We start from the raw sequence: 69,264 nt of genomic DNA on the forward strand, positions 1-69,264 counted from the left end.
CGAGCTGGGGAGCGGATTTACTCCAGAACCTCAGGAAAACACCTGTTCACACTGGCGGTGTTCCTGCCAGCATCCAGCAGGGGGCGGGCGACTCAGGGGACCGCGAGGGAGGGACCGAGGGGAGGAAAGAGGAAATGGATTTATAGGGCCCCACCCTCGCCAGAAAGCATTCCTTCACGTCCTCCTTCATGTCCTCATTCTTTTTGCGTTCTTCCGCGCCCGGCGCCGGGGTCGGGAAGGGCGCGGAGTCTCGTCCTCCAGGGAGTCTAGCTTCCGCCCGGGCCCCGCCCTCCGCTCCGCCCCCACCCCCGCTCCGCCCCCACCCCCGCCGAGCCCCCGCCCTCCGCCCCGCCCCCGCCTCCGCCCCGCCCCACCCCTGCCAGGGCCACACCCTCCGCCCCGCCCCGCCTCGCCTCCGCCCGCGTCCGTCCGGCGTCTGCGCAGTGCGGCCACGTGATGCCCTCCGCCCCGCCTCGCGCGCGCCCCGCCCCGCCCCCACGAGTGCGGCCTCAGCGTGCGGCGGCGCCAGGTGAGCGGCAAGTGCGGGCCGACGGGGATCTCGGCGCGGGGCCGGGGCCGGGCTCGGGGCGGGCGCGCGGGTCGCGGGCGCGGAAGGACGCGGGCGGAGGCGCGGGCCGGGCGCGTACGGGGCCGGGGTGGGGGCGGCGGCCTGAGGCGAGCCCGCGGCCTGACGTGGCGGGGGCGGCGGGCGGGACCCCCGGGCGCGGCGGGGTCGGAGCTGAGGGGCCGCGGGGACGCCGGCGTCCGGGACTCGGGCGAGCCTGTCGCCCCCGCGGGTCCGCGCGCGTCCTTCGGGGCAACAGGCGGCCGGTCGGGCGCCGTTCCCCTGGTGCGACCTTGGACCCCGGCATGCCAGCCTCGGCCCCTCAGCCGGCCCAGGCTCGGCCCCCCGCTTGCTGCACGGACAGACCTGGACGGACCCCGACGGCCCCGGCGGCCGCGCTGTCAGTGCGACGCCTCGGCCCGGAGCGCCGGCCGCTGGTCTGCCCACTCCCACCCCGGCCCCGAGCCCAGCGCCTTCCGCCCGGGCACGTCCCTACCCCGCTCCGGCCTCCGCGCCGCGATGGTCCAGAACGCCTCCCATCCTCACCTGATGCGGGCCGTCCCCTGGGAAGTGGAACCCCCTTTCCCTTTGTTGCAGACCTTGCTTCGTGCTGCCAGGGACTGGGCTTCGTGGAGGGCAGACACTGTTTGGGGCCCTGCAGAGGACTGAGGGTGCCTACTCAGTAAATTGTGTTGAGTTGAACATTGTTCAGAGATGCTTCCGACTCTGTCATCCATGAATTCATGAAAATTCATTTTACGTCCTTCAGTTTGTATGTACTTGGGACATAAAGCCTCCTTCCTGCTCCCTCCAAAGCTCTGAGCTGAACAGCACTGAACGCAGGGCCTTGCTTGCCATGACTAAAATTGGGGACATTATGGGGCCGAGGGTAGTTAATATAGGGAAGGGCTTCATCATAGAGGAACCTGGGTAAAATGAATAGGAGGTCGAGGGTGCCAGAGAGTGAGCCCCCAAGAACATTTTTTATTTCAGAAAAACAGGCATGGGAAGGGAATCGCAAAAGATGTGCAGCATTCCACTTAATATTTTATTTTTTGAAATTTTATGAATTACCAAAACGAAGTTACACTGTGAAATGGTGTTTTTCATCTAAGTCAGCAAAGATTTAAAAAAAAAAAAAAAAACGCTATTGGTGTGCTAGACAGTGGTTGCAATCCGGTTCTCATACTTTGCCTGTGGAGAATAAATTGGTACAACCTCTACGGAAGGCAATTTGGCAATATCTATTGAAATGTCAACTACACATTCAAATTAAGATGATCCAGCAGTTCTATATCTAGTAAATGTTCCTCATTTAACTGCTACATATATGGCAGATCTCAGTGACTTTCAGTGCAAAACTGTTGTCAACAGCAAACAATTGAAGGAAACCCAAATGTCTCTCTGAAAAGGATTGGTTAAATAAAATATGGTTATACATACAATGGACTGTGGGTGGGATATGAGGTTATCATGTGTAAAAGCTAATAAAAAGGGGGAAATTTTGTACTACAGCGCTGCCTGCAAATGCATAGGTGCTACCTGGAAGGGTGACGGGAAAGTAGAATAGCTTCCTCTGGGAGAGGATCTGGTTAGGGGGCATAAGTGGGAGGGAAATTTAAGTTTCATAATACAGTATACCTTTCTGTTTTATAGTAGAATCTGTTTTTCATTTTTTCTTTCAAGGGTCCAGTAGGGGATTGAAAAAGAAGCACATTTCGGGAGGGGATAGTGGAGAAACGTGAGGTGGGGAAGGAAGATGTGGCAAGTGGTTCGCTGGCTGGCAGTGCTGTGGCCTGGAGAGTGCACAGCTCGACCCCACAGCTCGGTGTAGGACTGGCTGCCCCCTGACCCGGAGCAGCCAGCTGTCCACAGTCACTTGTGGTTGGCTTGGAGTGCTTGGCCAAAATGTGTTTGCAGTAGCTGGTTTTACTCATGGGGTTTCTGAGGCTCCTGTTCAAATCAGTTTGCATTTTTTTGAACATATTGACTTAATTATTAGAAGTTAAGCTTGAATTTAAAAGACGATGCAGACAATCTTGAATGTACCAAATTTACTTGAAGTTACAGTGCTTGACTCTCAAAATCTCGGTAAAAGAAGGTAGGGCCTGGAACCCTCCCCTGTACCACCACCTAGGCCTGTTGTCTTTTTTATGCATCCATTCCTGTTGCGGGGGACGACCCAGTGTTCTTTCCCAATAGAAGAGAGGAAGAGCCCTTGAGAACCTGGTCTGTGCTGGTGCTTTGTGTTCGTCCTTTAGGAAATTTGAGAATGCCCCGAGGGGCTGGGTGCTTGTAGTCCCCTTTCCTCATCTGAGGGGCTTGATACTCAGGTTCACCACACTGAGTCCACCGTGGGGCTGGGTTTTCTGCCTGGGTCCGTCTGTCTTTAGAACCCTTTTGTTTCATGGCGATGCTGAAGCAGATAAAATGGAAAGGAGAATCTTGGCAATGAAGGGACACAGGTCAGGAGGAAGAAGGCCCCAAGTTTGGACAGCAGTGGGAGGGGAGAGGGAATTAGAGGTTTGAGACCACGGGGAAAGCACAGGTGAGCAGGAGGGTGGTACCCGAGCAGCTGGCCAGCCCTGCACAGCCGGCACTGCCTCCCAGGCTCATTCCTCGCCCCTGTGTCTTGGCAGCTGACAGCCGCGGTGCTGAGGTTGGGAGCGGTGGTCAGGATGGCGGAGGAGCAGGAGTTCGCCCAGCTCTGCAAGTTGCCGGCACAGCCCTCCCACCCGCACTGTGTCAGCAACACCTACCGGAGTGCACAGCACTCTCAGGCGCTGCTCCGGGGGCTGCTGGCTCTGCGGAACAGCGGCATCCTCTTCGACGTGGTCCTGGTGGTGGAGGGGAGGCACATCGAGGCCCATCGCATCCTGCTGGCTGCGTCCTGCGATTACTTCAGGTGAGTCTGTGTAGTAAGGTAGCAGGGATGCTGGCTCCACCAGGTGGACGCCTTGGCACCCCGGGCTTCTCCTGCTTCTGGCTGTGCAGGCAGAGGGGGCTTGGGGTCTGTTTTTCTATCAGCTGCCCCATCTCTGGGGCATGTGCTCCCTTTTTTTTTTTCTTTTAAAGGCGGTATGCTTGGCTTTACTTATAATATTGTATTTACTAGAATGAGTTTTCTACTGTAAGTACAGTATCTTGGTGTGAAACAGATTTTCTTTCTAATTTACCCTGGCTTCCCATCATCTCATTTAAAAAAATTTCAAACCTATGGAAACGTTGAAAAGAATAGTATCACAAACACCTGGACACCAGTTGTTACCATTTTGCCACATTTGCTTTCACTGCCTTTGTAACACACGCCTTTTTTAAAAGACGTTACGATGCTTTATGCCTTAGACTTTTCAGCCCCACCCAGTGTTCTTGTAAAACCGTCAGGAAGCCCATACGGACCCGGGGACCTCTGTGGGGGCCGAGGCGGGTGGTCAGTACCGTATGCATGTCGTCCACACAGCTATATGATGTGGAGTCACTCCGTTCGCACCCTCACCTGGCCATCCACCTCCCACTCTCACCTCCTCGTCGCTTAGGCCTCGGCCTCCCACCCTCCCTGTGGGTTCTGTGGCCCCTGAGTTTCTCCTGACCCCCTACGTGATGCCAGCCCAGCCCTGAGCACATTGGGCAGAGCTGGTGCCACCATCCCACTTGAAACCTGAGACCCTCTATTCTGTCTCCCATTCTGTTTGGTTCTTTTTTTTTTTTTTTTTTTTTTTAAATTTTTACTATTTATTTGGTTGCGCCGGGTCTTAGTTGCGGCAGGTGGGCTCCGTAGTTGCAGCTCACCAGCTCCTTAGTTGCAGCATGTGGGCTCCTTAGTTGCAGCATGCATGTGGGATCTAGTTCCCTGAACAGGGATCGAACCCGGGCCCCCTGCATTGGGAGTGCGGAGTCTTATCCACTGCGCCACCAGGGAACTCCCCTGTTTGGTTCTTTTGTCTTCAAGGCTCATCTTTTAACTTTAGGAACTAATGAGCAAAATATTTCTTTATGGTTAAGTGCTTCCTGTTCTCCAGAAGGAGTTTATGGAGAGGGTGACCCAGTGGTTAGTGGTGCCTTGGAGCAAACATGTCCAGGGACAACAGTGTCCCTTCAGTTCATGGGGATTCAGCTTTTACAAGCTTTGAGAAGACAGGGCAGTGGGCAGGGCAGAGTTTTGTGGGAGGCCTCAGGGCCCAGAAGGTCAAGCACTGGAGTCCTCCTGGCTTAGGGCCTCCTGGACACACCGTCGAAGCCCTTCAGGCGGAGCTCTTCTCCCTATGCAGGCCATCCTGTCACTGTCACAGTCACTGTCCTCTTCCTAAAGGACAGTTACTGGTGCCACCTCTCCCTTCTTGGTGGAAACCTCCTTTGTCTCCCCACATCCTCCAGGAGCGATTCCTGGCCCTTTGGCAGCCGCTTCCAGTGGGCCTGTCCTGGGAGGTGTTCCCCTCTCAGGCCCGGTCACTGTGCAGGATGACACCCCCTCCCACTGGGACCAGGGAGAACCCAGACTCATCTCTGGTATGTGCATTTGAAATGATGATTTCCAAGCTTTAGCGGGTTTATTTCCTTATTATTCATTTCAGTTATTGACTCAGGTTGAAATGATGAAGGGTTTTTCCCAGTGAGGCTGGTGAAGATATCTGATGTGGGCAGGGGTGGAAGGAAGGGCTTTGGAGGGCAGTGGGCCCTGTAGGGGACGCCCTGTGGGGTGTCTGCCAGGTGCTGAGTGGTGTCCAGCCAACACACGGAAAGCTGTAGTTCCTTATGGATCAGAGTGTGTGAAATGCTCAGTGAGACCTGGGCACATGGAGCAGTAGACCCCCGCCTGCTGGGCCTTGTTCGTGGAAGGACAGTTGGTTCCGTGTTAGGAAACCTCTCTTCCAGTGCGAGGCCCTAATCAGCCTGAGGGGACCTGGCGTGTGGCCATCTACAGACAGGTCAGCAGGCATGTGGTCATATCCAGCATCCACTGCCACAGCTGAAACGCTGCTGGAATAGGAAATCGTGGAAAGCACCACTTTATCCCTGCCCTCCCACCTCACCCCCGTGGTAACCATTTATAAACGTTCCTTATCATCCACACTGTTTTCCCTTGCAAATCCTAGTTCATAATACTCAAACCTCAAAGCTCTGATACTCAGAGTTGTTTTGTTTTGTTCTAATGTGTTGCTAAAACTTGTCAAGTGTCCTCTGGAAGTCTCCCGGAGCTGGTTTTTCTGATTGATTGATTGATTGATTGATTGATTGATGCATGCATGCATGCTGTACCGGATCTTAGTTGTGGCATGCGGGATCGTAGTTGCGGCACGTGGGATCTAGTTCCCTAACCAGGGCTCGAACCCGGGCTCCCTGCATTGGGAGCATGGAGTCTCACCCACTGGACCACCAGGGAAGTCCCTCCCGGAGCTCTTTTGTTTGTGGATAGCTGTCCAATCTGTCCAGTCGTTGATCTTTGAGGGGGGAGGCAGAAGTTGGATTCTCCTACATTGCCAGCTTTTTGAAAATCTAAGTTTGGCAGAAATTCATTAAACCACGAAACCCGCCCTGAACTGATATGAGGGTACTTTTATATGTGTCCTACTTAGCATGGGTCTTTGTATATTTTGATTTGGAAATATTGAGGTGTTTGGATTTGATTCAGACCCTATGGGGGGCAGCATGACATCATATGTGGCACAGATAAGGGTTTCTCCAGGTGAAACGTTCTGAATTCTGAAACACGCCTGACCTCGAAGGTTTGGAAGAGGGGTTGGGGCCTGGTACAAGCTGGCACAGGAAATGTTCTCCCCACTTCATATCCTAGGCAGCTCATTGGCACCTTGTGACATCTGGTTATGACATCCTGGCAGTAGAGGTGGCCCGGGTTCTCTTTGTGGTCTGTGCTATCTGTGCCTGCCTGCTGGGGACTTGGTGAACATCCTTTTTCAAAAAAAAAACCCTGTAGAATTTACCATCTTAACCATTTTTAAGTGTACAGATCAGTAGTGTTAATTTTTTTTTTAATAAATTTATTTATTTATTTATTTGTTTTTGGCTGCACTGGGTCGTTGTTGCTGCTCGTGGGCTTTCTCTAGTTGCGGTGAGTGGGGGCTTCTCTTTGTGGCGGTGCGCGGGCTTCTCATTGCAGTGGCTTCTCTTGCTGCACAGCACGGGCTCTAGACGCGCGGGCTTCAGTAGTTGTGGCACGTGGGCTTTAGAGCGCAGGCTCAATAGTTGTGGCACATGGGCTTAGTTGCTCCGTGGCATGTGGGATCTTCCCGGACCAGGGCTCAAACCTGTGTCCCCTGCATTGGCAGGCGGATTCTTAACCACTGTGCCACCAGAGAATTCCCTGGATCACATTCTGTAATTCTGTTTTTCATTTTTTGAGGAACCCCATACTGTTCCACAGCAGCTGCGCTAATTTACATGCCCACCACCGATGCACAGAGGTTCCAGTTTCTTTAAATTGACAAGACAGAGTCTAACAGAAAATGGGCAAAGCATCTGGACTGTTTGGAAAAGAATATAGAAACAGCTGTTAAACCTGTGAAGAGAGCCTCTGTCCCATTGTTTACAAGATTTCTCCCTCGCCTCCTGGCAGTTGGAGCGGCGTCTTCCTCTGGTTCTGAGGGTGTGGGGGGCAGGCTCCCCGCGCACTGGTGGCGCTACCTGACAGGCCATGGGCAGTGCCATCCAAGTGCGTGTGTATGAAACTCTTTGACCCAGCAGTTGCTCTCCTGACATTAATCCTGGCGTTCACATGAGCAACAGTTCGTGGGCGCAAAGCCATCCACTGGGTGAAATAACGGAGATTAGAAGTAACCCAGGTGGACCCCGGCAGGAACGGTTAAATCAGTTGTGATCGCCTTTACAGAGAGGGGCAGTGCTGTGTGTACGGATGATCGGGGCCGTTTCCAAGGTGTCCTGTGAAGTCGAAACCAGGTGGGAATTAAGGCGCGGGCACTGCCTCTGGGGATAGTGCCACCCTGGGAGGGGGGCTGGTGACCAGAGCACCCTTTCGTGTAATTTAGGTCTTGAGAGAGAGAGAGAGAGAGAAGGAGGGAGAGGGAGAGAGTGTGTGCGTGTGTGTGTGTGTGTGTGTGTGTGTGAAATAAAATATAACAATAGCCACTCTGTCATCTCCGTGTTGCTGTCATATTTCAGCCCAGATTCCTCCCCTGACTGCCAGCCTCCTCCCTCCAAACACCTAACTGACAACCCTGCTGGGATGCCCTGGGGCGCCCACAGTGTTGGAGCCATGATGGGACTCCCACTGCCCTCTCTCACTCCGGTCCCACCAAGTCCCTTCCTGCCCAGCCTGGGTTCCTCCTGTGCTCTCCTGGGTTCCCTCCATCGCTTGTTCTCTCCTCTTGGCCCCAGGGTGGTCTCTACTCCAGCTCCCCAGCCGTGTGGCCTCCCCAGTCCTGCAGGAGCCTCCCTGCCTCTGCTCCAGCCTCTCCACTCTGGCCAAGGAGCCCAGGATCTGAAGTTCCTCGGCTCAGGCCTGTGTACGACTCGCCGGTAGCACCTCATTTGCCTTGGTTTTGGTCCAGATCCTGCCCTGCCCCGGGGGTAGCAGGACCTGGCCCAGGCTCACCTCCTGCCTCTTCCTCCTTGCCCTGCCTGCCTGCCTGCCTGCCTGCCTGCCTGCCTGCAAGCTCTTCCTGGCCCTGGGCCCTGGGTGCCTGCCACCTCCACTTCCTCATCGTGGGCCCTTCTGCCATCGCTCTCCACCCACTCTTCTCCTGCGCTGGGCACTCCTCGGTTAGATGTCCTGTTGTGGTCCTTGACAGTGATTCCACCACTGGAAGTGCCCTGTGTCTTCGTGTCTGTCCTCTGGCATTAACTCCATGCACGTAGGGATCCTGCCGCTTCACTTCACTATTGTCGCATTGGCTCTGTGCACGGTTCCTGGCGTTTAGTGGCTGCTGGGTACGGAGCTGCTGAGCGGAGGACTTTCACTATTTGTTTCCCATTCATTTATCCTTTCACCGCGTGCCCTGGGCTGCGGCTGTGGCCCAGGAATTGCACAGGTGGACGCAGCAGAAAGCGTGCTGGACGTGGTCCTGCCTGCAGAGGCTCACGTGCGGCTCTTGGGGCACATTAGATGGAGATTTCCAGAACAGCTGCCAAGCTTGGTCAGGAGCTGTGGGCGCTTCCGGGTGCCCCTCCTCTGTGGCCTGGGCTGGCTTCCTAATGGGTGTAACCCTGCCATCTCCTTTCTTCCCTTTGCAGGGGCATGTTTGCTGGGGGGCTGAAGGAGATGGAGCAGGAAGAAGTCCTGATCCACGGCGTGTCCTACAACGCCATGTGCCAAATCCTGCATTTCATTTACACGTCCGAGCTGGAACTCAGCCTGAGCAACGTCCAGGAGACACTGGTTGCCGCCTGCCAGCTTCAGGTGAGGCTCCTGGTCTGAGGCAGGCAGAGCCAGGCCCAGACGGGTCCCGGGTGCCTGCTGGACAGTGGTGTGAGGGTGGGCGGTGAGCCCTTTGCTCTCGAGAGTGTCGGCAGGCTCCTCGTTTGGCTCAGAAGACAGCTTTTCCCTTGTGTCCTGAAACCGGAACGAAGTCTTATGCCGAGTTCCTTATCCTGACCTTTTATTAGGTCAGAGCACGTCTGGGGCAGTAGGAAAAGCTGCCTGTTTGGGGGTGTCTGGAGGCTCCCCGCATGGCGGGGCCCTAGTAGCCCCGTGCCTTTACCCTCAGTGGCGGCGGGTGGGCAGGTGGAGCTGAGCCAGGGCGGCCTTCACTCAGGAGAAGTTCCCTCTTTTACTCAGAGAGCTTCTCTGTCCCCATGTCTTGTCCCCTCATTGCTGCTCTGGGGACCACACTTACCTTCAGTAGCCAGCTGCCCCCAGAACCTCTCTCTGCCCCAGCACACCCGCACACTGCCTTGCTCCCTGCACCGTGTATCCCACGGCCACTCTGCCAGCGCCCGGCTCTCCTCTGTGTCCACCTTCGTCCTCTGGGTCCATGTCTGGACGAGTCGTCCTTGTGAATGTGACCATGTTCTCTGTTTCCCTGCCCTCACCTCTGTCCCGGCCTTCTTCTCTCCGTTTCTTCCTCCCAGCTGGGCTCTGCCTTCTGCATCCGTCGCGCACACCAACACCAAACCACCTCCCCAAACCCACCCCTCTCCCTCTGCCACTCACTGGCTCAGAGACCTGCTGCCTCCCCTCAGACCTCAAGGCAGAGCCATGGCTGGTGCTTGGGGCAGCCCGGCTTGGTTTTGTTTTATTTTTAACATACTGGGCTTCTATGCAATGTTGTTTGTTTGTTGTTTTTTATAAATTTATTTATTTTTGGCTGCATTAGGTCTTCCTTGCTGAGCGTGGGCTTTCTCTAGTTGTGGCGAGCAGAGGCTACTCTTTGTTGCGGTCTGCAGGCTTCTCACTGCGGTGGCGTCCCTTGTTGCGGAGCACAGGCTCTAGGCACGCGAGCTTCAGTAGTTGTGGCACGTGGGCTCAATAGTTGTGGTTCCCGGGCTCTAGAGCGCAGGCTCAGTAGTTGTGGCGCATGGACTTAGTTGCTCCGCGGCATCCAGGGCTTGAAGCCATGTCCCCTGCATTGGCAGTCGGATTCTTAACCATAGTGCCACCAGGGAAGCCCCACAATGTTGTTTTTAAAGCAAGTTTTACTTGGCGTAACAGTTCCAAGTCCACAGGCCCACCGGGTCATGTTTGTTCATGTAGCCAGTGGCTGTTGGTGGCCTGTCCCCCATGTGCTGTGCCCTTCATGGTATCCCCAGGGATGTGGATCTGAGTGTCGGTGAGACCGTACCCACTGGGTCACCCCGAGCAAATGAGTTCCCTTCTCTGGGCCTCTCATGGGCCTCCTGCACAGGGCAGGCCAGGCGATTCCTTGGTGAGATTCCCTGCCAGAGGTCCCTGCTCTGAGACAAGGATGAGGGACCTTGACCTTGCCAGGGAGGGCAAGACAGTCCCTGGTTCTCAGGAGCTGTTCCTCAGGCCCACTCAGGGCTGTCAGCCCTCACCTTCCACCCAGAGCCTGGTGCTCAGCTCCTGGCCTGTGAGAGGTCAGAGGTAATATTTTAGGCAGAAGAGGCCAAGCAGAAGCACCTGCTCGGGAGGAAATGGATGGTCGAGTGAAGACCCTCAGGACCTAAGGAAGCAGCACGATGGAGACGTTCCTGGTGGGGGAGACACACGCCTGGCACTTTGCAGGTTTCCATTCAGCCTTCAGCATGTCACCTGGCAAGCACCAAATGTCTAGAACCAGAAAGAATAAAAAGACTTTAAACATTTATTATAAGCTTCAAATTCCAGCAGAATTAGTCTACATGTAATGAATTTGTTGATGGTGCTGGATAAGAGAGGGATTCCCATTTTGAGAAATTCTAAAATCCAGTTTTCCTGCAGAACTTAGCAGCCCCTGAGCAGCCTTCCCGGGCCCTTGCCTTGCCTCCTGGGTTCTTTGGTTACCTAATCGCAGGGTGTCCTCACCCCGCGGCATGGTGGCTGTCCTGCTGCTTCCACTTCTCTGGAGATCCCGTGCTTTTGATTCAAAAGGCAGCTGACGTGTGTCGGGGTCCGCCCTGTGTCAGGTGGTTCCTCGCCACGTCATCCCTGTTTTACAGACGAGGAGGCTGAGGCTCAGAGACCACCTCCAAGCCCAGACTTAAGCCCCGAAGTGCTGTGAGCCTCGGGTGTGTCCAGTGTGGCGGGGAGTGGGGCCGGCAGAGCCTGTGAGCCCCACCCGCGCCTCCGCGCTGGGTCCTGCACCCAGACGCTTTGCCTGGGCTTGAATGGGTGTGTTTTGTTCACAGATCCCCGAGATCATCCACTTTTGCTGTGACTTCCTCACGCCCTGGGTGGATGAGGACAACATCCTTGACGTCTACCGGCTGGCCGAGCTCTTTGACCTGAGCCGCCTGACCGAGCAGCTGGACGCCTACATCCTCAAGAACTTCGTGGCCTTCTCGCGGACTGACAAGTACCGCCAGCTGCCCCTGGAGAAGGTCTATGCCCTCCTGAGCAGCAACCGCCTGGAGGTGTCCTGCGAGACGGAGGTGTATGAGGGCGCCCTGCTCTACCACTACCCTCCGGAGCAGGTGCAGGCTGACCGGCTCCCGCTGCATGAGCCGCCCAAGCTCCTGGAGACCGTGCGCTTCCCCCTCATGGAAGCCGAGGTCCTGCAGCGGCTGCACGACAAGCTGGACCCCAGCCCCCTGAGGGATACGGTGGCTGAAGCCCTCATGTACCACCGGAACGAGAGCCTGCAGCCCAGCCTGCAGGGCCCACAGACCGAGCTGCGCTCGGACTTCCAGTGCGTCGTGGGCTTCGGGGGCATCCACTCCACGCCGTCCACTGTCCTCAGCGACCAGGCCAAGTACCTGAACCCGCTGCTGGGGGAGTGGAAGCACTTCACCGCCTCCCTGGCGCCCCGCATGTCCAACCAGGGCATCGCTGTGCTCAACAACTTCGTGTACCTGATTGGAGGGGACAACAATGTCCAGGGCTTCCGCGCCGAGTCCCGCTGCTGGAGGTAGGGGCCCTCGGCCGGGCGGCTGCCCAGAGGGTGGCTTCTGCGAGGCACGTGCCACTGGCCAACGCAGTTAGCCTCTTGAACAGGTCTGCGCCCGTTCTGTGGGCGCAGGTTGATGGGGAGAACATGGACGGCGGTGAGATGAGGAAGGGGGCCCGTGATGCCTCCTCCCGCTCTTGTCCCCCCTCCTCAGAAACCCCCTCATCCCTCAGCACACCCCACCGTCTTGTGGGTGAGGGGCTGGGAGAGGGTGTTGCAGCAGGAAGGAGGGGACCAGGCCTGGGAGCATGGCCACCTTGCCTCTCTCTGCTCTCACACCCCTGGTCCCAGCTTCCCCTTGCCTATCCGCTTAGCTCTGCTCTTGTAACCGCACAGGCTCCTGGTGGAGGGTGGCTTCCTGTCGCCCTGCTCCCCTGAGTGCACAGTCCTCAGCCTGGGGGGCAGGGAAGGCCCACAGGCAGTGCTGAACCTCAGACCAAATCCCCCCCACCCCCCACCCCCCAGGCCCTGTCATCAGCCGTGTGCTGGGTGTGAGGCCCCAGGGGAGGCCGTGGTTTCTGTCAGTCTGCGAGGCTGGGATCCCACAAATCCATTTCATTGGTCAGAGCAAGGGAAGTGGGGCAAATCCCCACGACCTCCACTTCCAGGAGGTTTCCAGGGCCCCCTCCCCTGTCCTTTGGTTTGATCTTAGGGTGCCTATGGGAAGTTTCTGCCTCCCACAAGCTGAAAGATGGCACTGCAGAGAGAGGGGTTGCCAGCTGTTTCTGGCAGCGGTGAGCTGAAGCCAACTGCGTTCCTGTTCCTGCTCTGTCTTGGGGGTGGGGTCAGGCCTCGCTGTGCCCCTTGGATGGGAGCCTGGGGACCCCAAGCCAGGAGGAGACCCCCGTCTGTCGGCCTGCTCTGCTCTCCCCACCCCAGGAAGTGATCACTTTTGTCAAACTGGTGAGACCCAGAGCTTGGCAGCTCTTTGTGGTCAAACGGGAGGGGGCCCAGTTCAGAAGGGAGGAAACCATGCCTTCATCGTCTTCCTGACCTGACGCGTCCTTGGGGGGCGGGGGGGTGGTGGCGGTCCCAGGTTCAGGCCTCCCTCCTGCCAGGCCTCGAAGGGCTGCCACTTCCAGCTGGAGGGCCAAGGCCAGATCTTCAAAGCAGACTCTCCAGAGTCTGTCCTGTCATGAGCTGCTGACGTCTGTCTCTCAAACCCGGTCTGTTTCCCTTTTGTGAACGTGTGCTGTGAGACCCACCAGAACTCTGGAAGGTGCTGGTGTCAGCCTCCGTGATTGACAACCACAGCCTCAGACTCCAGTCGGAGGTTGGGTCACTGTGGCAGGCGGGGTCAGGGACACCTGCCGGGCAGGCTGCGGTGCGGAGCGGCTGGTGAGCTCTGGGGAGACCCCGGGCTCTCATCTCTACAGAGTGAAAGTTTCATTCATCTCCTGCTGGACTCTTCACACTGCCAGGTGGATCTTAATTTGAGTTAAGAGTCTGGTTCTCTGCCCTTTCCTCTCAGTTCACCGCCCTTAGAATCTACAGGCTGTCAGAATATAAGAAAACAAGATTTTGCAGTAAATTAGCATTTGCGTTTTGAGGAGTTAGGGACTTAACAGGTTGTAGCATGTGAAAAGGTAGTTCTGTCAGAGCACGTTGCCTCCGAGCTATGACACTTCTCTTTTCTTTCCTTGATTGCATCTGTGTCGCCCACGTGGCTAGGGCACCTTCCCACAGCTGCAGCTCTGCACCCCTACCCGGTGGTGGCCAGTCCATGTTGCCAGATGCCCTGACCCTACATAGAGTGATAACCTGTTTTTGTCCTTAGGCATTTTCATGACTATTAATATTTTAGAGTATGTTTCAAAAAAATGTTTCTAACTGTAATGGACTTCATCAATAATCATGGGAAGGCTTAAGTCATGGAAACAGCGAGAGCAATCACTAAGTTTAATAAGGCCTCAGAACATTCTCATGCCAACCCTAGGTTTCGCCTCTGAGTTTGCAGTAGGATGGTCCAGAGTCAGCATTAAAGTGACTGAAGGATTTGAATCCTTATATGCAATAGTTTAGTTTATTTCTATTAGGAAAAAAATATTACTTGAGGACTTATTCTGACAAAGTGGAAAATTAAACCAATAAAGAGGAAAATGTGGGATATAGAACACGATGGAGAGATAAGAAATCAGCAAAACTGTGGTTATGTCTGAATTATTGATGTGTGGTGTCTGTATGTATGTGTTTGTGTATGTGTGTGTGTTTCCTTAACTGACACCGCAAATCCAGATGAACCCAGCCCAGGGAGCTGTGAGGGCAGGAGGCCAGAGGAAGCATCTGGAGAGACTCGTCTCCCTGGTGAAAATGGGGCAGAAGAGACGCATGTGAAATGTGAACAAGCCTTGTGCACAGGAAGGCTGTGGGAGGTGCCTTCCTGCCCTGGGTTGCCTGTCCCAGCTGGACCTCCACCTGGCAGGGCCCGTTCACTCGTTCTCAGGCGCCCTCCCGGCCCTGCTCTCTCCTTCTGTCACTTCTCCTCCCCGGCACCTGTCCTTACGTGGAGACTTGGCTACTCTGCTCCCTTTGGCGTGTTTCCCAACCTACAGTGGAAAGGGGGGCCCTGGGTGCCAGCGCCAAGAGCCATGGCTGGTCCACGTTGGGGGCAGTGATGTTTGTTGAGTGACTAATTCCACTGCTGGTGACCTCGCCCCTCCTTCCCTTCTCTGAGCGGACAGTGCGTGATCTGCCCTGAGCCAGGTGCGCCACCAGGTCTGGGAACACAGACATGGACCACGGTCCTTTAAGGAACCCTTGTCACGTGACTTGACCCTCATGATCCCTCATGGTAGCTTTTCTAGGCAGGCAGCATAACCCCGTTGGGTGTGGAGCTGAGTGAACGTCAGGACAGTAAAACTGATGGCCAGATGTGCCCAGACCTGGGTCTGTGTGGCCCAGGTGCCTGTCCTCTCTCTCCCTTCGGCCTGTTTCCTGTATTCTCGGCTGGCAGGGAGGGGCTGCGGCAGGAAGAAGCGGCTGTCGAGTGCACTTAACTTGTTTTGAGGGTGAAAGCTGAAATGGGGGCATCTGGCACAGGCCAAAGAAAACTGTCTGCTTCGGAGCTGGTCTTACGGTGGAGAAATAAACACTTATCAGAGAGAGGCTGTAAGTGTGCAGGGGCCATCGAGTGAGGGGGCTCCAGAGGCCGGCGCTCAGCTGCCGGTGCCAGAGTTGGGGGCGGGGTTGGCGGGGAGCCAGGGGAAGGGTGGACGCGGTCGGGGAGGAGTGGGCTTGGGGCCTCGGATTCATGGGCCCTGGCCCTCGAGGCTCTGTGGTCACCTGTGTCTGCTCAAACAGCACACTGGCCTCATGCCCAGCAGGGTGCCAGGCCTGGGGCCTGGAGAGATGGGGCAGGGGTCCAGCCTGGGGCAGGGGCTGGGTCTGGGCTTTGAAGGGCCTCAACTGCTGGGCTCAGGCATGTGAGGATTCGGGTGTGAGCAGGGGCTTGGCTGGTGAGCGAGGGGTGGGATGTAGGGAGCCCGGGGGTCCACGTGGGAACGGTGAGCAGCCAGCTGGAGGTGGCAACGGGTATTAGCAGTGTGAGAAGAGAACATGGGGTGGCCGTGGGCCGTCCTGGAGTGGCCGAGAAGACCGGGCTGAAAAGTGAAGCCCTCTGGAGGCAGGAGAGGGCAGGGCTGGGGGGAGGAGCAGCTCCATGCTGGGGGCATAGAGGAAGCTGTCGCATGGGGCTTAGACTCTTACGAAGGTTGATGGGGTGAGGTGAAGGCAGGGCTGTGACGGGGACAGCTGCGTCCCCTTGAAAGGGGCGTGGTGGTGGTCCTACATCAGGAGAGCGAGCTTTGGTGATAGTGCTGGGCTCAGCAGAGGTGGGCTTCTCTCCCCTCCCCTCCTCGCGAGCCTCTGTCCTGGAATCCCACTGGGGAGGGCGGGAACTGCACACAGGAGATGCGAAGGCAGTGGGGGGTGGGGGTCAGGCGGGCTGTGATGGGAGCCAGGCGACCAGCCTGAGGGAGTGCTGGCTGGAGGCCTGGAGGCTGTTGTGCCCAGTCGTCCAGTCGAGAGGCCATAATTGGGGGCGTTCCTGATTGAGAGCGGGGCCGTGGGGATTTTGAGGTGAGACAGGTGAGATCGAGGTGGCTGTAGGAACAGCCATTGGGCAGCTTGGGGTGGACAGTAGAGGGTCTAGAAACCACCGTGAGGTCACAGGTGGAGGGCCTGGCGCTGTGGGCTGAAACCCAGAAGGCTCCGGGCCCCACCCTCCAGGCTGGGGGAGGGGCTGCTCAGTGACATGCTGTCATCTGTCCCCACAAGGTACGACCCGAGGCACAACCGATGGTTCCAGATCCAGTCGCTACAGCAGGAGCACGCCGACCTGTGCGTGTGCGTTGTGGGCAAGTACATCTACGCGGTGGCCGGTCGCGACTACCACAATGACCTGACCACTGTGGAGCGCTACGACCCTGCCACCAACTCCTGGGCCTATGTGGCCCCGCTCAAGAGGGAGGTAAGGAAACCCCTCCCAGGGGGCCCTTCTTCGGCCGCGTTGCTTCCTGGGCTGTGCGGAGGGAGTGGGAGGCACGGCCAGGGAAACCAGCCAATGATCAGAGCCCTCTTCCCTCCTTGGACTGTGCCCTAAGATTGGGGTGGGGGACTCCTGAGATTGAGCCAGCCGCCTCGGGAGAGACCCCCTTCCCCAGAATTCCACCCCCGTCTGGGTCTTGCTACCTTGGCCCCGGGCAGCTGCTTTAATCCTGCAGTCAAATGTGGACAGAAGCCTTCCCCTTCTCTTCCTCAGCACAGCTGAGATGAGCTGGAACAAGTCCAGAGATGTTGTCAAACCTGAGGGATGCGAGAGGCAGGGCCCAGCGGCCTCAGACCTCCCCCACAGCACCCCCTCCAACCAAGGACAGGGCCTTCAAGAAGCCAGAAACACTTTAGAAGTTATATTTTACATGTTTTTTTTTTTTTTAAATCATGTGTTTCCTACACAATACTTTGGTTTGTTCTAGCTTGAAGATGTGAAAAATACGTCCATTGTGCAAAAGTGATGCTTTAAGGGGTGTACCTCTCTCACCTTATGGGCTTGCAGTGCTGCGACCCTGGCCCCCAAACCAGACATGAGACCCCAGGGCAAGAGGGGGCCTTGCTGGTCCCTGGTGCACCCCGGGTCCCAGTGCCCGTGAGCACCGCTGGGCACCCTGGCTCCCCCAGCGGAGAGGATGGCTCTCCTCCGTGCTCCGCTGCACTGGCCTCGAGGCCTTGGCAGGAGCTACTGCCTCCCTGACCCTCTTTCCTCCCCTCCCCTCCCCTCCTTACCTTTCACCCTTTCCCGAGCCCCAGGTCCTTAGACTCCAATTTCGGGAGCCCAGGGGTCTCCCTGACGGGCCCAGCTCCTCTCCACAGTCTGCGAGGCTCCAAGGAAGGCCAGGGGCTCCCACCACAGTTCCTCTCAGGCAGGGGAAGCCAGCCTGCCCCCTGCTCCTTGGCTTCTTTGGGGAGGAAGCCCCTCTGGAGGGCACTCCCTGCTTGTTTTGAAGAAGAGGGCAAGTTTTTCTTGGGAAAGACCAGGGGTCCTTGAGACCTAGTGGGCGGGGGTGGACCCTGAGCTCTGTCCTGGAGGGGAGTGGGGGAGGGGCTCCATGGGCTCTTTGTCTGGACGGCGGGGAGGCTGCACTTCTCAGCGTAGCCACAGAGGGGCAGCCTCAGCCTTCAGTCAGCTTCTCCCTGGTGTCCAGGTTCCTAACTTCCTTCATCCATTCGTTCCTTCAGCAGCTATTTATTAAGCACCTTCTGGATACCAAGTCCTGGGGATCCAGTGGTGATAAAAAGTGACCAAGGTCCTCCCATGGTGTTTGCAACTTAGTGGGAGAGACCACTCTCAACCACTGTACAGATGAGTAAAGGACCTTGAGGGCCGAGCAGAGCGGTGCTTAAGGAGGGGCTCCGGCAGGATGGACCTCGTTGGACTGTTTGGGGGGGGTCCGTCTGAGGAGTTGTCAGTGAGACCAGGTCCACGGAAGACAGGCAGCCATTGGGAGAGGCAGGAAGGACCTTCCAGGCCGGGAGGAAGAGGGGAAGCATGGGGAGTGCATGTGAAGAGAGGATGTTAGGGGAGCAGGGCCAGGGCACTTGGGTGGTCTGGACAGAGGCGAGGGTGGTGTGGGCTGTGGTTGGAGGTAAACTGACCAGACTTGCTGATGGGTTAGGAATGAGAGGCCATGGAGACTCCCAGGCCACCCATGTGAGCAGCTGGGTGGTGGCTAGGCCGCTCCCCCGGAGCACAGGTGGGCTCGGGAGTGAACAGGAGAGGAGGGGCTTCATGTGGAAAGTGACAAACATGAGATGCTGGGGACATCCGGTTGGAAGCCAGGCTCAGGGAGGTCAGCCTAGAGATGGAGATGGGCAGTGCTGGCCATGGGCGGGGTGATCGGCTCAGGAGCAGGGGCGGTGCCAGGCCAGAGGAGGAGCAGAGAGGCAGGGGGCCCACGGGTCTGGAGATGTGGGTGTGCAGCCACTGCAGAGGCCTTCAGGGTGTCTGCAGGGCCTTTGGCGGGGCGGGCCCAGCCTTTGGCAGGGCAGGCCCACCCTCCCTCCCTCCCTCCCACCTGTCTCTCAGGGTCCCACCCACGTGGCATCCTTAGGAACTGGTCACTGATGTGCCCCCAGTGGACTGAGAGCTCCCTGCCCCAGCAGCGGGCAGAGTCTTCCAGTCAGAGGTTCTCTTCTGCATGGCCCAGACCTGAGCATGGCCGTCCCATGCTTTTGGAGGAGAGGAAGGAGGTCTCGGCAGAAGCCCTTCTCTGCTCACTTAAAAACCTTCCCAGAGAACTTGCACTTTCAGAAAGGTAGAGTAGATGTGTCCTTCCTGGTTCCTTCTGCTCAGTACAACACAGAACTCTGTACGTTATGTGTAAAACAAACTCAGAAGACTCAAAAAGGTTGAAAGAAGATGGCAGACCAGCTAGGGATCTGGGGACCTGAGGATACCTTGATCTGAATGAAAATGAAAAGACAACATGTCAGGATTTCCCTGGTGGTCTAGTGGTTAAAAATCCACCTTCCAATGCAGGGGACTCGGGTTTGATCCCTGGTCGGGGAACTAAGATCCCATATGCCGCGGGGCAACTAATCCCATGCACCACAACTAGAGAGAAGCCTGGGCGCCACAACGAAAGATCCCACGTGCCACAATGAAGATCTTGCATGCCACAACTGAGACCCAATGCAGGGCTTCCCTGGTGGCGCAGTGGTTAAGAATCTGCCTGCCAATGCAGGGACATGGGTTCGAGCCCTAGTCCGGGAAGATCTCACATGCCGCGGAGCAACTAAGCCCATGCGCCACAACTACTGAAGCCCATGCTCCGCAACAAGAGAAGCCACCACAGTGAGAAGCCCACACACCACAACAAAGAGTAGTCCCCGCTCACCGCAACTAGAAAAAGCCCGTGCTCAGCAACAAAGACCCTGCGCAGACAAAAAAAAACAAAGACCCAATGCAGCCAAATAAATAAATTAAAAAAAAAAAAAAAAGACAACATGTCAAATTTTGTGGCACCCCAGCTAAAGCTGTGCTGAGAGGGAAATTTGTAGCACTAAAAGCTTACATTAGGGAAGGAAAAAAAAAATCAGTAATCTAAGCTCCTCCCTCAAGAATCTAGAAAAAGAAAAATAAGAGCAGAATGAAACCCAAAGCAAGCAGAAGAAAAGAAATAATAAATACCAGAGCAGAAATCAATGAAGTTAAAAGCAGAAAAACAGAAAGTCAGTGAAACAACTGGGTCTTCCACAAGATCAATAAAATTGACAAACTTCCAGGAAGCCCGACAAAGAAGAAAGAGAAGACAATTTAAAATATCAAGAATGAAATGGGAGCATTACTGCAAATCCTGCTGACGTCATAAGGATAATAAGGGGACACTGTGAACAACTCTACATGTGTAAATTCAACAACTTAGATGAAATGGACCAGTTCCTCAAAAAACACAACCTACTACGACTCACACAAAACTAAGTAGAATTTGAATAGGACTATACTTGTTAAGGAAATGATTTGCAGGCCTAGATAGTTTAACTGGAGAATTTTACCAAACAGTTAAAGAAAAGTTAATACCAATTCTGCATGATTTTTTTCCCAGAAAATAGAAGAGGAGGAATACTTCCCAGTTCATCTTCTGAAGTTAAAATTACCCTGATACCAAAACCAGATAAAGACAGTCCCCCCGCAAAAGAACAAGTCTGTCATAGATGCACATATGTATGAATATTCTTAACTATTAGCAAATAGAAGCTCCTCTCCCCGCAAAAGAAATTCATGACCAAAGGCTGGTTCCATATTTGAAATTCAGTCAGTGTAATTCACCATATTAAAAACCACATGATCATATCAGAGCAGGAATAGGATCTTATAATATTTTGCATCCATTCATGATCAAACTCTCACAAAGTAACAATAGAAAAAAATAACAGAAGAATTACCTCGACATGATGAAGAGCATGTACAAAACTCCCACCACTATGTTATACTTACTGGTGAGGACTGAATGGAATGCTTTCTCCTAAAGTAAGGAACAGGGCAGAGTTGTCTGATCTCACCAGTCTTATCACAGTCCTGGAGGGTGTAGCCAGTGAAATAAGGCAAGAAAAGAAAATAAAGGCACGCAGGTTGAAAGGAAGAAATAAAACTGACTCTAAAGATGACAAAATTGTCAAAAAATCTAAATGTACACCCCCAAATTCTTGCATTAATAAGTGAGTTTAGCAAGATTGCAGGATATGATATAAACATATAAAAACCAACTGTATTTTTGTATACTAGTAATGACCATGTTGACACTGAAATTAAAAATACAACACCATTTACAATTGCTCAGAAATGAAATGCTTAGGTATAAATCCAACAAAACATTTTTAGGATTTATATGCTGAAAAGTATAGGTGCTGATGAAAGAAATGAAGATGTAAGTAAATGGAGAAACATATCATGTTTATGGATTCCAAGACTCAAAGATGTCGGTTCTTCTCAAATTGATACATGGTATACAGCACAGTTCCTATGAAAATCCCAGCAAGAGTTTTTGTAGATGTAGATGAGATTCTGAAATTTATATGGAAAGGCAAAGGATCTAGAATACTTCAAGTAACTTTCAAGAAGAATAAAGTGGGAAGACTCCATCTACCTGGTTTTAAGACTTACTATGTATATACTGGATACAGTAATTATGACTGTGGTGTTGGAAGAGGGATAGACCCGGAGATCAGTGGCACAGAATGAGAACTCAGAAATAGGCCCACAGAAACATGCCCAGCTGAGTTTTGACAAAGATGCTAAAGCAGGTGAATGGAGGAAGGATTACCTTTCCACAAGTGGTACTGGAGCAACATCTATAGGCAAGAAAATGGACATCGACCCAAGTCTCACACCTTACACAAAAATTGACTCAGAATGGTGCACGGACTTAACATAAAATACAAAACTCCACAGCATTTAGAGAAAGTAGAAGAAAGTATTCGGGGTCTGGGGCTAGGCAGTGAGTACTTAGACTTGACCCCCAGAGCATGACCCATAAAGAGAAAAACTGATAAATTGGGCTTCATCAAAATTGCAGACCTTTGCTCTGCAAAAGTCCCTGTTAGGAGGATGAGAGGAAGCTGCAGCGTGAGAGAAAATGTTTGCAAACCAGTACCTGGCAGAGGACTAGGATCTAACATGTGTAGGGAATCCTCAAAACTCGGGAAACACACAGGGATCCGCTGGAAAGAAGGCAGAAGACGGGAGGAGACGCTTCAATGGGGAGGATGTAGACGTGCAGTTAGGGGATGCAGACTGGACGCCACAGCGGGGAGACCGCCTGTTGAGCGGCTGAAACGGCAAATGTGACAGTACTAGGTGCAGTTAACTTCCAACTGCCGTGTGACCCAGTGGTCACCATCCTGGACATTTACCCCAGAGAAACAAAAACTTCCCTGAACACAGATACTTACAGCAGATTTATTGGTAACAGCCAGAAACGAGACCAGCCAGATGTCCTTCCACAGGCGAGAGGCTCACCAAACAGGCAGGTACACGGTGCAGAGCATTACTTGGAGTCGGAGAGGAACTCTGGGTCTGCACATCGACGTGGGCGGCCTGTCACGGAGGTGACATATCACATGATCCCATTCAAGCCACACTCTGGAAACGACAACGTGGGGAACAGGTGGTGGTTGCCAGGGACTGGGGGGTGGGGAGTGGATGTGACTGTAAAGAGGGAGACAGAAATGTCCTGTGTCTTGGTGGAGCTGACGTCAGCACCCAGGCTGTGATGTTGTGCTGAGGCCCACAGGCTCTTCCCCCGGGGAGTCAGGGTGAAGGATGCGGGGTGGTTGTATTTCTTACAATTACATGTGGATCTACACTTACCTCAAGATGAAAACTTTAGTTAAAAAAAAACACCTCCCCAGATGCCCACCATTGGTGGGAGAAGACCTAGCCCCGTGGTGTGTTTCCTGCCCACTGCTCTGTCTCCTGCCCTTTGCCCCATCCACCTCTCCAGCCCCTTGCTGTGCTACCCACAGCCTGGGTGTCAGTGACCGGCCCTGTAACACAGGCCCTGGGGCTTCCCGGCCCTGCAGGACATCTCTGCTGGCAGAGCACACGGGCACAGCAGGAGGCCCTTGTGGGCTGTGAGAGGGGGGCCTGGAGGCAGTGGGGCTGGCTGGGCAGAGAGGGTGTGCCTCCTGGGTGCAGCGGAAAGCAGGGGTGAGGTTGAGGACCAAAATCCAAAGTAGGGGGTGAGTTTTCTCCCATAATTAAAGACTGCTGTTTGTTTGATTTTGCATCTCACTTTTGTGCTCACCAGGTCACATCATTTGTTATTTGCAAACAAGCAGATTTTTTTTTAAAATTTATTTTTATTTATTTATTTTTGGCTGCTTTGGGTCTTCGTTCCTGTGTGCAGCCTTTCTCTAGTTGAGGCGAGCTGGGGCTAGTCTTCGTTGCAGTGCGTGGGCTTCTCATTGCGGTGGCTCCTCTTGTTGCGGAGTGCAGGCTCTAGGCGCGCAGGCTTCAGTTGTTGTGGCGTGTGGGCTCAGTAGTTGTGGCTCGCGGGCTCTAGAGCACAGGCTCAGTAGTTCTGGTGCACAGGCTTAGTTGCTCTGCGGCATGTGGGATCTTCCCGGACCAGGGCTCGAACCCGTGTCCCCTGCATTGGCAGGTGGATTCTTAACCACTGCGCCCCCAGGGAAGCCCCAAACAAGCAGATGTTGAAAGTGGAGGCAGGGGTGGGGGAAAGGTGGAGGCGACCAAGGGCCTCACTGAAGACAAGGCTTTGATTTCCTTTGGGTCCCCATGCAGCTGTCACCTTTAGGGGCAGGGGAAGGACAGAGATTCTGTTCTTCCTCTTGTAGAAGCCCAGCGTCACCTCTGGGCCCTGAATCATCTTCCACTGGGAAGAGATCAGGTGGGGGACAAGGACGGTGTGCCCAGTGAAGATCCAGTCAGACCATGAGGAGGAAGTCGGCAGGGCTGCACACGCGCGCACACACGTGCACGCACACGCACACCCCCGGTTCTCCCGGCCCACAGGTGTATGCCCACGCGGGTGCCACACTGGATGGGAAGATGTACATCACGTGCGGCCGCCGAGGGGAGGATTACCTGAAGGAGACCCACTGCTACGACCCGGGCAGCGACACCTGGCACACGCTGGCTGACGGGATGGTGCGGCGGGCCTGGCACGGCATGGCCACCCTCCTGGACAAGCTGTACGTGGTCGGGGGCAGCAACAACGACGCGGGCTACAGGAGGGACGTGCACCAGGTGAGCGGCGGGGTGCCCGCCTTCCACTTGTCACCGATAAAAATTGCCGTGTGGGGGGTTTTCCCTTGTAACAGACTATTTTTTAGAGCAGTTTTAGGCTCACAGCCAAGTTGAGCAGGAAGATTTCCCGTGTGCCCCCGGCCCCCACACACCAGGGCCTTCCCAGGCTCAGCATCCACCAGAGGGTGTCATTGTTATAACCGATGACCCTACACTGGCCCGGGGTCACTCCTGGTGATGCACATTCTGTGGGTTTAGACAGATGGCATGTATCCACCGTTAGAGTATCACACGGAAGAGTTTCACTTGTCTTTATTATTATTAAAAACTTGAATTACATAAAGTTAATGTAACCACATTGCAGAGCTTTGAAAAAATGGAGAAGGGTGAAGAAAAACTCCCATAACCTGGCCCTGTGCCACTAGCTTCAGCCCTCCTACCTGTGCGTGGTTTCCACTTAATTGTACTCAAAGAGCATCATCCCATTTGGCTTCTGGCTCAAGTTTGTTGTGGGTGTGTCTTCTAGTTTGATGACCACCCCACCCCCACCCCACCCAGTGGCTGTGCAGAATTCCATCAAACTGGTGACGTATGGGTTGGTCAAGTTGTGGCTATTCCAGGTAACATTTCAAGTAATATTTGCTTTATAGAGCTTTTGGGTGTTTTGGGGTATTTCCTGAGGTGAGAGCAGTGGTTCTCTAAGTGTGGTCCCCGGGCCAGCAGCACCCACATCACATGAGAACTCATAAGAAATGCAGATTCTCTGGCCCCTCCCAGACCCACCGAGTTGGAAGTTCCTGGGTGGGATCCTCCAGTGTTGAGAACCATTGGGCTCTAGCGTTTTCGTTTTCTATTGCAGCCGGGACAAATCACCACAAATTTAGCCACTTAAATCAACACAAGTGTGTTTACACGTCTGTGGCTCTCACCAGACGACGATCCAGGGGTCCTTCCTTTGTGGGGCCTGGGGAGGATCCACATCCTGCTCACCTAGGGTGTCGGTGGAGTTCAGTTCCCTGTGGTTGTAGGACTCAGGTCCCGATTCCTTGGCTGCTGTGGGCTGAAGCCCTTCTTGGCTTCTAAAAGACTCCACGTCCCCCGGGTCAGGCCCTTTCCTCTTCTAAGCCAGCAGTGGCAGCTTCCCCTCCCTTTTCAGCCCCCATCAGACCTTCCCTTCTGTTTCCAAGGGCTTGTGTGACTAGGTGGGTCCCCCCGAAACTCCAGGATAACCTCCCATCTCCATGTCCCCACCCTAATGAGTCTGTAGGGTCCTTCTTGCCATGTAAAGTAATACAAGTCCCAGAGATCTGGGCACAGGCTCCTTTGAAGGCCATTCCTCCTCCCGCGGCTGGAGAACCGGAAGGGATCATCATTGAGTCAGAGGGTAGCATCCGAGTGGCTCTTGATAATTTTGCACATTGCTGTGCTGGCTGGTCAGACAGGCGCACAGCAGGGCAGCTTCACCATGCCTCCACCAGCCCCGGGCTTGTGCCTTTTCTTCCCCAGTGGCTGCTGGTTAACAGCTGACAATTTGTCTCTGACGTTTTATTTTGCATTTCTTGGATTACTGGTAGGCTGAACATTTTCCCATGTATTTATTTACTGTTTGGAGTAATTTTGAAGAGAAGAGATTTTTTGTTTTTTGTTTTTTTTGGCTGCACTGCATGGCTTGGAGGATCTTAGTTCCCCGACCAGGGATCAAACCCAGGCCCCAGCAGTGAAAGCACCGAGTCCTAACCACTGGACTGCCAGGGATCCCCCAAGAGAATGTTGATGGTCATCATGAGTTAGCAAGCACCTATTTCCTTATTTTATCTGCACCTCCCCCATTGCTGGGGGCGCATGGGGTCTGAGTCTTCAGCTTCAGTGGTGGAGGGGAGTGAGCTGGCACCCCCAGGCCAACTGGGAGACACCCACACGCCTGGGGCCACAGGCTGGCTGAGGGGCCAGGATAGGGGACAGAGCGTCAGCCTGGCCCGAGCCCTTCCTCCGGGGGGTGCGTTTGCCCACATCCCCGCTGCATCCCTCAGCCTCGTGTGAGCCTGGGGCCTTGCCTTGCAGGTGGCCTGCTATAGCTGCAAGTCCGGGCAGTGGTCATCCGTCTGCCCGCTCCCAGCAGGGCACGGTGAGCCCGGCATCGCCGTGCTAGACAACAGGATCTACGTGCTGGGTGGCCGCTCGCACAACCGGGGCAGCCGCACTGGCTATGTGCACATCTATGACGTGGAGAAGGACTGCTGGGAGGAGGGCCCGCAGCTGGACAACTCCATCTCGGGCCTGGCGGCCTGCGTGCTCACCCTGCCGCGGTCCCTGCTCCTTGAGCCGCCCCGCGGGACGCCTGACCGCAGCCAGGCCGACCAGGACTTCGCCTCTGAGGTGATGAGTGTGTCTGACTGGGAGGAGTTCGACAACTCCAGTGAGGACTAGGGTCCCAGGCCAGGTGGGGGGTGCGGGGGAGTGGTAGCTCCCAGCTCCCCTCACAGCACTTTGCCCTGGAGCACTTGACCCCAGGCTGGCAGCGGCCTTCCCTCCCGCCGCCTCCCATCGGCAGGTATTTTTGGGGCCCTGCAGACCTGTGGCTGTGGATCACCCCACAGTGGGAAACCTTCGGGAAGGGCTCGGTCCCCTGAAGTTCACCGGGCTCTCTCCTCAGCGGGGACGGGCTGTGCCGCCACCAGCTGTCCTGGCCTCCCTGCTCCCTGGTTCTGGTCCCTACTGGGCCTAGAGGGTGCCATTCTCCCAAGGGACCTGGGGACTGGCCCCTGGTGAGGGAGCCAGGGCACATCTTGTCCCTCTCGTCGGCAGGGAGGGGGCGGGCTGAGCCCATTGTCTGCCCAGCAGCTCCCGGGGCCAGAGCGGGAGAGAGATCCATCAGGTTGCCTGAGGCTGATTCTGTAAAATGATGCCCTGTAGCTGGGCTTTTCGGACCCCATGTTGTTGATAAATGAAATAAATCATCTTACACGAGGTGTGTATTGCTTTCCTTTGGCCACGGCCTCACTTCCTTTCACAGCCTGTCCAAGGCTGCAGCCCTGGAAGCTTGGTTTCTGGGGGGCAGAGCTGTTGGGGGCAGTGGGAGGCCGAGAGCCCACCCCTAGGCTAGAAGGGTGTCACCAGGACGCCTGCCGCAGTCTGGTGACAGGTGGTTGCCCGCCCACTTGAGCATTTTCCCTGGTGAGGACCTCTTCTCTGAACTTTAGTCCAGTCCCAGGTGGCCATCTCAGCCCCAAGTAAAGCCTAGCACCTGGGGAGGGAGAGAGAGATGCCTGGACCTGCCCACCTCCTGCATCTGAGCATGTGGCGGGGAGGGGGCTCTGCATTTCCTCCAGGTGAGTCTCCAGGGCCATGCTCCTGCAGTAGGTGGGACCTGTGGGCGAGCAGGGCTTCCAGCACCAACCTCACTTCTGCACAGCCCAGCCTCCACCTGAACACCCGCCCTCCTTTGGGGTCCTCATACCACACCCCCTGCAGACCCCTAGGCCCGGGGATGGATCGGGATGAACCCCCAGTGCTCTGTTCTCTGTTCTTTCCCGGCCACCTGGGACAGCTGGGTCTTTGTCCCTGTGCCTTGCCTAGAGCCTGCTGCCCTGGCGCCCTGCCATGGAAGAGGGGGGCAGAGGGATGGTGTGCGCTCCTTGGTGGGCGGAAGGGCATGGGGGGGTGCAGGCAGCCAGCTGCTCTGGACTCCTTTGGGGGTACCCTAAAGACGGGCATGGGGGAGAGGCAGTCACTGTGTGTGTGACTGCTGTCTCGGGGCCCAGGTACCCCTGAGGAAACGTGCCCTACTCCCTAACCCCACGTGACATCATGCACTTACACTTCAGGTGGCAAGCCCAGGGTTGACCCTGATGGTCGCTTCCAGTGGGACAGGATGGCCACTCATCCAGTGTCATCCTCCTGCTCCCAAGGATGAGGTGTGGGAATGTGCGTTTGGAGTAGGAACCCAGCACTTCCTGTCTCTGCCAGCACCTTGCAGGCCAGGGCTGCAGTCCCTGCAGACCCCAGAGGTTCCTGGGAAGGAGAGCCAGAAATGTCCGCCTCCGCCCCCAAAATGTGTCCGACGTTGCTGGCGCTATCTCCCCACCCAGACACCAAGGCACAGCTTTTGCAAGAGACCTCTGGTCTGCAGTGGAGGCGGGGAAAGGTCTGTGAGGCCCCACAGGGCATGGGGTGGGGTAGACATGAAGCCTGGAAGGGATCCTGAGAGCTGGGCAGCAGCCTAGCCCTGCCACTGTCCGGCCTATCATTCACCCACCGCCAGCAGCCCACCAGCTCCTGCCCCTGGGCCCAGGCAGCTGGCTCGCCAGCTTGGCAGGCTTTCAGGCCCTGCATTCAAGCCTTTGCTTCACTCGTGGCTCATCCCTTTCTGTGTGCAAAATCCTCACCCTTCAAAGTTGGCCTCCCCCAGGAAGTCATCCCGGCCAGAACCGGTTGGCCCAGGCTCCTGGCTCCCACGGTCTGCATGCTGGTCAGTCATATGGGTGCCTATGAACCCCCAGCTTCCTCAGCCTGGTATTCACCTGGCACAGTCTGGGCAGACAGACGATCGTCCACTCCACCTGCACTCAGTCTCCCAATGGAGATGTGGTGGTTGGTACAGACGTGGGCCCTGCCCTCAACACCTGAACTCACCATCAAGTGCAAGGTGGCTGCGACAGGACACAGGTGGGGGGCTGTGGGTCTGAGACGAGCCTGGGGACGGTCCTGTCCTGCGGGCACCAGACACAGGTGGTACATGGATGGGGTAGGTAGAGATTTGTGACATTCAGGCATTCAGGTGGTGCCCCCACAGAGGTGGGGCTGTGGGGCGGGAAGCAGCTCTGGGGGGAGATGAGGGAGTTTGAGATGCCTGTCCATGAACCCAGTCTAGCTAGGGTGATGCCTCTAAAGTCAGGAGCTGGGCGGACAGTGCAGCCACACAGACCTCTGCTGGCCTCCATTGCTGGCAGCCAACGGGGGTTCCATGGGAGGGGCCCGGGCACTGCTGAATTCAGGGCCATGGCCAGGCAGAGCTGCCCAGAAGTGGTTGGCCTTTTTACTTGTCCCAGAGAAGTGTTTGCATTCATGACCACATGGGTGCAACTTCCCTGCCACCCTCCCCAACTGTGCCTCTGTCCTGCACCAGCATGGCTCAGGGAAGGGCCCTAACCTCCGAAGCTCCCTCCCATCCCAACTTCTGCCAGCCTGGTGATGCCCACAGCCTTGGGCCTTTCAGTGGCCCTTATTCCAGGCCCCCTCCTCCAGCCCCACCCTTCCGGATGGAGCCCCCGCATAACTGAGGCAGGACGCCACCTCCCCTCCTCAGCAGCTGCCCTCTCCCTGCCCAGGCCCTTCCACCAACTCTCAGGTCCTCAAAAGCCCAGCTCATCTTTTCGGGGACCTGTCTGCCCCACTTTTTGTTCCATCCCCAGCCCTGCCCGCCCTGCCCACCCCATGGGCCTGGGGTTGGGTCTGACCCCTCTGCTTCCTGGGCCCAGGGTTCCTCTTCCTCCTGGTCCCCCTAGGCCCTCCTCACCCCCTTTCTCTGCTGCCCCTGCTCTGCTCTGTGCTGTCACCCCAACCCTCCCGATGCAGGAGCTCCCACGACTCCAGCCCTGACTCCACCTTCTGGACTTTCTCCTTGGTGACTAGCGGCCTCCAGCCCATCGTCACACCTTGACAGGGGCTGCAGGCAGGGTCTCAGTCCCGGAGCTGTCCCCGCCACCACCACCATACCGCCTCCCTCAGCCTCCCCCACCTGCCTTTACCTCCATATTCTCTCGCAGAGCCATTCTGCTCCCGGCATCTCTCCAGTCTGTTTCTACAGGGCCCCCTTCACCCAGGCCTCTCTGGTCCAGACCGAGTCTACTCACAGGCCTCAAGCATCCGGCTCCGCAGTCGCTGCAGACTTTGATTGCGCCCGGCGCTCGGGAGGCGCTGACCACACAGCCGGACATAGAAGGGCCTCACGGGGGGAGCAGAGGCCGGCTTGCAGCCTTGACCTGGCGGTTCCGAGGCACCGCTGGCCAGGGGGCTTTCGTGCGTCGCGCCTGGTCCCCACCGGCTTCCCGCCCCAGGCCTGGCCTCGCCGGGAGCGCGCAGGGGCCGTTTCTCTGGTGGGTGTCTGGGGAAGGGAGGGAAAGGCAAGGCGACCGGTGATTCCTCGGGAGGGCCCCTTCCAAGTTCGCCCCCAAGTTTGCGCGCGGCCGCGTGGGGGCGGGGGCCGCGCGGAGGGGCGGTGGCGCGGCCGGAGGGTGGGGTCTGGCGCGCGGGGCGGGCGCTGCCGCCTGGCCGGCCGCGGCTGGCCCTGGATCAGGGAGCCGATGTGGAATTTCCTGCCCGGCCCGGCGCCCCTCCTGCCGCCCCCCGCCCGGCCGCGCACTCCGCTTCCGGCCGCTCTCGCTGCGGCCGCACCCGCGCCCGCGCCCGCCCCGCGCCTGCCCCGCGCCGCATGGAGGGCGCAGGGCCCCAGGGGGCCGGGCCGGCGCGGCGCCGGGGAGCCGGGGGGCTGCCGCCGCCGCTGCCGCCGCTGCTGCTGCTGCTCTGGCTACTGCCCGGCCCCGCGGCGCCCCAGGAGCTGAGCCCGCGCGGCCGCAACGTGTGCCGCGCGCCCGGGTAGGAGCCGGCCGGGCTGGGGGAGGGGGCCGGAGGGACGCCCGGGGCCGGGGGGAGGGGACGCCCAGGACCTCCCTGAGCCAAACGCGCGGGCCCCTCGGGCCGCCCTCGCCGACGCCGGCTCCGCTCCAGGCCGAGCCCGGGCGCCGGGCCACGACGGTGCGTCCGAGGATACCCCGGGCGAGAAGCGGGCGAGGGTAGAGCGGAGGGCAGCGGACGCCTGGAGGGCTGACACACGGGGTACGAAATTTCAGACCCAGGAAAAGGGACCCTTGGGCCGGATTGTGAAGGCCGCAAGAAGACGGGAAGCGCATTCCAAGCCCATGGCATGGCATGTGCAAGGGCTCAGGCACACGAGTGTGGCTCGAGCCGTGATGGAGGGAGGGTGAGCGTCTAGGAGAGATGGAGCGAGGCTCCTGAGAAGAGGGAGCCGCGGAGGTCTTGAGGCAGGCGAGTCGGAAGCACAGATTTGTGTCTTAGAAAGAGCGGGCGCGGGTGGGAAGAGGGTGGTAATGGAGGTGGGCGTCGAGGAGCCTGAGCTCAGAGTGGACCAGAAGCGGGAATAGAAAGGACAATGACGTGCGCCGGCATCGGGAGGATGGGGGACTCCCGGGTGGGGATACGGGGTGCAGAGGGGCGGCGCAGAGGTGGGCGCCACGAGGAGCCGGGCTGGGGAAGCCAGTGTGGGACAGGAGGGGACAGGCCCTGCCGGAGGGCGCCGGGCCCAGGACCTTGCGCGGAGGGCGAAGAGCGCAGGCCAGGACCCAGGAGTGGGCGCAGGAGTCGGAGGACCCGGTCGGTCTGTCAGAGGCCACTGCGAGGTCAAGGGCATCTCCGCGCGGGGGCGAGGAGCCGGCGTGAGGGGGTGCCTTGGCGCGGGCGGGGGGCGCCAGGCAGGCGGGAAGCTGGAGAAGCATCACGGGCTCCTGGCGGGTGCGGTGGGGGCGCCCTGGGCCGCAGGGCCCAGGGAGGCCGCGTCTGGGGGCAGGCGGTCGCGGCAGACAAGGGGCTGTGAGGGGCCGCGCGGGGTTTCCGAGCTCGGATCCCGAGGCGCGCAGACCCCTCCCCGCTGCGAGCCCCGCCTCTGGGGCGGGGGCCGGCCTGGCCCGCCATCTGCTTCACATCGACGCCGCCGCCGCCGCCTCCCGGGCCTCCCGGGCCTCCCCGGCCCCAGGAATGCAGCGGCTGTGGCGGGCGGGGCCGCCTGGAGAGGGGGAGGGAGCGATCGTCGCCGGCCCTGTCCCTCCGCCACGGCCCTCCTCCCCTGTGGGGGTCCGTGCCGGCGGGTGCGGGGGGAATCCGATGGCAACCCAGAGCTGTCCGGAGCCTGCTCCACTCCGCCTCTCCCCGAGATGTCCCATCACGCGGCCTATTCCAGTAGCCAAGAGCCTGGGTTGGGTTTCAGATCCTGGTGCCACCTCTCCCCATCTGAGTGGCCCCGGGCACAACGCTTAACCCTTCTGGGCCAGTCCATACTCCTGTCCAGTGGGGTTGGTGGTGGTAGAGGAGGGATAACTGTGATCCTGTGTGGAGCTGGTTAATGGGAAAGACGGCACTCCCCCATCCCCCCCAGGGTCTGGACCATCTCTTCATTACCTTCCCAAGGCTGGGCATTGCCAGGCTCCCACTAGCGTTCCCTCCCCCCGGAGTCAGGAGGACTAGGGCAGGGAGCAGCTCTCAGTAAAATCCCATACACTTACTGTGTGCAGGCCTCTTGTTGGTGCAGGGATACAGCTATCCTGTGTGGAGGAGACACAGCAAATCATCTGACATCTGGCAAGGGCTGGGGAGGAGGTGTTCAGTTGGGGGGAGACCCAGTGGGAAGTGATGAGTGAGAGAGGCCCGTGGGAGAGGAGGCAGAGCAGGGTGGCGTCTGGGGCAGGGCCCTGAGTGCAGAGGGCCTGTTGGAAGCACAGGAAGGAGCCCTGGGGGCTGGGACGGGGATGGTGGAGGAGAGGCCACAGGGCGATGGGAACCCCCGTGGGCTTTGCACAGAAGAGGGGCAGGATGTGACCTGGGTTGGCTGTCAGGTGGCAGATGAACTGGGGCAGGAGGGCAGAAGGTAGAAGAGAACCAGGGAGGGTGAGGGTGGCTCTCACAAGGCTGGGCGGGCGACAAGTGGCCTGTCCCATCCTAGATCCAGTTTGGAAGATAGAGCTGGCGTGTTTCTCAATTGATCCACTCTGGGAGAGAGCAGAGTCCCCTCCCAACCTCCCAGCCTGGAAGGACAGTCTTTACCCTGAGATGGAGAAGACTCGGGGTGGGGGGCGCTAGTCGGGAGGAGGGCCCCCCTCGAGGCCTCTGAGGCATTGTCAGTGTCTCGATGGGACCTAGGGAGCTTCCCCAGGGAGCTAGAGTGGATAGAGCAGGGGAGGGAGGCAGGGGATGGGGCAGAAACCAGGGGAGGGGTGCCCAGGGGGGAAGGAGGAGAGTGGGGCAGGCATGGAGTCCCAGGGGGTGTGGAGGCAGAGGAGCTTCCTGTCTGGACGGGAGAGAACGGGACAGACACTGGCACAGTGAGCAGGCAGTGCTCTTGGGGAGCTTTGCCGAGGTGGCTTGGGCAGGTTCAAGATGAAGTTTTAAATCACCGCAGCATCATTTGCAGTAACAGTGATCTATGGAGGGGGCAGCCTGCAGCACAGCCTGCTTGCTGAGCGGCCTGGATTGACACCCCAGGGTCCTGCCCTAGTGTAGGAGCTACCCCTGCACTGGGCCATCTTTCTTGTCATCTCACTTTCATAAGATCTGGAAAAATGGGCCTGCCAACCTAGCCTGGCCTTTTCTGCCAGCTCGTCCCAGAAGGAAAAGTCCCACAGACTCATCCTCCACGTGGGCTCTGTCCTGCCGGGGAGCAGGCTTGTTAGCTCTGTTGGGTGGGGCCTGGGCACCAGCCATGCTGGGGGGACCAGGTGAACTCAGGGACTTCCTAGAGCCTGCTCAGCATGGGCTGGAGCTCACAGCACAGCCTCGGCTGAGCTCATAGTTTGTGCTGGACACATCTTGACTCTCTTAATCCTCCTGCCAAACCTATGGGCCCCATTCTACAGATTTAGCAGCTGGAGCTCAGAGAGGTAAAGTTCTGTGCCCAAGGTCACACAGCAAGTGGCAGACCCAGGCATCCAATCCACCTTAGTGTGGCCCTAAAACCAGGCTCCCAACCCGATTACAGAGCCATGCAGCCAGGTCGTCCAGGATGGAAGGTGGTCAGTGTTCCTGGGCCATCCCAGCAGGCCATCTGGTGAGGCTGCCTGCAGGAGGGACCTCTACAGAGGCTCTCCATCCAGAGACCTGGGTTCAGACTGGCAGAAAAGGCAGGAAGGTGATGGGCCCTCAGACCTCGGTCTCCCTACAGATGGCCATCTCGGAGCCCCAGGACAGGGCTGGGTGGGTGGGGACAATGGGGGCCAGAAAATCCAGGCCTGCTTAGTGTTCCTGTCTCTGGTTTCCAGTTTTATTTGTGGAAAATAAGCTGGCCCATTCCTTGAAGTTTGGGGTTTTATGGGTCCTGTTCCCCAGGTCCCATATCTTTGGCCCAAAGGAGAATCCAGCCCTTTCTGGGAGAGGGGGCTCCCTTGGAGTCCGGGGGCCCCATCCAGGGTGTGGTGATCATTTCGAGCTGGGAACGGTTGGGGGGCATCTTCTGAGGGGTGTGATATGGGGCAGCTGCAGCCTTTCCCTTCTCAGGCCATCCCACCTCCACCCCAGGGTCCTCAGGCCCCTCCCACCTCCTCCCACCACCACATCCCGGTTCTAGATTCACATCCTTCCCAAGAGGCCCTCTCCTTTTCTCTGAAGTGTGAATGGTGGCTGTGTGCTTTTTGCATTTGGCTGAAGTTCTAGGTCTGATGGGACCCTGCAGAACTGCAGCCTGAGTGTCTGTTCCTTCTCAGCCTCCTTTGCCCCACAGTGTGGGCACACCCCACCTCAGCCCTCATGGCCCTCACCAGTGGCCATGGCTTCACTTGGGCAGGGCCTCCAAACCTTTGTGCCTACACACCTCATCAGCCCAGGGCTTGGGAGGCTGCACTACCCTGATATGGGACACAAATTTTTTACCTCCTGTACCATGTAAAGCCAAATAAAATTAAACAAGATTTTATGAAATTTCACGGAGAGGACATTCTAATGTTGCCTTCCTCCAGCCCAAGTCTCGCCCTGGTGCTCTGCAGCCCTCAGTTTTACTCTCCTTACTCAGATGGAGGACTCCCTGGGTGTACCTCGCCCCTCCCCAAGTGGACACCTTGCTGTGTCCACCTCGCTCAGAGACTACCCATCTGCTTTGGTGCTCCAGTTGGGCATCCAGATGTGCCCACCCGGCCCAGCCAGTCCTGGCACTGTCCAGGTCACGTCATATCTGGATCCCTGACACCCATCTGGCCAGAGCCCCACCCCCAGGGATGCCCTAGACCTCTATGCCTGAGCAGGTCCTGGAGGCCCAGGGACCTTTGCCCCACCCCCACCTCACTGCTGCCCCTCCTGGGACATGTGGGGTCTCTTCTCTGGCCTAGTGGATGGGGGAAGAGGGCACAGATCAGGAGGAGGGGCGAGACCCCTTGTAGAGGGAACTGGGAAGTCCTTGAAGGTGGTCTGCCATCTGCCGCCTCCCAGTGTCCGTTCTAGAGGGCTGGAATTTGTGTCTTATTCGCTTCGAGTCTCCCGAACCTACAGCAGTGCCGGCCACACAGCAGGGCCTTGATAACCACCTCCCTAGGGCAGGGTGGAGGTTGCTGGGGGACCCAGCGAGGACTAGGAGTGGGTCCCGAGCTCAGGCGCCCTCTCTCTGCCTGCAGCTCCCAGGAGCTCACTTGCTGCGCTGGCTGGAGGCAGCAGGGGGACGAGTGTGGGATCGGTGAGTAGGGCACCCTGGGACTTGGGCAGGGGGCGGGGTCACGGAGAGGAGGGTTAGTGTGGGGGCTGAACTCGCAACAACTTGGGCGCGTCTCGTTCGCAGCTGTGTGCGAAGGCAACTCCACGTGCTCGGAGAACGAGGTGTGCGTGCGGCCGGGCGAGTGCCGCTGCCGCCATGGCTACTTCGGTGCCAACTGCGACACCAGTGAGCGCGGATTGTGGCGGGCACGGGGCAGTGGGGCAGGATCCCAGAGATGGGCGGGGCCTGAACTGGAGGCGGGGCCTGTGAGTGGGCGGGGCCTGAGTCGGGGGCGGGTCCCCGGGGGCGGGGGGCTGGACGCGGGCAGGTTCGGGCTGGGTCTGGGCCCCCACGCGAGCACCTGGGCCTCCCACCCTCTCCGCTCGCTCTGCAGAGTGCCCGCGCCAGTTCTGGGGTCCCGACTGCAAGGAGCTGTGTGTCTGCCACCCACACGGGCAGTGCGAGGACGTGACGGGCCAGTGTACATGTCACGCGCGGCGCTGGGGCGCACGCTGCGAGCATGCGTGCCAATGCCAGCACGGCGCGTGCCACCCGCGGAGCGGCGCGTGTCGCTGCGAGCCTGGCTGGTGGGGCCCACAGTGCGCCAGCGCGTGCTACTGCAGCGCCACGTCGCGCTGCGACCCACAGACGGGCGCGTGCCTCTGCCACGCAGGCTGGTGGGGCCGCAGCTGCAACAACCAGTGTGCCTGCAACACGTCGCCGTGCGAGCAACAGAGCGGCCGCTGCCAGTGCCGCGAGCGCACGTTCGGCGCGCGCTGCGAGCGCTATTGCCAGTGCTTCCGCGGCCGCTGCCATCCGGTGGACGGCACGTGCGCGTGCGAGCCCGGTTACCGGGGCAAGTACTGCCGCGAGCCTTGCCCTGCCGGCTTCTACGGCCTGGGCTGCCGCCGCCGGTAAGCGCGGGCCCCGGCCGGGGAGGGAGAGGAGGGGCAGGCGCCGAGGGAGCCGGGGTGAGGCGGCCCGGACCCCGCCTAGCCTCCCGCCCCTTCCCCAGATGCGGCCAGTGCAAGGGCCAGCAGCCATGCACGGTGGCCGAGGGCCGTTGCCTGACGTGCGAGCCCGGCTGGAACGGCACCAAGTGCGACCAGCCGTGCGCCACCGGCTTCTACGGCGAGGGCTGCGGCCACCGCTGCCCGCCGTGTCGCGACGGGCACGCCTGTAACCACGTAACCGGCAAGTGCACGCGCTGCAACGCGGGCTGGATCGGTGACCGGTGAGCAACCCGTGTCCGCCCCAGACACGCAGACCCCAGCCGGCCTCCCCCGATTGCCCTCCGCGGAGGGCTCTGTGGCTTAAGGGTCATTTGCCCTGTTTCCGCTGACGCCCCCTCCCCGCGTTCCGAGGTGTGAGACCAAGTGCAGCAATGGCACCTACGGCGAGGACTGCGCGTTCGTGTGCGCCGACTGCGGCAGCGGCCACTGCGACTTCCAGTCGGGACGTTGCCTATGCAGCCCGGGCGTCCACGGGCCCCAGTGAGTGCCCGGGGACCCAAGGGGTTTGAGGGGTCTGTATCCGGCACTGGGCTCCAGCCAGACCCCAGGTGCTGCTGCGTTGGCCGACCAGGCGGGACCCAGGCTTGGCCCCTCAGCCTTGGCCCCCATACTTCAGCTAGGGAGCGACAACAGGCTCTTTGGGGCAGTTTCCTGCCCTGGGGTGGAGCCGGCGCTCGAGCGGGATCTGGCGACCAGGTCAGCCTGTGGCCAGTGGGCTCCTTGAAGGCTGCAGGGCTGAGGTGACCCGGAGATGATGTGGAATGAGCAGGGACCTCCACGTACAGCCAAGGATCTCGTCTGGCAGCCCCTTTTTCCCCCACAAAAGAGTCAGCCCCAGCAATGGGCACTGCGGCCAGTGTCCACGACCCGTGCCCCAGACTCCGTCTCGCTGGAGTGCACACATTTGTTTCCAAAACATTGATCACTCAGGGTGTGCTGGAGGTGGGGGTGGGCTGCAGTTCCCAGAGAATGGAGAACCCGGGGCCGGGGCTGGCTGGCCGCGGGGGCGAGGGCGGGAGGCGTAACCGAGGGCCGCTTGGCGCTCCCAGACCCCACGCCCCTCCCTGACCTCGCGCCCCCGCAGCTGTAACCTGACTTGCCCGCCCGGGCTCCACGGCGTGGACTGCGCCCAGGCCTGCAGCTGCCACGAGGACTCGTGCGACCCGGTCACCGGTGCCTGCCGCCTGGGTGAGTGGGTGGGGGCGACCCGGCGGGGGCGCGGGGGCTGCCGGCACCTCGCTGACCCTGTGACCCCCACAGAGACCAACCAGCGAAAGGGCGTGATGGGCGCGGGCGCGCTGCTCGCCCTGCTCCTCGGCCTGCTGCTCTCGCTGCTCGGCTGCTGCTGCGCCTGCCGCGGCAAGGACCCCGCGCGCGGGTGAGGCTTCCAGGTCCCTCCCTCCCCCGGTTCCGGCCGCGCGGGGTCTGCGGCACTGCGCGCCCTTCCCGGCCCCGCCCTGAGGGGCCCCACCCTTCGTTAGCTCAGGCCCCGCCCTCCCTGAGTTTCTGCTCCAGTGGGCCTCTCCCGGCCTTAGGCCCCGCCCCTCCTCTCAGGCCCCGCCCTCCCTGTGGGTGGGCTCCCACGGGCTCGCCCCGCCCCTCTGGCAAGGCACGGCCGCGCCCCTTCGCTCAGACCCCGCCCCCGCAGGGAGCTCTCGCTTGGGAGGAAGAAGGCGCCGCAGCGCCTATGCGGGCGCTTCAGCCGCATCAGTATGAAGCTGCCCCGGATCCCGCTCCGCAGGCAGAAGCTGCCCAAGGTTGTAGGTAAGGATGACGTAGGTAAGGAGTCTCCGAGGAACACCCCCCGACGCAGGAGGCTGCTGGGAAATGGGTGTGACGGGGTCGGTGTAGGAACTGCTGGGCCTTGAGTGTCGATGTGGGGGCGTATGGAGGTGCGACCATGGGGAGGAAAGAAAGAATGCGGATGCAGGGGAGCCCTGGAGGAAGGCAGGGGTCCTACGTGTGCGGGCAGGTGTGGGCCCTGTCTCGGTGACTGTGACTGCATGTGTGGTGTGGTGGGGCAGTGTGGACTGGACATCCGCGGCAGTCAGTCTCCCGCAGTCTGCGGGAGTGAGTACACTGTCAGTCCTGATGCGAGCCGCAGGTGGACGCGGGCACCTGTGAGTGGGAATGCCCTGCCACAGGAAGACCCGCCCCCGGCCCGGATCCCCAGCTGTGCCCTCAGGCTGATCCCTCGGCCCCCACCCTACCTCAGGACGGGGCTGGGTGCGGGGCGGTGCTGCTTCTCTCCTGTCTGCACTGACTCACACCGGGGTGGAGTCTCTCTGCGTCTTTCCCACTTGTTTCCAAACATGAGGGGGATGGGGAGATGAAGTCTCCTGGGAGGTAAAGATGCAGACAGCTGAGAAAACCCCTGGGCCCACTCAGCAGAGTGGGATCTATGGGCACAGATGTGGGGGCTGGAACCCACATCCCATTTGTGAGAGGGGAACAGGCTGGCCAGCCTCTGGGATTCCCCCGTTGTGGGGTCTATGTCTGTGGAGGCCGTGCCTAGGGGTGCAGCCTGCTGAGACGGCTGAGCCAAAGGGTGGCTTCACCACTGCACATTTGCATTCAAAAACTGCTGCAAGACAGGGTCTGAAGCGTGGCTTGGAGGCCCTGATGGCCTCTCCCAGCCAGGTGCTCTCTCTTTTCCCAACTTTCGGCCCGACCTCGCTCAGCTCCGTGGCCGTACACTAGCCTGTTGAATTGCCTGTCCCACCCACTATCTTGGGATAGGGCTGGCTTGGGTCCCTCCATCATTTGTGGCAGGAGGGCTTGCAAGGGCACTGGCTGGGGCAGGCGGGGCCCCTGGCAGCTATGCCTCCCTCCTTCCCCAGTGGCCCATCACGACCTGGATAACACGCTCAACTGCAGCTTCCTGGAGCCGCCCTCGGGGCTGGAGCAGCCCTCGCCATCATGGTCCTCCCGGGCCTCCTTCTCCTCCTTTGACACCACGGATGAAGGCCCTGTATACTGCGTACCCCACGAGGGTGAGTACCCCTCTGCTTGGCGTGAGGACCCCCCTCGCTCTGACCCAGTGAAAGGTTCCAGCTGAAATATCTATGCTCTGAGGGACAGGCAGCATGGGGAGGAAGGGCTAGTGATGCTGTTAACTGGGGGGTGGATACACAGTTGAGGTTGCAGAGTGGGCTTCTTTGCTGCCCAGCACCAGACTGGGGTAGGGTCTGGGGAGGTAGCCACAGCCCAGGTTCACTTCTGGGGAGACCAGGCAGAGAAAATTCCGGGCCTGGGGAGGAGGTGGCAGAGGAGACAGGAAATAGGGTTTTCAGGATATGGGGACACACTTTCACCTGAAGCCTTGGCTCACAAACATCAAGAAGCAGCCTGAATAGCTGGGCTTCTGGCCTCTCTCTTCCCCAGACCATCCCCGTGAGTGACCTTGGGCAGGTGACTAACCTCTGAGCCTTAGAAGGCCTTTCTCTTAAAGAAGAACTATGAATCGAGGGTCAAATGTGGTGATGGTGGCCCCCCAGGCTGGGGATGTGGTGGGGGAGGGGTGCGAGTCCAGGCCGAGTTGGGGCTGCAGCCCAGGAATGAGCCCCACTACCCCAGCCCTCCGCCCCCAGGGCTCTGAGCTAAGTTTGTGGTCAGTGCAGTGAATGTGCCAGGCATGTCTGGATGCCACGGCGACTAAGCGCCAGCTGGGGTGGGAAGAGGAGGGGAGGTGGGGCGCCAGCGAGGGTTTGCTCTCGGAGGCTGGAGGGCCAAGCTCTTTCCGGAGGAGGTGACCGCCCCGCTCTTCCCTTGTCAGAGGCGGCAACCGAGAGCCGGGACGCGGAGGCCCCCACCGCCCCAGCCCCTGCCCCTGCCCCTGCCCCTGCCCCTGCCCCTGCCGAGGCGCTGGCTTCGTCCCCTGCACCGGTGACTACGCCCGCGGAGGAGGCCACGCCCCTCCGCGCGTCCTCCGACAGCGAGCGGTCGGCGTCGAGCGGGGACGGGCCCGGCGGGGCGCTGTATGCGCGTGTGGCCCGGCGTGAGGCCCGGCCGGCCCGGGTCCGGGGCGAGGCCCGAGGCCTGTCGCTTTCGCCATCGCCCGAGCGCAGGAAGCCGCCGCCGCCCGACCCCGCCACCAAGCCCAAGGTGTCCTGGATCCACGGCAAGCACGGTGCCGCCGCCGCGCGTGCGCCGTCGCCGCCACCCGCGGGTCCCGAGGCCGCTCCCAGCCCCAGCAAGAGGAAACGGACGCCCAGCGACACGTCGGCGCGGCCGGACGAGCCCTGCAGCCCCAGGGCCCGCGACCCGACGCTGCGGCCCCCGGGGCTGGCCGAGGAGGGGCCGGCCCTCGCCGCACCCTCGCCGCCCCGGGCTCGGGCGCGTGGCCGTGGCCCGGGCCTCTCAGAGCCCACGGACGCTGGCGGTCCCCCTCGCAGCGCACCTGAGGCCGCCTCCATGCTGGCCGCCGAGCTGCGCGACAAGACTCGCAGCCTGGGCCGCGCCGAGGGGGCTGTGGGCACGCAGGGCCCCCGAGAGAAGCCGGCGCCGCCGCAGAAGGCCAAGCGCTCGGTGCCTCCCGCCTCGCCGGCCCGCGCGCCCCCCGCGCCCGAGGCCCCAGGGCCCGAGAAGGCGGCAGCGGGCACGCCCGGATCCGACACCCCCCGAAAGAAGACCCCCATCCAGAAGCCGCCTCGCAAGAAGAGCCGGGAGGTGGCTGGCGAGCCGGGCCGGGTGAGCGCGCCCACCCTGTAGTAGGGCGGCCCCGCCGTGCCTGCAGCTCCCCGGCTTAGCAGCGCTGCTTGCCACCCCGCGTCCCGTGCGCGCCCGGCGTCTCCCGCGGGGGCCCCAGCCCAGAGCAGCCTGGCGGGAGGCTGCGTCTCACTGGCTCAGGCCCAACAGCTCTCCAGGATGGGGTCCCGCTCTCGGGCAGGAAGCCCCATCCCAGTGGCTAAGGCCTGACAGACGCTTTGCTGGCCCTTCCCTTCCCATGGCCTGCCTGTGGAGGGCTCCCACCAGCCCGGGTCTCAAAGGCCAAGGGCAGGAGGGCTCTGCCTAAAGAACACCTCTCACTGGCCAAGAGTGCCTTGGCTGGGTCACCTTCTCACTGGCTGAGGCCAGAAGCACTTCCACCCTGGCAGCCTCTCTCTGGGCAGGGCCTGGCGCCTCTGGCTGGAGGTTCCCTTCTGTGACCCTAGCCAGAGGCTACTTCCACTGGCCGAGCCCCAGGGCACCTGGTTGACCGGAGCCTGGGGAGAAGGGCTGGTCTCTGCTCCTCAGGAGGCTTGGCTGTCTCCCCACCCACCCCAGCCCCACCCACGCTCTCCCAGCCCCAGCCTCCCCAGCCCTGGCCCCTCCGCTGTCGAGCTGGTTTTGATGGCCTCCCACCACCCCACATGCCTGGGAATCCGAGGGGCAACTCCAGTGGCCTGTGGAGACGTATTTATAGGCCCCCGGCAGGGCTGCTCCCACCCCATCCGGGTGCCCCAGGATGGGCTCCTCCCGGCAGGGGCTTGGCCAAAGCTTTCTTAATAAAGTGCCTTTTTTCCCCCGTGCTCTGACTGCTTCCTATCTGCTGGGCCTCTGACAAGGATGTCCCCCCAAAAGAAATTGCGCCAGGACCCCTCGACCCAAGTGGAGCCTGGGAGCCCAGGTGTGGGTCTCCCAGGACCACGCTGGAAGTGGGTCATGTCCATCTGCCCATCCTTCACCTGTTTATCAAGTTTACTGGGCACCCACCTCGGCCCGCCCCATCCTGGACTGGCAACCTGGGATGAAGGGTATGTAGGAGCAGATAGAGTGGCACCCTTGGCTACGAGGAAGGAGCTGGCGCGTGGGGCTGCTTCTGCCCTGCACCTTCCCCACTGCCCACTGCTGTTACACTTGGGGCCTTGAGCTGTTTGGTGTGGCTGGGGTGGGTCAGAGGCTGGGGCCAGGGGGCAGCAGGCCACGGGCACAGCCTCCAGCCGGGCCGCATCTGGCACAAACAAGACAGTCTGGCACCGCACAGAGCCGCGCTGTCCATCTCAATGGGCTCCCTGTCCTCAGCCGGAAACTCTCCCGGCCCGAGAGGTGGGGGGAGGGGGAGAGCCCGCCTGGCCCAGAGCCCTGGCTGGCCCTGCTGGCAGTCCCCCCCACTCCCCTGCTCCCCCGCCCAACCTCAGCCTGCTCCCACTCTGGCCTGGCCTTCTTTCTGTGGCCATTTGTCCTAATGTCTTCACTGCTTCTGGCCCTCAGGATGGCCTCGCAAGTGACCTTCCTGAGCTCCAAAGCCTCACTTTTCTACGGTGTCCGCTGTCCCTCGTCCATCTGGGCTCCTCCCATCTCCCTGCCTCTGCCTAGCAGGCCTTTTCCTCACCTTTTGCTGCCAGCTCTTTCGATCAGGAGATTCTGCCAAGATTCTCCATTCATCTCCCCACCCCCGCCCCATAGGCCCCAGCACGACCAGAGTCTGACCAGTGCTGGCAGCTCAGGGATCTCACCTGGCAAGTTTCTTGCCCTCTGGCCAGATGCCACGTGGAGGTAAACGTCAGTGACATGTACAGGGGCTGAGCCACCTGAGTGGAGATGGCCTCATGGCACAGGCGGGACATCTGGTGTGGCTCCTGTGGCCGTAGTCCCTGCATCTGGCCTGGTCAGGCAGCACGTGGAAGGCAGGCTCCCTGTCCCCGGGGCACGCACCTTCCCTCGAGCCAGCTGGGTACCCTCCCAGCCGTGGCCCTGCGCCTGGCCAGCCTCATCCCTTCCGGCACCAGGCCATGCTGGCTGCCGGGGCTGAGAACACAGGCTTAACGTCAGCCAGGAAGGGCAGCTGCCCAGCTGGGCTCAGCAAGGGTAGGGCAGTGGCTGAGGAAGGTGGTGGAGGCAGTGAGGTGGTTCGGGCCACAGTCTTGCCGTGCACCCCCCACCCACCATGTGCCACCCTGCCGCTCCCCAACCCCCGAACCCCTGCTCCAGCTCACCTGCTCCCTGGCCTGGATCAGCACCGTGGGGCGACCAGAGCTGTCGCATCGGCCAAGCCTTTCCTGGGGCCCCTCTGCCGCCTGCTCTGGGAGCCTCCAGGCATCCAAGACCCTGAGCTTCAGGAGCCCCTCTGTGTGGGTGCCTCACAGAGCAGGAGCACCTCCCGCACTTCCGGCAGCCAGCCCTGCCACCCTGGGGGCCAGATGCTGTGGCCTGGAGACCAGGCAGGACCTGGCCCAAGAAACCCCCCAGGATGATCCGGTAGCCGCCTGGAGAGGGAGCTGCTGGGACCCCCTCCCCACCCCCATAGGCCTGCAGCGGTGCCAGCTCCCAGGGCAGGCGCCACAAAAGGGAACCGCAGCTGCTGGAACCTCCGTTGCCATGGGGACGAGGACCACAGGACCCACATCTGGTAGCGATTGAGGAGGAAAAATTATGAGTCGTGGAAAACGCAAATATTTTTTGTAGCACAGAGCACAAAGGAGCGGGAGGAATGTGGGACTGGAGAAGGCCTGAGCCCTGCCGGCTTTCAGGCGGGGACAGAGAACATATCACACAGAGGCAGAGCTACACCTACACACACACACACACACACACACACACACGCATGCACACAGACGCACAGTCAGACACACACACTGAAACATACCCACACCTACAGCCAGACCCAAAGAAAAACAGAGATACTCACCACCAGTAGACTCACACCCCCGGACGGAAATGGACAGTCCCACCAACACAAACACGCAGAAACGCTGAGACAGAAGCCCTGCCACACCGCACACACGGAACAGAAGAACCAGTGAAACACCAGGAGAGACGCACACACTGAAGCAAACATGCGTGTACAGGGAAGCACACTCACCCTGAGAGACACACACAGACAGAGAAGACTCAGCAGGGACGTCCCTGGCGGTCCAGTGGTTAAGACTCCGAGCTCCCACTGCAGGGGGCACGGGTTTGATTCCAGGTTGGAGAACTAAGATCCCACAGGCTGCACCGCAAAAAAAAAAAAAACAAAAAAACAAAACTCAGCAGCACACACAATACCACCAAGCTTGGGGCACCGAGACGGACATAACCCTGCAATGCAAAACACACCCCCCAACTTACAGAAGCGTCGGGAGAGACACAGACCCTGCAACACACACACGCGGACACACACACACACAGCCAGACCCATAGCAGCACCGAGAGCACTCACTCAGTCCACCACACACGCAGGAGAACCGAGACAGGATGACGATACTGAATTTATCTGAGCCCCATGCCCGAGATTGCACCCTGCTGCAAGCCCAGAACAGGCCAGCCTTGAAAGGCTGTGTTGCCCTCTCACGTGCCAGACCCCTTCATTCTTCCTTGTGACTCCCTTGATCACCTGCCTCTAAAAAACCCCAGCCGCTGCCTCTCCTTGTGATGTTCCTTGTTAGTGAACATTCCTCCGGTTGCTGTAGACGGAATAAAATCATCCCCTGATCATCTCCCCCCACGGTTCTGCCACCCCGACCCTTGTCTTCAGGTCCTGGGCACTTGCTCCAGGTAGCACCCTCCTGAGTGCCCTGGCCCCCAGCAGCGCCAAGGTCCTGTGCTCTAGGCTCTTGTCTGTTGGGAGCATGGTAAGAATTTGAGTTTGATCCTTTTTGAGGATTTGTTGATTTCTGGTACTGGATTCTTTTGGGTTCATGGTCTGACCATTTGGTTTTGTGTCTGTTAGTCTTTTCTGTTCGCCTATTTGTCTGTTTTGAGCTTAAATCAATTAAGAGTTAGTACCCGCTGGGAAGATGGTTTGAGGTGGTGATAGATGGAAAGAGCCATGTAGACACGAAGGGTTCCTTAAGGCCACCAGAGAGGCTGTGACAGGAACAGGGATGCCTGTGACACACCTAGCAGTTGGTACCTTTGGGGATGCTCACCCAGACGCTTGGTGGTGCCCCCCACAAGAGGGCAGTGGTGAAGGGGGTGGGGTTAGGAGAGCAAAGGTCTGGGAGCAGAGAGTGAGAGTCCAAAGACAGGTGAGGGTGTCTGCAGAGGTTGGGGCCCCTGTGGAGGACAAGGAGGAGGGAAAGTGGGAGCATGAGAGGGAGTCTGGGTGGAGGAGATATCAGATGGGGTCCAGTGGGGCAGGCACCGTGGGTCCTCATTGGGGACAGTTGTGTTGAGTGAGGTCATCATTGGATGAGTCCAGCTACAGGGCTGAGGTCACCTGGTTTAGTCAAGAAGTTAGTTAGTTTCACAATAGCGAAGATGTGGAAGCAACCCAAGTGTCCGTCTAAAGATGAATGGATAGCAAAATGTGGTCCAACCCTACAATGGAATATTATTCAGCCTTAAAAAGGAAGGAAATTCTGACACATGATACAACAAGGATGAACCTTGAAGACATCATGCTAAATGAAATCAGCCCATCACAAAAGAACAAATACTGTATGATTCCACTTACATGAGGTATTTAGAATAGTCAAATTCACAGAGACAGAAAGTGGAATGATGGGTGCCAGGGGCTGGGGGAGGGGAATAGGGAGTTAGTGTTTAATGGGGACAGAGTTTCAGTTTTACAAGATGAAAAGGTTATCACGATGGTTGGTGGTGATGGCAGCACAACACTGAATGTACTTAAAGCTCCTGAACTGTACACTTAAAAATGGTTAAGATGGTAAAGATTATGTTATGTGTATTTTAACACACCAAAAAGAAAAAAAGGAAACAAATAGTTGGTTTGAGGGAGGTCAAGGGCCTCACTGGGTGGATAATGACCTTGGGCTGAATACTGGACCTGAGATAGCCCTTGGTCCAGTAAATACATGGAAATACATGTCTGTGGTTGGATAGTGACTTCAGGGGGTGGAGTGGGCAACAGTGAATCCACTGCTGGGATCCGTCACCCCTAAGGTGCCTGTTGTATACGTCCCCTTGTGAGACATTCCAGTGCTTACCCCCCACTTCAAATTAAATTCTTAATGTTCCCCAATTTGTGAAAGTGAATATTCAGGTATTAACAAAAACGCTACCTGATATGCCTAAGTGTATGATCGACAAGGCTCACCTGATGAGACTTCGTAATTTGCAATCATGGAGCCTGTAGTCGGTCAGGAATGCAAGGATGCCAGGATGAGGTTGAATCAGGTGTTCAGCTTTTTGACCTTCCAGGACCAAGGTCAAAGCTAAGTGGTAGAATATGGTTTAACAGAAAGACAAAGCACGGCCTTCAATCCTTCAGTTTTCACTAAACCATAACAGACTTCATATTTTCTTAACCAGTTTTTCAGAGTTTTTCCTTCCCACCTTGATTTACTTTTTTAAAATTTATTTATTTTATTTTTGGTTGCTTTGGGTCTTCGTTGCTCTGCACGGGCTTTTCTCTGGTTGCGGCGAGTGGGGGCTGCTCTTCGTTGGGGTGCACGGGCTTCTCACTGCAGTGGCTTCTCTTGTTGCGGAGCACAGGCTCTAGGCACGCAGGCTTCAGTAGCTGTGGCTCGCGGGCTCTAGAGCGCAGGCTCAGTAGTTGTGGCCCACAGGCTTAGTTGCTCTGCGGCATGTGAGATCTTCCCTGACCAGGGCTTGAACCCGTGTCCCCTGCATTGGCAGGCAGACTCTTAACCGCTGCAACACCAGGGAAGCCCTTGATTTACTTTTTTAAAAAAATAGTCTTTATTTTTTAGAGCAGTTTTAGGTTCACAGCAAAATTAAGAAAAAGGTACAGAGTTCCCATATACCCCCTGCCTTCCAGTCCCCCCACTATCAACATCCCCCCCAAGCGGGACATTTGTTACAATCGATGGACCTACACTGACACCTCATCATCACCCAGAGCCCATGGTTCACATCAGGGGTCACTCCTGGTGATGTACATCCTATGGGTTTGGACAAATGTACAATGACACGTGTCCACCATTATAATATCATACAGAGTAGTTTCACTGCCCTAAAAACCCTCTGTTCTCCACCTATTCATCCCTCCCTCTCCCCCAGGCCCTGGGAACCACTGATCATTTTATTATCTCCATAGTTTTGCCTTTTCCAGAATGTCATAGAGTTAGAATCACACAGCATGCAGCCATTTCAGACTGGCTTCCTTCACTTAGATGTGCATTAAGTTTTCTCCACGTGGGCTTCCCTGGTGGCACAGTGGTTAAGAATCTGCCTGCCAACGCAGGGGACATGGGTTCCAGCTCTGGTCTGGGAAGATCCCACATGCCGCAGAGCAACTAAGCCCATGCGCCACAACTACTGAGCCTATGCTCTAGAGCCCACGAGCCACAACTACTGAAGCCCGCGCACCTAGAGCCCGTGGTCCGCAACAAGAGAAGCCACCGCAATGAGAAGCCCGTGCACCCCAGCGAAGAGCAGCCCCAGCTCTCCACAACTAGAGAAAGCCCACGTGCAGCAACGAAGACCCAACGCAGCCGTAAATAAATAAGTTTATAAAAAAAAAAGTTTCCTCCACGTGTGCTCACGGCTTGACGACCATTTTTTTCTGCGCCGAAAGCTTTTCCGTGCTCTGGATGTACAGATTATTCATCATTCACCTCCTGCAGGAGGTCTCCGCTGCTTCCAGTTTCTTTTTCCTAATGGTCTGACATGCATTTCCAGAGGCAGTGTGCTGGTGGGAGGGGCCGGGCAGGGGGCTTTCAGAGTAGCTGTGCTACTTTCCGAGCGGTGGAGCCCCCGCAGACTACCGTCCACTCGGGGAAGGGCTTCCGCGAAGCGGAGCGGGACGGTGGCGCCATCTAGCGGGCGGCCGCGCAGCACCTGCCGTCTCCGGTCCCCGGGGCAGCCCAGGGATGCGGGTCCCAGGCCCAGATAGTCCCGTAAAGCAAACAAGGCCAGGGGAGGAGCCAGAGGCCGGTGATAGCATCGCGCAACGTGGGTGTTATGTCACCCTAGACGTCGCGGTGACCTGATCCACGGGCACAGGCCCGGACCTCAGCTGGGACCACAGCCCACCGCTCCCTGCTCTGTGCCCAAGCATCCACTGGCTCTGCCCTCCAGGTTCCGCGGGCACACGGGGTAGTGTGCTGCCCCTGGACAGTCAAGTGCGGAATTATTGTACACTTAAAAAAAAAAAGCTAAGGGACTTCCCTAGTGGCGCAGTGGTTACGACTCCGGGTTCCCAATGCAGGGGGCCCAGGTTCGGTCCTTGGCTGGGGAACTGGATCCCCCATGCATGCCAGCCAGCTAAGAGTTCGCATGCCACAACTAAGGAGGCCGAGGGTCGCAACTAAGGAGTCCGACTGCTGCAATGAACACCCGGCGCAACCAAATAAATAAAATTAAAAAAATTTTTTTTAATTAAAAATAAGAGAAAAAAAACAGTTAAAATTGGGACTTCCCTGGTGGTCCAGTGGTTAGGGCTCCACACTTCCACTGGAGGGGCCACGGGTTGATCCTTGTTCAGGGAACTAAGCCACGTGGCCAAAAAAAAAAAGAGAGAGAAAAACAGCCCAGTTAAGACTGATGTTACCTGTATTTTATCACAATTAGTATATATATATATCTATTAAACAAACGTGACTGTGAGTAGAGGCTGGAGGTTGCTGGAATAAGGCCTGTATAGAATACATTAGCCAAATGGTAACAACAGAATCCTGGCCAGTGGAGCACTGCCTGCCGGTGCCACTTCGGCTGTGCTGGGACAGACCTTAACTGACCACTGGTTAAGGTCACAGCAGTTCACCACGAGGTGCCATTTGTCCTTTCTGGGTTGAAAACCAGGCCAGTTTGGACTGATAGCTAGAGAAAGAGGGGGATAATCACCCCTTCTCTTAATGCATCTTGTGTAATGGGTCTCCTCCTTCAAGTCCCAGTTTTAACGTATTTTGGGCCATATTAACAATTTTAATGGCTCAGCAAGTCCTCAGGGTCTGATTTGGCAAGACCAGAAGTAAGGGACAAAGTTTTTTGTTTTTCCTTTTTTTTAGTAAAATTAATTAATTAATTAATTTATTTTTGGCTGCGTTGGGTCTTCATTGCTGTGTGCGGGCTTTCTCTAGTTGCGGTGAGTGGGGGCTACTCTTCGTTGTGGTGCGCGAACTTCTCATTGCAGTGGCTTCTCTTATTGCGGAGCACGGGCTCTAGGCGTGCAGGCTTCAGTAGTTGTGGTACGTGGGCTCAGTAGTTGTGGCTCACGGGCTTAGTTGCTCCATGGCATGTGGGATCTTCCCTGACCAGGGCTCGAACCTGTGTCCCCTGCATTGGCAGGTGGATTCTTAGCCACTGCACCACCAGGGAAGTCCCTGCTTTTGTTTTAATATTTATTTATTTGGTTGCACCGGGTCTTAGTTGCAGCACGTGGGCTCCTCAGTTGCGGCATGTGAACTCTTAGTTGTGGCACGCATGCGGGACCTAATTCCCCGCCCAGGGATCGAACCGGGGCCCCCTGCATTGGGAGTGGGGAGTCTTAACCACTGCGCCACCAGGGAAGTCCTGCAAAGTTTCAATTTTATTCCAGTTAAGGCTTCTATCTTGATAATGGGCAGTCCCAGAGGAGCGGGAGCCAGACCCTGGAAAAGTAAGGTGCATTTTTCCTTCCGAGCTCTGACCCCTGGGGAAGCCCAGGTCGCAATATGCTGAGACCAGGTGGGGGCAGCCATGGACATTCTGAACTGGGGGCTTTCCTTGGTGGGAGGGTTTGGTGCTTTGGGATGAGAGGACCAGGTCTTGGGATGCTCCTCAATAATTTCAGGTCACCTAGGGCCTCAATAAGAGTAGTGGTTCCTCAGCAAAGGATGCTGTGCAGCCTTGGAATCTGTAGGCGCTTCTCTGAGAAATGATGCCACGTGTGTGCCGAGAGCCCTTCTTCCCAGGCATCCTTGGGGCCGGTCCCCATTCCACTGCATCTGCCATACTTTTCGTTCTCTACCTCAACTCTGTACCACAATCCAGAGGGGGAATTGGCAACCTACAGCCTGGGGGCCAAACCTGGCTGGATGCATGTTTTCATAAATAAAGGTTGACTGGACGCCCCCCCCGGGAGCGCTCAGCACAGTGTAAAGCCCTTGAACCCTGCCAGGTTGTTTAATAATTGGCCTCCCTCCCCTAAAGTAGCCACTGAATGAGGGCAGGCCACTGTCCAAGCCACAGATGGCGGAGCAAGGGGAGGGCGGAGGTCATGCCCAGGAATGCGATGCTGTGAGGGTGGATGGGGCGTGGCCATTCCTGAGAGGCTGGTGCGTCTTGTGGAATAGATTATTCGTTTGGGGGCCCAGTTTGAGGGCACTGAGATATGCTGGCCAATTAAAGTGAATCCAGAGCCAGTATAAGCAGGGGCAAAAGCTACTTAGTGCCTTTTTTGTGGTCCAAATCCTTAACTGTGTATTAAATATTGAAATTCTGATCAAACCAAATCTCAGGCCTGTGTTCCAGATTCTCTTTCTCCCTTGCAGAGGGGTGTGTGTGTGTGTGCATGTGTGTGCACTCTCACAATATAACTCAGAGGTACCCTGTATCCTCTATAGGTCCTTCAGTGTGTCCTATATCCCATAGGAGGTACGCAGGCTGCGGGCCCCCTCCTCCAGGAAGCTCCAGGCAATACTGTCAGTACGAGCCTGAGGCCTTGGGCCTTGGACCAGTTAGACACGTTTATCCTAAGAATGTGATTTATTGTGAACACATGTTTTGCTCTTGTGTGCGGGTTTGGGGCCTGGAGTCTGAGAGACAGAGGTCAGTGGCATGGGTGCTGCAGCCCATGTGACTGACCCCCAGTAAAAACTGAGGCCGGGGGGCTTCCCTGGTGGGCAGCCCTTTGCTCCCAGTCACACGTAGTTGCTGAGAATTAAGTGGGGCTCCGTGGGGGAGGGGGACGCCTGGGAGCCAGTGCCTGGTCTCTCCTGGACATCGTCCTGAGTGCTTTTCTCCTTTGAAAAGGGCACTAGTTGGCCTTTGTGACCAAATGATCCTGGCCCCGAATTTGCTTTAACCTCTGGGAGACGTGAGATGGGGCTGCATATCCACGGGCCTCAGTCTAGTCACAAGGGGGGCCGCAGGACTTGGGGATCGGCTGGGCCCCCCTGCCGGCTCTGCACACACCTGGTGGCTGCTGCTCACCCCTAATCACCCGAACCCTGGCCCCAATTCCCCACTCCCAGCCCATCCTGAACCCCAACCCTAATTTGGGTCTCTCGGAGCCTTGTCCTGACCATGACCCTGACCCTGACTAGCACCCAGATGCCGTGACCACTGGACTCGGGAAGGTGTCCTCCACTGCTGGGGTGGGCCTGCTGCCCTCCCGTCCTCTTTAGGCTCTGCCACAACCTGCCTGCAGGCGAAATGTCCAGGAGCCCGTGGAGGTGGCCTGGCTGGTGCCCCCCACCCCCTCCTGTGTCTGTCATCATGACATTGGATAGGAAAGAAAATAGTGTCACCCCAGAGCAGTGCCGCGGGAAGAACTACGGACCCTGTAGTTTCTCGTTCACAGTGGAAATTGCTTTTTGTACTGATATCAAAAGTAATGTGTCTGTTGTTTTAATAATTCAGAACATGAACAGTCAGTCCTAACCCATCACCTAGAAATCGGTAGCATCTGGTGCATATATTAGGGGGTCCTTGTGGGTTCCGTCCCAGCCCCCATCCCCACTTCAGTCTTCATTTCTTCTTCTTCTTCTTTTTTTTTGAGCTTGCAGGAGACCAGTCCCACAGGAGGAACGCAGCCACTGCGAGGAGCTGAGGTAGGGCCCCTTCCCACTTTGGAGCAGGATGAAGCCCCCATCACGGGTGGTTATTTCCAGGCAAATCCAGAGCGACGTCTCAGGCTCACTGCTGGGCAGTCCTGCTGGCTGCACCCCAAGTCCACCCATGCTAAACGTTAACACACTTTTGACGAATGGGGTTCATCCCAGTGATACAAAGATGATGGGATGATAGAAAACCTCCTCATAATCCAGCTGTATCTCCACCACAGGAAAGAAACCCATACAGTCATTTCTGGGGCATGCTGAGGTGTGGCTTAATTCTGCATCCAGCCCTGATTTTTCAAAGACCTAGCAAACTAGGCCTACAAAGATAGTTCATTAACAGGATAAAAATCCGTTGTGGCCAAGAGTTGGCATTTCGCCCGACAGTAAAATACTAGCTCTGTTCCCACTTAAGTCAGGATGGAGACCTGAGCCCATGGGAAATCAGCCAAGTTCGTTCCACCTGCCATCCCTGGTCAAGGTGGGTTTAAGACATACATGTCCTCCAGGTGGCACGGAGCCTAAATAACGTGTTTGCCCAACTTGTTTTCCAGGAGCCTGGAGTCAGCTGTGTCTAGTTTGAGCTGATATGGTTAAGCCTGGATGGGACCACCCACCCTGCACTGGGCCTGCGCCTGACCTTTCCCCCATCACCTTTCCCCAAGCCTCGGACCGCCCTGCTCCTTCAACCCACAAGTGTCCCAGCCCCTGGTCTTCGGGGGGGGCAGCTCTGCAGCTAGTGCTCTTCATGGAGCTGCAAACCTCGGCGGCTCAGCATTTTCCTTGCTGCGTATCGGGCAAGACAAACCTGGTCAGGGAACTAACTTAGCGGCCAGCCAGGAGGTAAGTCCGGACGACCTTTTGCCTGTGGCTCGTCCAAGGCTGGTACTGAGAGGCTGTGGCCGAGTCTGGGCAGCGGCCTGGTCCGTCTGTTCCAGGACCGTCCCCGGATTTCCCTGGAGAGGTGCTGAAAACTTCCTCTCTTAGTTTTGTTTTGCAGCAAAGAGACAGTTTGGGGGTTTGGGTTTGGAAGACACTTTTGGGTGAGTAACCTCATTACAGAATTGCACATGTGCCTAGATTGCCTGGCAATCCATCCAGGTTGGAGGCCCACTTGGCGGGATGCTGACAGAGGACACAAGGTTTGCAGCTGCTGAGGTACCGCAGGCCAGGGTTGGAGGCTGGGGCTCTGGGTTTTGGTCTTGTTTGTTTGTCTATCATTGTCTTAATTGTTAAGAGTTGGCTACTGGGGATTGAATAAGGACCCATAGGGAGATTTTGCTGCTGTGACCACCTGGAAACAAAGCCCCTTCAAAACGGGAAATGTTAATTCAATTCCCCCTTTGCATTCTCCAAAATTGGGTGAGTTTTCAGCTGTAAAACCATAAGAAAAAGATGGTAACACTGTGTGGCCTCCATTTCCTTTAGACTCCGGAGCAAAATGGTCTGAAAATGGATCCTTTAGTTACAATACAAATTTGCGACTTGATTTATTTTGTAAACGGGAAGAAAAATGGGATGAAATCGCTTCTGTACCGTCTTTGATGTTACTGTATCAAAATAAGCCTGTGCCAAGATGTCAAGTTGTGACTCAGCAGGAAAGGAGGCCAAGGAACCCCTCTTGCTTGATTCTGATGAGGAGGAGGATGACTTGCTGCTGCTCTTTAGCTACCACCGTCTGAGCCTCAGGCTCCCCCCTCCCTACCCCTCGGGTCTGGGGATTGAGAAATAGGAATGGTCTCAGTCTCCCCATCTCCTACCCTCCAGGGCACTCGACTTGGCCAGGGAGCTGCCCAGACTCAGGCTGGGCAGCATCAGTTAAGGGGAGTCCCTGCTGGGGGTGTGAAAGCAGAGAGTGGACAGCCGATGGGATGGGAGGGATCCGGGTCCACGCCCCTCCTTCAACTTCAGCTTTTTTTTTTTTTTTAATTAATTAATTTTATTTTTTCGGCTGTGCCACGCAGCATGTGGGATCTTAGTTCCCCGACCAGGATGGAACCCGCACCCCCTGCATTGGAAGCCTGGAGTCTTAACCACTGGACTGCCAGGGAAGTCCAACTTCTTATTTATTTAATTGGAAGAACAATATGCCAACTTAGAGAGATGACCAAAGAGAACGGAAAATCTTTCATCGATCCTTGCAACCTGCAACCCGACCTGGGCAGATGCTTGAAATTCATTAACTACCCTCCTCACCTCAGAAAACCTTCGAGAGATGCTGGGTGGAGCCTGGGAGGAGGCAGATCAGCTTCACGAAGGAACCCCTGGTGCCCCATGCAGCCTGCAGCGAGCGTGGCTTTGCCAACAGCAGATCCTAATTGGGATGTGAGTGCTGGGGATGGGTAAAACTCAAACATTATGGAGATCGCATTCTTGCAGGATTGTGAAGAAGGGGCCTAGACACGGAAGCCTTACTAAAGCAGAGGAGGTAAGACAGAAATCAAATGAGGAGGCTTCAGAATTTCTAGGTAGGGTCTGTAAAGCCTCCAGGCAATACAGATGCAGACCTGAGGCCCCAAAGAATTCAAAGGTGGTCAGTGTGATTCTCATTGGCCAGAGCGGCCCCTGACATACAGAAGAAACTTCGAAAAGTCGGGGGGCTTTAGGAACACCTACCTTTCAACTTGTTAAGTTGCCTTCAAAGCTCTTAACGGCAGAGACCAGGTTCAGGAGAAAAGGGAACAACGAAGAATGAATCGGGCCACTCTGCTGGCAGCTGACTGAACCCAGGGAAGAGCCGGACCAAACTGAGGAGGTAAGCGGCCTAAGCTCCCACTTGAACAGGGCACCTGATAGCGGGATCCTGCCAATGTGCATATTGCAAAGAGCAGGAACACGTCCTAAAAGAGAGTCCCGCCCTAAATCACCCTTTTTTTTTTTTTTTTTAGGCTGCGTTGGGTCTTCGTTGCTGCGCGGGGGCTTTTCTCTAGTTGCGGCCAGTGGGGGCTACTCTTCGTTGCGGTGTGCGGGCTTCTCATTGCAGTGGCTTCTCTTGTTGTGGAGCACGGGCTCTAGGTGCACGGGCTCAGTAGTTGCAGCACGTGGGCTCTAGAGCACTGTCTCAGTAGTTGTGGCACACGGACTCAGTTGCTCCATGGCATGTGGGATCTTCCCCGACCAGGGATAGAACCCGTGTCCTCTGCACTGGCAGGCAGATTCTTAACCACTGTGCCACCAGGGAAGCCCCTAAATCAGACTCTTGAAGAAGGTAAACAGGTGGCGCATCAGCTGCCTGAGCTAAGCATGACGGTGACCACGAATGACGGGGCCCTGGGGAACCCTTTAAATCCCACTGAGTCCATCACTATGTCCCACACAGAGCCCCAGTGACCATGACGGTTGGAAATCAATTTGACTTTGTGATGGACGTAGGGGCCACTTACTCAGTTTTAAATACCCAGTTTTCTAAACTTTCTTCTGAGGCTGTTAGTAACTGGGGTGTCAGGAGAAACCTTCAGAAAGCCTTTTCTCCAGCTGCTAGACTGTCAGATGGAGCATACCTTTCTGTACGAGATTTACTAACTAAATACCAGGGTTACCTTTACACCTGGACGAATGGACATTGAAGCATTACAAGAGCAGGCTCTCAACCCCCAAAGAGAACAGCCTGCAGCCACTGGGAAAGATATCCTGCAGGAGGTGAGTCTGGAGGTGTGGGGTGTGTGTGGGCAGGAGGCTGCACCTATACGGGTTAGGCTCTGTCCCGGAGCAAAAATTCCAAACTTTAAGCCCTTCCTATGAAAGGAGCCGGCAAAGTGTGGAATTCAACCCCTGCCTTCCTGGAATATGACTTAATACACCCCTGCTGGTCACCTTATAAGACTCCACCTTTACCAGTCCAGAAACCAGGCACAGGTGGATATCAGTTTGTACACCACTTCAGAGCAATGAATCAAATTGTAGGAGATACTCATCTCTAGACCCTAACACTGCTCACTACTTTGTGCAGAGATTTGTTGGTTTACCCTATTGGATTTGAAGGGCTTTTTGTTTTTTTGCATAACCTGAGTTTTGAATCCCAAGAGTTGTCTGCTTTCAAATACAAGATACAAGAGTTAAACACAAGTACTGCTGGACAGCACTTCCTCCGGGATTTAACAGTCTCTCCTCAAGATTGGGAGAAATCCTGACCACAGGTGTGAGGGACCCCACCTAAATGAGGGAGCCCCCAGGATGTGGATGATACTCTGATGGCCAGTCAAACAAAGGACTCCCGAGACCAGAATACAGTTTTTTTTTTTTTTTTTTTTTATTTCATGTAATGTCTGAAACATTTATATTAACATGTTTCCATACAAATAACCCAATGAAAGTTTAGTATTAGTTGTTTTGTTTGTTTTTTTATACTGCAGGTTCTTATTAGGCATCAGTTTTATACACATCAGTGTATACATGTCAATCCCAATCGCCCAATTCAGCACACCACCATCCCCACCCCACCGCAGTTTTCCCCCCTTGGTGTCCATATGTCCATTCTCTACATCTGTGTCTCAACTTCTGCCCTGCAAACTGGCTCATCTGTACCATTTTTCTAGGTTCCGCATACATGCATTAATATACGATATTTGTTTTTCTCTTTCTGACTTACTTCACTCTGTATGACAGTCTCTAGATCCATCCACGTCTCAACAAATGACTCAATTTCGTTCCTTTTTATGGCTGAGTAATATTCCATTGTATATATGTACCACATCTTCTTTATCCATTCGTCTGTTGATGGGCATTTAGGTTGCTTCCATGACCTGGCTATTGTAAATAGTGCTGCAATGAACATTCGGGTGCATGTGTCTTTTTGAATTACGGTTTTCTCTGGGTATATGCCCAGTAGTGGGATTGCTGGGTCATATGGTAATTCTATTTTTAGTTTTTTAAGGAACCTCCATATTGTTCTCCATAGTGGCTGTATCAATTTACATTCCCACCAACAGTGCAAGAGGGTTCCCTTTTCACCACACCCTCTCCAGCATTTGTTGTTTGTAGATTTTCTGATGATGCCCATTCTAACAGGAGTGAGGTGATACCTCATTGCAGTTTTGATTTGCATTTCTCTAATAATTAGTGATGTTGAGCATCTTTTCATGTGCTTCGTGGCCATCTGTATGTCTTCTTTGGAGAAATGTCTATTTAGGTCTTCTGCCCATTTTTGGATTGGGTTGTTTGTTTCTTTGATATTGAGCTGAATGAGCTGTTTATATATTTTGGAGATTAATCCTTTGTCCGTTGATTCATTTGCAAATATTTTCTCCCATTCTGAGGGTTGTCTTTTCGTCTTGTTTATGGTTTCCTTTGCTGTGCAAAAGCTTTGAAGTTTCATTAGGTCCCATTTGTTTATTTTTGTTTTTATTTCCATTACTCTAGGAGGTGGATCAAAAAAGATCTTGCTGTGATTTATGTCAAAGAGTGTTCTTCCTATGTTTTCCTCTAAGAGTTTTATAGTGTCCAGTCTTATATTTAGGTCTCTAATCCATTTTGAGTTTATTTTTGTGTATGGTGTTAGGGAGTATTCTAATTTCATTCTTTTACATGTAGCTGTCCAGTTTTCCCAGCACCACTTATTGAAGAGACTGTCTTTTCTCCATTGTATATCTTTGCCTCCTTTGTCATAGATTAGTTGACCATAGGTGTGTGGGTTAATCTCTGGGCTTTCTATCTTGTTCCATTGATCTATGTTTCTGTTTTTGTGCCAGTACCATATTGTCTTGATTACTGTAGCTTTGTAGTATAGTCTGAAGTCAGGGAGTCTGATTCCTCCAGCTCCATTTTTTTGCCTCAAGACTGCTTTGCCTATTCGGGGTCTTTTGTGTCTCCATACAAATTTTAAGATGATTTGTTCTAGCTCCGTAAAAAATGCCATTGGTAATTTGATAGGGATTGCATTGAATCTGTAGATTGCTTTGGGTAGTATACTCATTTTCACAATGTTGATTCTTCCAGTCCAAGAACATGGTATATCTCTCCATCTGTTGGTATCATCTTTAATTTCTTTCATCAGTGTCTTATAGTTTTCTGCATACAGGTCTTTTGTCTCCCTAGGTAGGTTTATTCCTAGGTATTTTATTCTTTTTGTTGCAATGGTAAATGGGAGTGTTTCCATAATTTCTCTTTCAGATTTTTCATCATTAGTGTATAAGAATGCAAGAGATTTCTGTGCATTAATTTTGTATCCTGCAACTTTACCATATTCATTAATTAGCTCTAGCAGTTTTCTGGTGGCAGTTTTAGGATTCTCTATGTATAGTATCATGTCATCCGCAAACAGTGACAGTTTTACTTCTTCTTTTCCAATTTGTATTCCTTTTATTTCTTTTTCTTCTCTGATTGCCGTGGCTAGGACTTCCAAAACTATGTTGAATAATAGTGGTGAGAGTGGACATCCTTGTCTCGTTCCTGATCTTAGAGGAAATGCTTTCAGTTTTTCACCATTGAGAATGATGTTTGCTGTGGGTTTGTCATATATGGCCTTTATTATGTTGAGGTAGGTTCCCTCTATGCCCACTTTCTGGAGAGTTTTTATCAGAAATGGGTGTTGAATTTTGTCAAAAGCTTTTTCTGCATCTATTGAGATGATCATATGGTTTTTATTCTTCAATTTGTTAATATGGTGTATCACATTGATTGATTTGCGTATATTGAAGAATCCTTGCATCCCTGGGATAAATCCCACTTGATCGTGGTGTATGATCCTTTTAATGTGTTGTTGGATTCTGTTTGCTAGTATTTTGTTGAGGATTTTTGCATCTATATTCATCAGTGATATTGGTCTGTAATTTTCTTTTTTTGTAGTGTCTTTGTCTGGTTTTGGTATCAGGGTGATGGTGGCCTCATAGAATGAGTTTGGGAGTGTTCCTTCCTCTGCAATTTTTTGGAAGAGTTTGAGAAGGATGGGTGTTAGCTCTTCTCTAAATGTTTGATAGAATTCACCTGTGAAGCCATCTGGTCCTGGACTTTTGTTTGTTGGAAGATTTTTAATCACAGTTTCAATTTCATTACTTGTGATTGGTCTGTTCATATTTTCTATTTCTTCCTGGTTCAGTCTTGGAAGGTTATACCTTTCTAAGAATTTGTCCATTTCTTCCAGGTTGTCCATTTTATTGGCATAAAGTTGCTTGTAGTAGTCTCTTAGGATGCTTTGTATTTCTGCAGTGTCTGTTGTAACTTCTCCTTTTTCATTTCTGATTTTATTGATTTGAGTCCTCTCCCTCTTTTTCTTGATGAGTCTGGCTAATGGTTTATCAATTTTGTTTATCTTCTCAAAGAACCAACTTTTAGTTTTATTGATCTTTGCTATTGTTTTCTTTGTTTCTATTTCATTTATTTCTGCTCTGATCTTTATGATTTCTTTCCTTCTGCTAACTTTGGGTTTTGTTTGTTCTTCTTTCTCTAGTTTCTTTAAGTGTAAGGTTAGATTGTTTACTTGAGCTTTTTCTTGTTTCTTTAGGTAGGCTTGTATAGCTATAAACTTCCCTCTTAGAACTGCTTTTGCTGCATCCCATAGGTTTTGGGTCGTCGTGTTTTCATTGTCATTTGTCTCTAGGTATTTTTTGATTTCCTCTTTGATTTCTTCAGTGATCTCTTGGTTATTTAGTAACGTATTGTTTAGCCTCCATGTGTTTGTCCTTTTTACGTTTTTTTCCCTGTAATTCATTTCTAATCTCATAGCGTTGTGGTCAGAAAAGATGCTTGATATGATTTCAATTTTCTTAAATTTACTGAGGCTTGATTTGTGACCCAAGATGTGATCTATCTTGGAGAATGTTCCGTGCGCACTTGAGAAGAACGTGTAATCTGCTGTTTTTGGATGGAATGTCCGATATATATCAATTAAATCTATCTGGTCTATTGTGTCATTTAAAGCTTCTGTTTCCTTATTTATTTTCATTTTGGATGATCTGTCCATTGGTGTAAGTGAGGTGTTAAAGTCCCCCACTATTATTGTGTTACTGTCGATTTCCTCTTTTATAGCTGTTAGCAGTTGCCTTATGTATTGAGGTGCTCCTATGTTGGGTGCATATATATTTATAATTGTTATATCTTCTTCTTGGATTGATCCCTGGATCATTATGTAGTGTCCTTCCTTGTCTCTTGTAACATTCTTTAATTTAAAGTCTATTTTATCTGATATGAGTATAGCTACTCCAGCTTTCTTTTGATTTCCATTTGCATGGAATATCTTTTTCCATCCCATCACTTTCAGTCTGTATGTGTCCCTAGGTCTAAAGTGGGTCTCTTGTAGACAGCATATATATGGGTCTTGTTTTTGTATCCATTCAGCCAGTCTATGTCTTTTGGTTGGGGCATTTAATCCATTCACGTTTAAGGTAATTATCGATATGTATGTTCCTATGACCATTTTCTTAATTGTTTTGTGTTTGTTTTTGTAGGTCCTTTTCTTCTCTTGTGTTTCCCACTTAGAGAAGTTCCTTTAGCATTTGTTGTAGAGCTGGTTTGGTGGTGCTGAATTCTCTTAGCTTTTGCTTGTCTGTAAAGCTTTTGATTTCTCCATCAAATCTAAATGAGATCCTTGCCGGGTAGAGTAGTCTTGGTTGTAGGTTCTTCCCTTTCATCACTTTAAGTATATCATGCCACTCCCTTCTGGCTTGCAGAGTTTCTGCTGAGAAATCAGCTGTTAACCTTATGGGAGTTCCCTTGTATGTTATTTGTCGTTTTTCCCTTGCTGCTTTCAATAATTTTTCTTTGTCTTTAATTTTTGCCAATTTGATTACTATGTGTCTCGGCGTGTTTCTCCTTGGGTTTATCCTGTATGGGACTCTCTGCGCTTCCTGGACTTGGGTGGCTATTTCCTTTCCCATGTTAGGGAAGTTTTCGACTATAATCTCTTCAAATATTTTCTCTGGTCCTTTCTCTCTCTCTTCTCCTTCTGGGACCCCTATAATGCGAATGTTGTTGCGTTTAATGTTATCCCAGAGGTCTCTTAGGCTGTCTTCATTTCTTTTCATTCTTTTTTCTTTAGTCTGTTCCGCAGCAGTGAATTCCATCATTCTGTCTTCCAGGTCACTTATCCGTTCTTCTGCCTCAGTTATTCTGCTATTGATTCCTTCTAGTGTAGTTTTCATTTCAGTTATTGTATTGGTCATCTCTGTTTGTTTGTTCTTTAATTCTTCTAGGTCTTTGTTAATCATTTCTTGCATCTTCTCAATCTTTGCCTCCATTCTTATTCCAAGGTCCTGGATCATCTTCACTATCATTATTCTGAATTCTTTTTCTGGAAGGTTGCCTATCTCCACTTCATTTAGTTGTTTTTCTGGGGTTTTTTCTTGTTCCTTCATCTGGTACATAGCCCTCTGCCTTTTCATCTTCTCTATCTTTCTGTAACTGTGGTTTTTGGTCCAGAATACAGTTTTGACGGAACTACGTGGTTGAAGGAGGCGGTAAGGTGCCCAAGAAAAAAGCACAGAGCTGTCAGCCCTCTGTTAGACACTCAGGTTTTGAACTCACAAGGACAGACAGCTGCTCCTTGATGGAGGGAAGCTCTCGCCAGGGTTGCTGTTCCCACCAAGAAACAACCACGGGGGCTCCTGGTGATGACTGGGTTAGGTCCCACTTGGATCTCCAACTTCTATGTTGTAGCAAAACCCCTTTAGGAAGTTTTTTTTGTTTGTTGTTTTTGTTTTCTTGGATTTTTTTGGCTGCACCAAGTGGCTTGCAGGATCTTAGTTCCCTGACCAGGTATGCAACCCGGGCCCACGGCAGTGAAAGCACTGAGTCCTAACCACTGGACCGCCGGGGAATTCCCTAGGAAGTTCTTAAAGGGGGAGACCATGACCCTTTAGACTGAAGTCTTGGAAGGATAACCATCCTGAAGACCAGCTCCATCCTTCCTGGACTGGACCTTAGGTGGTGGTCCTCATGACCCCTTCCTCGCTGAAGTTGAAGGGCCACAGACATCTCCGGGCTGACAAATGACTCCCTAGCCATCTTAAGTTGGTTCTCAAAGAGAAGCTGTGTAGGGTTTCCCTGGTGGCACAGTGGTTAAGAATCTGCCTGCCAATGCAGGGAACATGGGTTCGAGCCCTGGTCCAGGAAGATCCCACATGCCGTGGAGCAACTAAGCCCATGCGCCACAACTACTGAGCCTGCGCTCTAGAGCCCGCGAGCCACAACTACTGAGCCTGTGTGCCACAACTACTTAACCCCGTGAGCCTAGAGCCCATGCTCCGCAGCAGGAGAAGCCACCACAATGAGAAGCCTGTGCACCGCAACGAAGAGTAGCCCCCGCTCGACGCAACTAGAGAAAGCCCGTGCAGCAACGAAGACCCAAGCAGCCAAAACTAAAATAAATAAATAAAATTACTTTTTAAAAAATGCTGTGAGCAAGAAATGAAGGTGTAGGGATTGATGCAGAGCTGACTTTGGTAAAGTGAAACTCTTTAGAAGGTAATTTTTTTTTTTAGTTGAAGTATCGTTGATTTACAATGTTGTGTTAATTTCTGCTGTACAGCAAAGTGACTCAGTTATACATATATATATATATATATTCTTTTTTATATTCTTTTCCATTATGGTTTATCCCAGGAGTTTGGATATAGTTCCCTGTGCTGTACAGTAGGACCTTGTTATTTATCCATCCTATATGTAATAGTTTGCATCTGCTCATCCCAAACTCCCAGTCTATCCCTCCCCCAACCCCCTCCCCCTTGGCAACCACAAGTCTGTTCTCTATGTCTGTGAGTCTGTTTCTGTTTTGTAGATTGGTTCATTTGTGCCATATTTTAGATTCTACATATAAGTGATATTATATGGTATTTGTCTTTCTCTTTCTGACTTCACTTAGTATGATAATCTCTAGTTGCATCCATGTTGCTGCAGATGGCACTATTTCATTCTTTTTTATGGCTGAGTCATATTCCATTGTGTAAATATACCACATCCTCTTTATCCATTCATCTGTTGATGGACATTTAGGTTGTTTCTGTGTCTTGGCTCTTGTGAATAGTGCTGCAATGAACATCGGGGTGCATGTATCTTTTCAAATTATGGTTTTCTCCAGATATATGCCCAGGAGTGGGATTGCTGGATCATATGGTAAATATATTTTTAGTTTTTTGAGGCACCTCCATACTGTTTTCCATAGTGGCTGCACCAACTTACATACCCACCAACAGTGTAGGAAGGTTCCGTTTTCTCCACACCCTCTCCAGCATTTGTTATTTATAGACTTTTTAATGATGGCCATTCTGACCGATGTAAGGTTGTACCTCAGTGTAGTTTTGACTTACATTTCTCTAATAATTAGCGATGTTGAGCATCTTTTCATATGCCTATTGACCATCTGGATGTATTCTTTGGAGACATGTCTATTGAGGTCTTCTGCCCATTTTTCTATTGGGTTGTTTGTTTTTTTGTTATTGAGCTGCATGAGCTGTTTGTATATTTTGGAGATTAAGCCCTAGTCAGTTGCATCATTTGCAAATATTTTCTACCATTCTGTAGGTTGTCTTTTCATTTTGTTTATGGTTTCCTTTGCTGTGCAAAAGCTTGTAAGTTTGATTAGGTCCCATTTGTTTATTTTTGCTTTTATTTCTATTGCCTTGGGAGACTGACCTAAGAAAACACTGGTATGATTCGTGTCAGAGAATGTTTTGCCTATGTTTTCTTCTAGGACTTTGATGGTGTCACATCTTATGTTTAAGTCTTTAAGCCATTTTGAGTTTATTTTTGTGCATGATGTAAGGGAATGTTCTAACTTTGTTGATTTACATGTGGCTGTCCAACTTTCCCAGCACAACTTGCTGAAGAGACTTTTTCCCATTTTATATTCTTGCCTCCTTTGTCAAAGTTTAATTGACCATAGGTGTGTGGGTATATTTCTGGGCTCTCTATTCTGTGCCATTGATCTGTATGTCTGTTTTTGTACCAATACCACACTTTTGATTACTGTAACTTTGTAGTATTGTCTGACATCTCGAGGGTTATACCTCCTGCAGCTTTTTTTTTTTTTTTCCCCTCAGGATTGCTTTGGCAATTCTGGGCCTTTTATGGTTCCATATAAATTTTTGGATTATTTGTTCTAGTTTTGTGAAAAATATCATGGGTAATTTGATAGGGATCATGTTAAATCTGTAGTTTGCTTTGGGTAGTATTGCCATTTTAACAATATTAATTATTCCAATCCAAGAACATACGATATCTTTCCATTTCTTTGAATCCTCTTTAATTTCCTTTATTAATGTTTTATAGTTCTCAGTGTATAAGTCTTTCACCTCCTTGGTCAGGTTTATTCCTAGGTATTTTTTTTTTTGGTGTGATTTGAAAATGTATTTTTCTTTTTTTACATTCCTTTTCTGATATTTCATTGTTAGTATAAAGAAATCTTGCTACTTTGTTGAACTCATTTATCAGTTCTAGTAGTTTTTGTGTAGAGTTCTTAGGGTTTTCTATATATAGTATCATGTCATCTGCATACAGTGACAGTTTTACCTCTTCCAGAAGGCAATTTAAATACCTTGCTAGTTGCCAGAATGACTGTTCTTTTCTCTTGTGATGTTTTCTTTGTTTCTAACCTCCCAGGCTTGGAAAGACAATTCAATGATTCGGATTTCTCAAACTTTGGCAAAAACAGGTCATCTCTCTAGCTGTTGAATTTGTCATCCAAAACTTCTTTCTGTATTTGATCATGCTGACCCCTTGACTGTGACTGTCACTCATTTTTCAACCATCCCTAACTTCCTTAACTTCAGAGGTAACATATCAGATTAGGCTCATCACCTGTCCCATTTTTCCTTGATGAAGCTGAAATTCGGTTCTCTCCTTGTGTCCTCAGACAAAAATAAATAGTCCTGGTGTGTGTACCCCCCGTCAAGGTCATACTTGATTAGGATATTATAGGAACAGTTCTTATTTCCCCAGCTTAAGTCCCTTCCATATTTAATACCTAAGTGTTTCAGCCAAATGAATAATGATCCAGATGCTCCAACATGTAAAAAGGTAAGACACTGATCCCTGTCTGAGTGTCCTAGATAAAACCCATATGTGTGTGTGTATATATATATATATATATGTGTGTGTGTGTGTGTGTGTGTACGTATATATACGTGTGTATATATATATATGTGTGTGTGTGTGTGTTTGTATATAATTTTTTTTCTTTGGCCGTGCTGTGCAGCTTGTGGGATCTTAGTTCCGCCACCAAGGATTGAACCCATGCTCTTAGCAGTGAAAGCGTGGAGTCCTAACCACTGGACCACCAGGGACTTCCCTAAAATCCCTATAAGTAAGAGCCTAAATTTTAAAAATTAATTAATTAATTAATTTTTATTTTTGGCTGTGTTGGGTCTTCTTTGCTGCACATGGGGTTTCTCTAGTTGCGGCGAGCGGGGACTATTCTTCTTTGCGGTGTGCGGGCTTCTCATTGTGGTAGATTCTCTTGTTGCAGAGCATGGGCTCTAGGCACATGGGCTCAGTAGTTGTGGCTTGCAGGCTCTAGAGCGCAGGCTCAGTGGTTGTGGCACACGGGCTTAGTTCCTCTGCAGCATGTAGGATCATCCTGGACCAGGGATTGAACCTGTGTCCCCTGCACCAGCAGGTGGATTCTTAACCACTGTGCCACCAGGGAAGTCCCAGTAAGAGCCTAAATTTTAACAATATATCTGACATTCTGTGTGCCCCCTTAGGGTGCACTTTGTGGTTATTTTTTTTTCTTTGGCCACACTGTGGGTCATGCAGGATCTTAGTTCCCTGACCAGGGGTCGGACCCACACCCCCTGCAGTGGAAGCACTGAGTCTTAACCACTGGATGCCAGGGAATTCCCCTGTCTGTGGTTTTGATGACCAAGTTTGGGTCTATGAATGCCTTAACAGCTGGCCTGAGGGTGGTATGTTTACTGGGATCAAAATGTTAACTTGAAACCAGACAAGAGAATATTCTCAAATGAGTGCTAAACAGTGTCATTCCTCAAGCCCCTGTTAGGTCTACACCCCTTGTCAGCAGGAAGTGGCCAGAGTGGCCATTGTCCATCTTCCTCAAGGTTGAGAAACAATCAAAAACGGTCAGTGGGCTGAACCTGTGTATAATCAGTCAAATCTATTCCACCTGCCATCACTCATCAATGCCATTTTAAGACTGTGTGCCCTGATTCACAGAAAGATAGACAAAATGAAAAGGAAGAGGGCTATATACCAGATGAAGGAACAAGATAAAACCCCAGAAAAACAACTAAATGAAGTGGAGATAGGCAACCTTCCAGAAAAAGAATTCAGAATAATGATAGTGAAGATGATCCAGGACCTTGGAATAAGAATGGAGGCAAAGATCGAGAAGATGCAAGAAATGTTTAACAAAGACCTATAAGAATTAAAGAACAAACAAACAGATGAACAGTACAATAACTGAAATGAAAACTACACTAGAAGGAATCAATAGCAGAATAACTGAGGCAGAAGAACGGATAAGTGACCTGGAAGACAGAATGGTGGAATTCACTGCTGCAGAACAGAATAAAGAAAAAAGAATGAAAAGAAATGAAGGCAGCCTAAGAGACCTCTGGGACAACATTAAACGCAACAACATTCGCATTATAGGGGTCCCAGAAGGAGAAGAGAGAGAGAAAGGACCAGAGAAAATATTTGAAGAGATTATAGTCAAAAACTTCCCTAGCATGGGAAAGGAAATAGCCACCCAAGTCCAGGAAGCGCAGAGAGTCCCATACAGGATAAACCCAAGGAGAAACACGCCGAGACACATAGTAATCAAATTGGCAAAAATTAAAGACAAAGAAAAATTATTGAAAGCAGCAAGGGAAAAACGACAAATAACATACAAGGGAACTCCCATAAGGTTAACAGCTGATTTCTCAGCAGAAACTCTACAAGCCAGAAGGGAGTGGCACGATATACTTAAAGTGATGAAAGGGAAGAACCTACAACCAAGACTACTCTACCCGGCAAGGATCTCATTCAGATTTGATGGAGAAATCAAAAGCTTTACAGACAAGCAAAAGCTAAGAGAATTCAGCACCACCAAACCAGCTCTACAACAAATGCTAAAGTAACTTCTCTAATTGGGAAACACAAGAGAAGAAAAGGACCTACAAAAACAAACCCAAAACAATTAAGAAAATGGTCATAGGAACATACATATCGATAATTACCTTCAAGGTGAATGGATTAAATGCTCCAACCAGAAGACACAGGCTTGCTGAATGGATACAAAAACAAGACCCATATATATGCTGTCTACAAGAGACCCACTTCAGACCTAGGGACACATACAGACTGAAAGTGAGGGGATGGAAAAAGATATTCCATGCAAATGGAAATCAAAAGAAAGCTGGAGTAGCTATACTCATATCAGATAAAATAGACTTTAAAATAAAGAATGTTACAAGAGATAAGGAAGGACACTACATAATGATCAAGGGATCAATCCAAGAAGAAGATATAACAATTATAAATATATATGCACCCAACATAGGAGCACCTCAATACATAAGGCAACTGCTAACAGCTATAAAAGAGGAAATCGACAGTAACACAATAATAGTGGGGGACTTTAACACCTCACTTACACCAATGGACAGATCATCCAAAATGAAAATAAATAAGGAAATAGAAGCTTTAAATGACACAATAGACCAGATAGATTTAATTGATTTTTATAGGGCATTCCATCCAAAAACAGCAGATTACACTTTCTTCTCAAGTGCGCACAGAACATTCTCCAGGATAGATCACATCTTGGGTCACAAATCAAGCCTCAGTAAATTTAAGAAAATTGGAATCATATCAAGCATCTTTTCTGACCACAGCGCTATGAGATTAGAAATGAATTACAGGGAAAAAAACGTAAAAAACACAAACACATGGAGGCTAAACAATACGTTACTAAATAACCAAGAGATCACAGAAGAAATCAAAGAGGAAATCAAAAAATACCTAGAGACAAATGACAATGAAAACACAATGATCCAAAACCTATGGGATGCAGCAAAAGCATTTCTAAGAGGGAAGTTTATAGCTGTACAACCCTACCTCAAGAAACAAGAAAAATCTCAAGTAAACAATCTAACCTTACACCCAAAGGAACTAGAGAAAGAAGTACAAACAAAACCCAAAGTTAGCAGAAGGAAAGAAATCATAAAGATCAGAGTGTAAATAAATGAAATAGAAACAAAGAAAACAATAGCAAAGATCAATAAAACTAAAAGCAGGTTCTTTGAGAAGATAAACAAAATTGATAAGCCATTAGCCAGACTCATCAAGAAAAAGAGGGAGAGGACTCAAATCAATAAAATTAGAAATGAAAAAGGAGAAGTTACAACAGACACCGCAGAAACACAAAGCATCCTAAGAGACTACTACAAGCAACTCTATGCCAATAAAATGGACAACCTGGAAGAAATGGACAATTTTTTAGAAAGGTATAACCTTCCAAGACTGAACCAGGAAGAAACAGAAAATATGAACAGACCAATCACAAGTAATGAAATTGAAACTGTGATTAAAAATCTTCCAACAAACAAAAGTCCAGGACCAGATGGCTTCACAGGTGAATTCTATGAAACATTTAGAGAAGAGCTAACACCCATCCCTCTCAAACTCTTCCAAAAAATTGCAGAAGAAGGAAAACTCCCAAACTCATTCTATGAGGCCACCATCACCCTGATACCAAAACCAGACAAAGATACTACAAAAAAAGAAAATTACAGACCAATATCACTGATGAACATAGATGCAAAAATCCTCAACAAAATACTAGCAAACAGAATCCAACAACACATTAAACGGATCATACACCATGATCAAGTGGGATTTCTCCCAGGGATGCAAGGATTCTTCAATATACGCAAATCAATCAATGTGATACACCATATTAACAAATTGAAGAATAAAGACCATATGATCATCTCAATAGATGCAGATAAAGCTTTTGACAAAATTCAACACCCATTTATGACAAAAACTCTCCAGAAAGTGGGCACAGAGGCAACCTACCTCAACATAATAAAGGCCATATATAACAAACCCACAGCAAACCATCATTCTCAATGGTGAAAAACTGAAAGCATTTCCTCTAAGATCAGGAACAAGAAAAGGACGTCCACTCTCACCACTATGATTCAACATAGTTTTGGAAGTCCTAGCCACAGCAATCAGAGAAGAAAAAGAAATAAAAGGAATACAAATTGGAAAAGAAGAAGTAAAACTGTCACTCTTTGCAGATGACATGATACTATACATAGAGAATCCTAAAGATGCCACCAGAAAACTACTAGAGCTAATCAATGAATTTGGTAAAGTTGCAGGATACAAAATTAATGCACAGAAATCTCTTGCATTCCTATACACTAATGATGAAAAAATCTGAAAGAGAAATTATGGAAACACTCCCATTTACCATTGTAA

The 69,264-nt window shown here is 53.8% G+C and overlaps 2 protein-coding genes across 7 annotated transcripts; both read left to right on the forward strand.

Moving 5' to 3' along the window:
• Positions 1-458: 458 nt before the first annotated feature.
• Positions 459-26,810, forward strand: KLHL22 (kelch like family member 22). 6 transcript variants are annotated; one of them, XM_059893837.1, is made up of 8 exons: positions 3,409-3,470; positions 6,924-7,477; positions 7,916-8,056; positions 8,771-8,936; positions 11,324-12,042; positions 16,357-16,549; positions 23,609-23,842; positions 25,904-26,810. In XM_059893837.1, exons 2-8 carry the CDS (start codon positions 7,434-7,436, stop codon positions 26,267-26,269), a joined length of 1,863 nt encoding a protein of 620 aa, XP_059749820.1. In that variant the 5' UTR covers positions 3,409-3,470; positions 6,924-7,433; the 3' UTR covers positions 26,270-26,810. The 6 variants fall into 6 exon arrangements, with proteins under 6 accessions (XP_059749819.1, XP_059749823.1, XP_059749820.1 ...); XM_059893835.1 differs by lacking the exon at positions 3,409-3,470 and adding an exon at positions 4,933-5,071 and having other exon boundaries at positions 7,410-7,477; XM_059893836.1 differs by lacking the exons at positions 6,924-7,477; positions 7,916-8,056 and adding an exon at positions 459-529 and having other exon boundaries at positions 3,205-3,470.
• Positions 26,811-30,272: 3,462 nt separating this feature from the next.
• Positions 30,273-41,826, forward strand: SCARF2 (scavenger receptor class F member 2). The gene is made up of 11 exons (XM_059894711.1): positions 30,273-30,436; positions 35,227-35,285; positions 35,388-35,489; positions 35,698-36,217; positions 36,319-36,537; positions 36,668-36,796; positions 37,401-37,504; positions 37,577-37,694; positions 37,965-38,080; positions 39,157-39,309; positions 40,092-41,826. Exons 1-11 carry the CDS (start codon positions 30,273-30,275, stop codon positions 41,024-41,026), a joined length of 2,619 nt encoding a protein of 872 aa, XP_059750694.1. The 3' UTR covers positions 41,027-41,826.
• Positions 41,827-69,264: the final 27,438 nt, after the last annotated feature.

The sequence above is a fragment of the Balaenoptera ricei genome, chromosome 14 (assembly GCF_028023285.1).
Source record: "Balaenoptera ricei isolate mBalRic1 chromosome 14, mBalRic1.hap2, whole genome shotgun sequence".
NCBI classification, from domain to species: Eukaryota; Metazoa; Chordata; class Mammalia; order Artiodactyla; family Balaenopteridae; genus Balaenoptera; species Balaenoptera ricei.

What these genes read in the sequence shown, in the direction of transcription:
- KLHL22 (XM_059893835.1), top strand. Translation starts at nt 5,024, where the DNA reads ATGACACCCCCTCCCACTGGGACCAGGGAGAACCCAGACTCATCTCTG. An exon ending in GGCCTGTGTACGACTCGCCG is followed by an intron (nt 8,057 to 8,770) that starts GTAGCACCTCAT and finishes TTCCCTTTGCAG; the next exon opens with GGGCATGTTTGCTGGGGGGC. An exon ending in TTGCCGCCTGCCAGCTTCAG is followed by an intron (nt 8,937 to 11,323) that starts GTGAGGCTCCTG and finishes TTTTGTTCACAG; the next exon opens with ATCCCCGAGATCATCCACTT.
- SCARF2 (XM_059894711.1), top strand. Translation starts at nt 30,273, where the DNA reads ATGGAGGGCGCAGGGCCCCAGGGGGCCGGGCCGGCGCGGCGCCGGGGA. An exon ending in CGGTGCCAACTGCGACACCA is followed by an intron (nt 35,490 to 35,697) that starts GTGAGCGCGGAT and finishes CTCGCTCTGCAG; the next exon opens with AGTGCCCGCGCCAGTTCTGG. An exon ending in CCGGGCGTCCACGGGCCCCA is followed by an intron (nt 36,797 to 37,400) that starts GTGAGTGCCCGG and finishes GCGCCCCCGCAG; the next exon opens with CTGTAACCTGACTTGCCCGC.